The sequence below is a fragment of the Chionomys nivalis genome, chromosome 20 (genome assembly GCF_950005125.1).
Source record: "Chionomys nivalis chromosome 20, mChiNiv1.1, whole genome shotgun sequence".
In the NCBI taxonomy this organism is placed as follows: Eukaryota; Metazoa; Chordata; class Mammalia; order Rodentia; family Cricetidae; genus Chionomys; species Chionomys nivalis.
The window spans coordinates 19,783,637-19,855,725 of NC_080105.1; the positions used below are offsets into that span (position 1 = coordinate 19,783,637).

Consider the following 72,089-nt stretch of genomic DNA (forward strand, 5'->3'; position numbering starts at 1 on the left):
GACAAACCCTTATTCAATTAACTAAAAGGCAGAGAGAGAGTATCCAAATGAACAAAATCAGGATTGAAAAGGGAGTCATGATAACAGACACTGAAGAACTCCAGAGAATAATAATGACATACTTAAATAACCTATGCCCCAACAAATTAGAATGTCTAAAATAAGTGGGTAATTTTCTCATTATGTACAGCTTACCAAAGTTAAATCAAGATAAAATGAGCAATTTAAACAGACCTATAATCCTTAGTGAAATAGAAACAGTCATTAAAAAATCTGCCAACCAAAAAAACAGCCCAGGGACAGATGGATTTAATGCAGAATTCTTCCAGACTTTCAAAAAAGAGTTAGTGCCAATATCCCTTGAATTATTCCACAAATAAGGACAGAAGAAACACTGCCCAATTCATTACAGTTAACAGCAAGCACATAATCAACATCAACTTAAATGGAAAGAAACTCAAAGTAATTCCACTAAAATCAGGAATAAGACAAGGTTGTCCACTCTTGATCTATTCAGTACTTGAAGACTTAACTAGAGCAATGTGAAAACTGAAGGAGATCAAGGGAATACTCATTGTAAAGGAAGAGGCTCAAGTATCTTTATTTAAACATGATGTGATAGACATAAATGACCCCAAAAATTGTACCAGGAAACTCCGACAGTTGATAAACACTTTCAACAAAATAGCTGTACAGAAGTAACTCAAAAAATCACTAACCTCCTATATACAAATAACAAATGGACTAGGAAAAAAATCAGGGAGAGAACATTTTTCATAATAGCCTCAAATAATATAAAATATTTTATGGTATCTCTAATCAAGAAAGTGAATGACCATATGATTAAAACTTCAAATTATTGAAGAAGGAAGTTGAAGAAGATATCAGAAACATGCTCATGAATTAGTAGGATTAGCATAGTAAAAATGGCCATCACGCCAAAAGCAATCCACAAATTCAATGCAATCCCCATCAAAATTCCAACACAATTATTCTCATATCTTATGAGGGCAACTATCAGCTTCATATGGAAACAAACAAACAAAAAAAAAAAAAACAAGGATAGATAAAATAATCCTATCAGGAAGGTATCACTGCCCCTGATTCCATGTTGTACTGTAAAGTTATATACTAAAAACAGTGTGGTGTTGGCATAAAAACAGACATGTTGATCAATGGAATTGAATTGAAGAACCAGACATAAATTTATTCACATATGGACACTTGAGTTTAGATAAGGAGATCAAAAGTTCACACTGGAAAAAAAAGGACAGTACCTTCAGCAAATTATACTGGTCAAATTGTATGGCTGCATGTAAAAGAATTCAATAGATACTTATCACCCTGCACAAAATTCAACTCCAAATGAATCCAAGATCTCAACATAAAGTCAAATACACCAAATACAGTAGAAGAAAAAGTGGAGAATAATTTTGAACTCACTGACACAGGAAAAGACTTTCTGAACAGAACACCATCAGCACAGGAAGTAAAATCCACATTTAAAAATTGGACCTCGTGAAACCAAAAAGATTCTGCAAGGTAAAGGCCACCATCATGCAGATCATATAGTAGCTACAGAATGGGAAAATGATTTTTCCAAATTTCACATTTAATACAGGATTAATATCCAAAATATATAAAGAGCTCAAGAAATTAGATATGAAGAAAACAAATTATTTAAAAAGGGGGCACTTTTTATTGATTTTATTGAGCTATATATTTTTCTCTGCTCCCCTTCTTTCCTCTCCCCTCCCCTTCAACCCTCTCCCGTGGTCAATGGGTCACTTGTTTCTTTTTTCCCCCTTTCCTCTTGTTCAATAGTAGTAGTATTTTTTTTCACAGAAAGCTTCTTTTTTAAAATTGATTTTTATTGAGCTCTACATTTTCTCTGCTCCCCTTCTTTTCTCTCCCCTCCCCTTCAACTCTCTCCCATAGTCAATGGGACACTTTTAAACAGAGAATTCTCAGTAGAGGAAACTCAAATGGCTGAGAAATACTTAAATGTTCAGCACCCTTAGCCATCAGGAATGCAAATCAAAGCTACTTTGAGATTGCGTTTATACATATCAGAATGGCTAAGATCAACAAGTGACTGCTTCTGGTGGACGAGATAGTAAGAAAAACACTCAGGCAGTGCTCCTGGAAGTGCAAACTCAGATTTGGAAATCTGTATGATGTTTTTTTCAGGAAGATGGGAGTCAATTTACCTCAAGATCCAGCTATACCACTCTTATGCATATACACAAAGGATGTTCCATCCTCCCACAAAGACACTTGCTCAACCATGTTCATTGTTGCTCTCTTCATAATAGTCAAAACTTGAAAACAACGTACATGCCCCTCAGCGGAAGAATGGATAAAGAACATGTGGTACATTTACACAATGAAATATTACTCAGATGTTAAGAACAATGACATCATGAAATTTGCAGGCAAATTGATGGAACTAGAAAAATATCAGTCTGAGTGAGGTATCCCAGACCCAGAAATACAAATGTGGTATGTACCTGCTTATATGTGGATATTAGCTGTTAAGTCAATGATAGCAAAGCTATAATCCATAGAACCACAGAGGCTGGCTCTAGAGTAAGGCACTAGAGGGAACAGACAGGTCTTGTTAGGAAATGAAAATAGGCTAGATAGCTATGAATGGATGGGGTGGTGTTGTAACAGGAAGATCAAGATCAAATAGAAAGGGGAGAGCGGGGTAATGGGGAGAACAAAGGGAGAGATATCTAAAATTAGGGGCCATTTGAGGGGTAGTATGGAAACCTAATACAGTAAAAGCCTACTAAAATTTATTCACATATGAAGGTAATCTAAATTAAATCCTCAAATAATGAAGAAGGCACAACCCAACTGAATATATCTTTCGCCATCAAATAAAGTTTCTAGTACTAGGATTGGGTTATATCTAACTGAAGGCTAAAGAGAATCCCCGATAGCCCAGGTTATTGCTAAGACCATAGGTTGCTCTCAAAACTGAAAGGAAGGCCCCATTTCTGAAAACAACACCTAGACAATTGAACATGGAAATACCGAGCTGGTGCCTAATTTGAACCTTTACCCCTCTGTTCCAGCATCTCTGGTACAAGAAGATATTCTTCATGCTTCTGAAAAGGAAGCGTAAACACCAAGCCGGCCACAAATCCTTTGATCTATTTGGTGTGCTGCCTACAAGATATGCTAGGGTAATGGTGGCACAAATCTCATGGGAGTAACTAGCCAATAACTAACTTGACTTATGGCCCACTCCATGAGACAGAACCCATATCCAACACTGCTTGGGAGAACAAGAACCAGAAACTAGCTATCCCAGGGAAGTAGGGGAAAACCAAGGACCACTGGTCTAAAAAAGAAAACAATGTATAATAAAATGGCTCCTAATGATTTTCTGATACTCCCCAATCAGTGGATCAGTGAGTGCCTTGCTCAGCCACCATTAGAGAAGCTTCCTCCTGCAGCAGATAGGAACAAACACAGAGAGTACAGCCACAGAGAGCAAGAGACCTAAGAACACTCAGCCCTAAATGGGATGTTTTACCAAATACCTCCCATTAGGGCTTTTTTTCTTTTGTTGGTTTGTGTTGTCCAATTTTGATGCGATAGTGTTTGTTTTATCTTATTATATTTTATTTTAAAAATGAATGAATGAATGAATAAAAACCTAGCCACTAGGGTAAAGGGTAACAACTGAACTGTCATTTATACCTTCTGGGAGAGCGGAAATCAATTTCCTCCAATGAACTGACATTGGGTCTATCAACAAATCCAGGGAAGACAGTTGCAATTTGGTGTGTTGTAGTTTTTGTGGGTTTGTTGCTTCTGCCGCCTGTGTGCAGTCCCTGTTTCCTGGGGGGCAGGAATGAGAAGACGGGAAGTCAACAGCGCAGACTCTGGGAGATTGCAATACAGGGCTCTTTACTGTAAACAGGTTGGGGGCTTTTATGGGGTTAGGGGAGTTAAGCTGCTGCAGGAAACTTTCTGTGTGTTGTTTTATTTTGTTTTCTTGGTTTTTGTGGGTTTTATTGTTGCATTGGGTTTTTGTTTGTTTTTGAGAAAGAATTTAAAGTTGAGTGGTTAGGGAGGAGGAAAGGATCTGGAAGGACTTGGAGGAGGAGAAGAAGATATATGTTTAAATTTTAAAAATTTAAATAATAAAAAAATTAAAAAGAAGTAAAAATAAGTAAAGACTTGGATTTTGATTGTGAGCCAAGCCATCTCTCCAGCCCATTCAAGAACAGGAATACCATTCCTGGTACTGGAAACCTAGCAAGCTAATCAGTGTTAGTGAAGTTACGGTTATTGGAGGAGAATCCACAATCACTAATTTACTAAACCAGCATAATTTCTAACAGCAATTTATAAACATGTGTCCTTATACCCACAGACAAGTGTAGTCTTTGCTCCTCATCAAGGAAACTCTTTTTAGCAACAGATGGAGACCACTGCATACCATAACCAATCAATATGCAGACTTGTGGAGCCCATCTCAAAGGAAATATATACAAAATACTACTATCTCCAAGGCTCAAGGGCATTACCAAAGAGGAGGAATTAAGATTATATGAGCCAGAGCGTCAGGGATTTGCTGTGAGATGGTGTCTCCTAGTAACACCAGAAAAGGTGTCTGTGAAATCTCACCAATGTGGCTACCCAAAGATATGCCAAAACAAGGAGGGCAATAATAAACATGACCAATTGGACAGGAGCTCACGAAGCTTCAACCCCACACAGAGAACTACAGGCAGCTGAGTAAAGCTTGGAGTGGGTTAGGTGGATCTGCCCAGGGGAAAGGACACCAAGTAGTTTTCCAGTGCCAAATGGGCAGCCCTGAAAACATACATACAAGTAACGATGTATAAACTCAACAGGCTATATTTGGAATATGTGTGGATATACAAATAATATGCATACAATAACAACTGACGAAAAAAAAGAGACTAGAGACTATGAATTTGAAGGAGGGTAGGGAGAGATATATGGGAGGTTTGGACGGAGTAAAGCGAAGGGAGAAATCTTGTAATTAAAATACAATCTCACAACAAATAAACAAAAGAGAAAAGTGGAGGCTTATCTGTTCCAGACATTGATGTACAACAGCAACCAATGCTGAAAAGAAACAGTGAGCAAACCAAGAAAATCCTGTAAGATCAAGATACCAGATGATGTACTTGTTATAGACTTCTGCAAAGTCTCCATTACTTTTCCTGTTGAGAAAGAGTCATAGGTGTTTGCTTGCATTTGGGAAAGTTAACATTGTACTTGCACGACATCACCTCCAGGACTCACTGGAGGGTTAGTTTACTGTTTCCAGACATTGGCCAGGACTTAACTTACAGTCTTACTCTCATTCAATTCATACATAATCTCTCATTTTCCCCTTGCACTTAACAACCACTGTGAGATGAACCCAATGTTAGCAGTGAGATGGACCCAATGTTTAGCAGTGAGATGGACCCAATGTTTAGCGGTGAGATGGACCCAATGTTTAGCGGTGAGGTGGACCCAATGTTTAGTGGTGAGATGGACTCAATGTTTAGTGGTGAGATGGACTCAATGTTTAGCGGTCTTTTATTGGTTTGTTCATAAAGTCACAGATTTCATAGAGAAATTCAGTCTTTAAGGAAAAGGTTCCACTAGTTAGAATATGCTGAGAGTTTTACTAAGTATGTTGTTTTCCTTGACCTACAATCAAATGACAAATAAGCAGGTTTCTAGTAATCAAAGGCTATCTGCAGACCCCAGGTCCTTACCGTTACATGGGTTCACCAAAAGTACACTTCCTGGGTTCCTGCCTTGGGAAGATAGCCAGACTCAGGTTTCGAGTAAACCAAACCGACCTTACCACAGCTATCAACTTAAGGAATTTCAAATTATACTAAACTCTCCACTGCCTTGTTAGTGCATTAAGTGCTGACTAAGTGAATGCAGAACACCTGGGAGAGACGAGCCTGGAGTTAGACTCAGGTGCTCAGGCATGTCCTCAGTGTTCCAAAAACAGCAGTACCAGCTCGATGGTAGAACACTCACCTGAGCTAAGTTTTAGGAAATCAGTTTTATCTGCAAATCTCATATGCTGTGGAAAGCATTAAATTCCTGTTAGACAGCAGTTTTGGCCAAGTAGATAAATAGAAACATGTGACACTCTTTCCCTTCCTAATGTCTGTGTGCAGTGCAAGCCTGTAACTTACCCACATTGTTCTACCACCCCACCCAATGATGGTGAGGACCACAATACTGTGAGCATTGTGGTTAGGGATAGTATCTGCTCATGCTGTTTTGTGAGATGGTCCTTAGGATGATCCTGAATTAATGCTCGTAATGGTTAATGTTGATTGTCAGCTCGACAGGCTTGAGAATTACCTGAGTCTCCTGGGAGCCCTCAGCTATTCCTGTGACTTAAAATAGCTGACTCACATTCTCTTCTAGCATTTGCAGAGTGTTTGCTCTTACATTAGGCTTCTGATCTGTTTTGGATAGACTTTTGTGCAGAGCGGCAGCTATGGGTCAAGTTTCACTCTGTAATACGGGTGGGTATCAGCTCTCCTGGCGCCAGGTGGTGAAGATGCTGTTCTTCAATGCATTTTTGACACCTTGTCAAAGGACAGGAAGCTATTAGGTGTTGGTTTATTTCTGGGTACCCAATTCTATGACATCAATTTATACTGTTTTTGGTCAGTACCACAATGTATAATTTTTATTACGACATTTGACAGAGGACTGATTTCCAAAATATACAAAGAACTCAAGAAACTAGACATCAAAATACCAAATAGCCCAATTAAAAAATGGGGTACAGCCAGGCGGTGGTGGTGCACACCTTTAATCCCAGCACTCGGGAGGCAGAGGCAGGCAAATCTTTGTGAGTTCGAGGCCAGCCTGGTCTACAAGAGCTAGTTCTAGAACAGGAACCAAAAACTACGGAGAAACCCTGTCTCGAAAATCCAAAAAAAAAAAAAAGGGGGGGTACAGATCTAAACAGAGAATTCTCAACAGAGGAATTTCAAATAGCCAAGAGGCACTTAAGGAACTGTCAAGCATTCTTAGTCATCAGGGAAATTCAAATCAAAACAACTCTGAGTACGGGGAATACTTTTTTGCTGGTGGGAGTGCCAACTTGTACAGTCACTTTGGAAATCAGGATGGCGGTTTCTCAGAAAATTAGAAATCAATCTACCTCAAGACTCCCACAGTGTATTTGCAATATGGCTCTATAGCGTAGTCAGAGATCAGGTATCATGCCGTGCCAGCATTGCTGTTTTTCTTAGGATTGCTTTGGCCACTTGCCAGTCTTTTCTGCTTTGTATGAATTGTTATCTTTCTAAGTTCTGTAATTATGTCACTGAAACTTTTATGGGGCTTGTGTTGAATTTGTGCATCACTTTCAATAGTATAGTCATATTCCCATAACTCTGCTATTTTGCAAACACGGGAAATCTTTCCATCATCTTTAATTTTTTTTATTTTAAGGTTTTCACTTTCTTGAGACTCTGGGGTCCCTTGTTCAGCAGTGACAGAAAACTACTTACAGTAGGCTCCTGTTCTCTTAGTCCGAGTCTAAGCACAGAGGAAGGGTGACAGAAGCTGGAAACTGCGGTCCCTGGGGACATACTGAGTGAGCTTCATTTCATCCTTCCAGAAACCTTGTAAACTCGAGACAATAACCTATGACCTACCTGATGGAAAAATACTTTTTAAAGTAAGAAAATTTATTTAAAAATTATGAAATGTTGGAACACAATCTAAGAATGGAATTGTGTGAGGAGAATTCTGAGTGCTTAGAGGTAATTCCAAGAAAAACAAAACATGAGTTTTGTGACCTTAGTTTCTTCAGAACCCTGGAATTGTTCTGGAATTATGCTTTTGTGCTCCTCTCAAGTGTAGCAGATAGGAGTGAACTTATTTCTGATTGTTTATCACAACTGACCATTGTTATTTGCTTATATGTCTATATGGAGAAACACATTTTTTTTCCCAAGTGCGGCTTCCCCTTGTGATTGTCCACTTTACTCGTGTATCTCCTCTTAACCCTCTCAGAGTATAAATTGTCTGATGCTCTGGATAAAGTCTGCCTCATTTATCCGGATGCTCCATTCTCCTAGGTCCCACCACCAGCTAGAGCAGCAATCGACATAATACCTCAGCAGCTGAAGGAGACATTAGCTATATAATGTTTGTAAACTATGCAACACCATGAAAATATAAAGAAATCTTTCCAAGGCAACAATTTCTTTCTTTTTTACTTGGAATTAATAGGATTCATTTTGGCATGTTTACTTTCAGAATTTTAATTTTAAAGGCATTTCTTTGGCACTATGAAAGGCTACAAAGTAATTTATAATTGTTAAATTGTAATAAGTTTTGCAATAAGTGTCCATGAAATTTCCTCATAGTAGTAAAAACTGAATACTGTGTACCATTTTAACTAACTTCCTTGCAATTTGAAAATAATTCGGCATACTGTGTTAATTTTAAGAAAAATTTATTGGACATTATGAAACAGCTATAGTGTTCTTTACAACAAAATTTAATCTTTTGTGAGTTGAAAATTAATCAAAAGGCAAACGTAGATCAGAAAAATATTCTTGCACTTCAAATTCGTTCAGTTATATTGCTACAGACGCACAGATGCACCATGTTTCATGATCTGGATCCATTCTGTCAGTCAAACAGGAACACCCATTCTTCAACAAAGTATGGAAATAATATATTTAAAAATTATGATGTAATTCCTAGTCTGATTTCTTCATAAAGACTCTTTTATGAGTTGGGCCAATCTCTGGAAGGCCTAAAATAGGAAAGATAAGAATCGAAGACATTAGGACGTTACTCTGGGAAGCCCTTTGGTAACTCTGGAGATGACTGTGAAAAGCAAGGGTGACAACAGTGTTGTCCGGGCAGAACACCCCCCCAGGAGCCACTGGGATGAGGATAAGGATACACCAGGCTTGTACACATTTCCAGAGCTTTTAAAATTACAGCTTGCACGCATCATTTTCTATTTTATGTAGTCTAAATATTTTGTATTTTCATATATTCTCTCATCTGCAAACATTACCTAGAATTTGGACTGCTCAAATCTGTTCATATATAAAGCCGAGCAAGCCTATAGACAGCATATTAGTAACATGAGAAGCAAGTAAAAAAGAACATGCGTGTGCGCGTACACACACACACACACACACACACACACACACACTTCTGAAGGTCAAAGACAATGCTTGGTTAATAGCTCTCTCTTCCTTTTGTGTTCTTCTAGACACACTAGATCTTTTAAATCTGTTTTTCTTCATAGAAATAGACCAATGGCTTATGATTTTACTGTCATTTATATGATCCCAACAAGAAGGGAAAAGGTACTGCCCCAGAACCCAGAACCTGATGGAAACCCCCTCCCCTAGTACAGCTCAGGAAGTCCCGGCCAGTTACTCGCAAGGCAACAAACTTTAACTCTAGTTCAGTCTCATTTGCTTACAGACTCCTGGCAATAGTTCATGACTGGTTCACTAAAATCCGGCTTTTTGGGGTGTAAGAAGCCAGACATTACATCATTTCTGACTGCCAAGGGGCACACACACATCCGAAATCAGAGCCAGGAGGCTGTGGCTGAAGAGCATACTCACAATGTCCATCTGTTCTGGAGTAACCAGAGAGAAGGAGGCTCTGAAGAAGGAAGTGGGGGCAGAGCTGTCGATGAAGAAGCCATTGCCAGGAACAAATAAGACCTGTGCAAGGGAGAGGAAAATAAGTGAGCTCACCGCTGAAGGCAAACTAAAAGAAAACTCATGGAAATGTAGTATTATTGTGGGGAGGAATATTTTAAGCTTAAAAGCCATTATTGAAATAATAAATCACAATAGAGAACAAAAATATATATACACAAGCCTGTGCAAAGAATCAGGAAAAGTACTCACCATTGATAGGACCAATGCTATTTCTTCCCCACATAAAAAGAATGCATAGCAAATGAGAAGAAAACACCAAATTTAAATGTTCATCGGACAGGTTAAAAAGAAATGGTAAAATAAAGATAAGCGGCTAACCTGTCTACAAAAGTAATATGAACGCAATCCTTGAGATTTCTAACTGGGAGCCGAAAGACAACTAGGTATTGGCCTAGCGAAGAGTGGGAACAGTATTTGAGGGAGAAACCTGGAAATGTAAAGGCCCCGGGACAGGAGGAAAATGGTACGTTTAGAGAAACTGAAGGGATGCAAATGCTGAATGCAGGAAGAAGATAAAATGTTGGTACGTGTGTCCAGATGGGTGCCGAGAACAGCAAACTGCTCTTCTCATGACCACGATGGCAGGGTGCTCAGTCCCTCTTCACCCTAGACACACGCACACTTTATTCCCCTTCCTGACTATTCTGTTCTTTCTTCCTTCCCTCCCTCCTTACCCTCTCTTTTTCTCCCTTTCCTTCCCTCCCTCATCCTCATTTTCATGCTGGGGGTTGAACCCAGGACCACAAACATTCTAAGAGTGCACTTGCACTTTGCCTTCCCGGTACCCCTAGCTACTCCATTCAATGTTTTCCTTTATAGTTGTTGTGGTCATGGTGCCTTTTCACAGCAAGAGAAACCCTAACCAAGACACCTGGATTACTCTGCTTGGCTCTCTCGCTGGCCCAGGAAAGGGTTCTGGCTGTTTTTATCAATAAATCACTGGGCGTTTAAGACACCCAAAGCTACACGTGTGGTAAGGAGTGACTCTGAACTCAAAGCAAAGGGGGATGTCTGAAATTGGTCGCTGATGAGAATGATTGTATTTCCATCAGTTTAGCCAATCTGAATTGTTCAATTCAATATTTATCAAAATTTAACGATGAGACAATCAATATTCCTAATATTCCAACATCACACATGCCTGGGCCATAAAGTATCTTTTCATTTTATTCAAAGAAATGAGTTCAGAGAAATAGTGTAAATATTCTGTTGGCCATTTCCCGCTTTTACCTCTTTTGTAATAGCCTTTTTTTCAATCAGTTCTTTTGTATCAGAGATCCCCTTCACTTTAATCCACAGAAACATCCCAGCGTTGGGAGCATGCCATTCTGCCAGACCTATGAACAAAAGAAGACAGTGGCTCTAGACATTTCTGATGACACCAAACTGTCAGTCCCAACAGCATGGGGGCAGTGACTGTAAACAAGGACTTCTGGACAATGTGTTTCTGCGAAAGCTTCTCAAACATATGATTTGATGAGATTCCCCCAAACTGATGTTCTATAGTAAGGGGCTGACTGAAGGGGAGACGGTAGCTCCTGGGAGCAGTGAGTGCGGTCAGCCTTCAGAGAGAGCATGGGATTGAGGGTGTCTGTCTGTCACTCAGACTGACGCTCACACCTAAGACAAAGGGCTGTTTCAATTTTAAAGTCGATCCTTATTCTTTCTGGAGTTACCTCGGATTTCATAAATCCTGTTACTTACGGATGCCCAGATAGATTAATTTCTGCAGAACTGTAATTAATTAGGATAAGGGTACTTAAATTCAAGAATTTCAAATGTGTTTACAAGCTTTATGTACGTTATGATAGGAAAACTAAGGAGAAAGGACAAGTATTTTGATTTAAATTACTTAAAAAATGTTGACATTAATATTTTGTCACCACTCCTACACAATGTGGTAGGACAGTGCTCTGATCATGCAGATATAGTTCTGCTTTAAATGAAGACTTTACAGAGAATGATATATGACAGAATAAGGCAGTGTTGATATTTTTGACTTATTAATCTTTACATCATTTTCCCTCCCCCCATTTTTTTTTATTTTTTGTTTTGTTGAGACAGGGTTTCTCTGTAACGGCCCTGGCTGTCCTAGAACTCACTGTGTAGACCAGGCTGGCCTTGAACTCAGAGATCTGCCTGTCTCTGCCTCCCAAGTGCTGGGATGAAGGGCATGTGCCACCACCACCTGGCTATCATTTGCACTTTTAATGGTATAATCAAAGTCAGGTAACTTATCCATCTTCTTTCCACAATAAAAAGCCATCCTAAATTCAAAGCAACAATAAAAATATTAAACAAATATGTGCGGCTAATGAATAGAAGGCAAAGGATTTTAATGAATTTAAGATTTTAAAATTATACTATGCCACTTGTCTTTGAGCTCAGTTAGAAACAAAGTATTTCAGGAACAAAATTTTGGAACAACTAAACATTTCTGAACGTTTTTGCGGAAGACGAGTTTTATTCAGAGGCAGGAAATACTGCTGGTTAACTTTTTGACTGAGCTTTTTTGTCTGTTTGTTTTGGTTCACCTTCTTAGAACCACAGAATCTGGGGTCAACACTGTAGCCCAGCTGGTAGAGTGCTTGCCTTGCGTGCGCGAGACCCAGGTTCTATTCCAGCACCTCCTCAACTGGGGGTGCTAGTACACTCCTGCAATTTCAGCACTTGGAAAGCGGCGGCAGGGGGACCAGAAGTTCAAGGCCAGCCTGGGCTTCAGAGCCTATCTTTAAAAAATATATCGTGGCAGATGGCAGAGATGGGAGAGGTCAAGGGTTGACAATGTGGCACTTGTACCATTCTCTTTAGGGCAGCCTTACCTCTGCAAGAAAAGTGTCTACACTACAGTCCACACTGTGGGAGTCAGCCATGATAAGCTAAATATGAACAGATCACCCAAAGGAAGTTCTTTACTTCCAACCATTATCATCTGCCAGAGTAGGACTCAGCCATGGATAAATTTAATAGAGGCCTGAGTCTCCGTAGTTTACCCTGAAGTAATACCTGGTTGCAGGAAGAGCCACAAACTGAGATTACCAGAGCACCACCCAAAAACAGACCAATCAAAGGAAATGCCTAACATTCCAACCGCTGTAGATAAAATCACCTGCCAGAGCACCTCACCAAGGACACCCCTAGACAAATGTCAGCCAGTCAGGGGTTCTGAACCTCAGAAACCCCTCACTTCCACCTTTATTACTATAAAAAGCCAACTCTAACTGAGCTCGAGGCTTTCTGTTTATCCCGAGTTTGCAAACTTGAATAAAATAAAGACTCTTTGCTTTTACACACAGGACTTGGTCTCCCTGCTGGCTTTTGAGGGACTTCACGGATTTGGGCATAACACACATTAGAACTGACCACAGGCCGTGTCTGTCATCTGCCCCAGAGGTGCGATTGCTTGCATTTATATTAATGCCAAATGTTTCCCACTCACCACTTAACCACTTGTCTGCAGCTGCCAATATGGCACTCCTCTGGTCCCTGTAGAAATCAATAGTTCTAGAAGACAAAGATAAGACATTGAGTTCAGAACCAGACACAGTGTGCGAGGACATGCTTTTCTGCTTCGATTGAAATGTTGACTGTAGTGCTTTGACATGTGTCCTGAAAAACTTAAAAAACTTCCTTCCCCTTTTGTTATCGAAAAGTTAACTTATAAAAATGAATAAGAGCAAAATCCATTTCTCTATAAAATATGGAATATAGATGCAGCGGAAGTAGCAGGACAGACCTCTGTGTTCAGCTGGCTGAAGTTATGTTGTCTTTGGTGAAGGAGAACATTTGAGATGGAAGGAAGCTGTACTGCAATGCTGAGTCACTGGTCTGGAAGGGGACCCAGTTTCTGCTAATCTAAGTGGCTCAGGAAGCACCACACTTACATCACAAAAGCAATTCACGACCAGTTCCCATGCCCTGTGCCCTTAGCTGATAATCAAATAAAATGTTTATATGTGTGGGTTGATATGGGATTCCCCTCTGTATGCTGAAAGTATATTTTATTACCATTGGCTAATAAAGAAGCAGCTTTGGCCTATGGCAGGGCAGAATATAGAAAGGTGGGAAATCCAAGCAGAGATTGAGGAGGAAAGAAGGTGGAGTCAGAGAGAGGCCAAGTAGCTGCCCAAGAAGCAAGGTAACAAACCATGAGCCTTGTGGTAAAATATAATAGAAGGGGGTCAAGATGTAAGGAGCTAGCTAGAAGAAGTCTTTCAGCTAACAGTGACCCCTAACCTGTGATGTGGTTGGGCAATAGTTCAGGCCAGACCTTGAACACCGCAGAGCAGACTTTCTATGTGAAAAGCAACTAAGACAAAAAGACAACTCTGTGTGTGTGATTTTGGACACTGAAGAAAAAAGAATGAAGGGTATAGAGAGATGGCTCCATGACTAAGGATATTTGCTACTCTTGGGTAGGATTTCCAGCACATATGTAACAGCTTATAGCCATCTCATAACTAGTTCACGACAGTGTGTAACTCTGGTTCCAGGGGATCCAGTGTCCTCTTCTGGCCTCCCAAGCACTGGGCACATGGTACGTAACATATATACAAGCAAACGTTCATACACACAAACTACAGATAAATAAATCTTTAAAAGAGAAGGAAAAATAATAAACCAGTACGTGGTATCATTTGCACTTTGTATTCCGTGCTCTTATTTTGCTCCCAGATATTTTAACAACCGACCCAATACCTGCCAATATGAGCCAGGAAGCCCTCTTCTCCCCATTGGTATAGAAGCTGTGATATCATGAGCTGAAAGAGAGAGAATGGGCGTGATGTCATCGTTCATTCTCAAATGAACCGAGGTTGTACTTTCTAAACACAGAAGACAACCCGTTACACACAAACACACAGAAAGATGCCTGGGTCAGATCTGTGATTTCAATAAACTTCATTAAACCAGGACAGCAGTACTCAGGCTCAGCTATAAAACGCTCACTGCATAAGCACGTGGGCCCGAGTTCAGGCCCTAGCATCTTTGCACAGAGCTGAGTATAATGGTGTGCACTTACGACCCCTTTGCTGGGGGTTGGGCAGGGTGATTGCTGAGGTCTGTTAGCTAGAGTGAGAGATCTTGTCTCAAAGGACACCTGATGCTGACCTGGCCTGGACCTGCCCGTTCACACACAAATGGCCACATACACACACAAAGCAAAAACAAAAACAGAAAGCAAAACTTCATCAAATCCAGAACTTCATCGTATGCTCGGCTCTACTATAACTTATTAATAGATCTGTATATTTGAAACTTCACAAGGATTAAGGAAGGTTAGTTCTGTTTTGCTGAAGAGGAAACTGAAGGACAAAACTGAATTTTCTTCATGTCAAACAACTGATCATAGTTTGGCCTCCAAGACAGATTTCAGCTCCAAATCGATGCTGTTGGTTGCTGGACTACAACGCCTCTGCAAATTTGAAAACATATGTAGTGCTCTCTTTCTTTCCTCTTGGGTTGTGTAGGGACCAAACCCAAGACCAAATCACTGTTAAGTGTATACTAAAACAAGTTATATCCTGAGTCCTCCCAACATATACAACAGGTATATTCTATTAAATAGTGAGAGATTTTCTATTTAAAGTGGAGGAGCTCTGAAAGTTGTAATAAATTTTTGTTGATAAAATATAAAAATATTAGAAAAGCTCTTTGGTAAAATACCAGAATGTTTATAGGATGTAGAATATAAAACAAGTGTCCTGTGAGATATAAACTTCTCATTTTGAGGGCCAAAGATATGGTACAGTCAGTAAAGTGCTTGCCATGCAAGTACAAGGAGCCGAGTTCAGATTCTCCCAGTGAAAAGCTGGGCACAGCAGCTGGAACCCACAATCCCAGCACTGGGGAGGTGGACACGGGTGGATCCCTGGGGCTTACTGGCCAGCCAGCCTAGCAAAAAAGCTGAGCTTCAGCTGAGCTCCAGGTTCAATGAAAGACTCTGTCTCAAAGAATAATGTGGAGAGCAATTAAGAAAGACATCTAGTGCCGACCTGTGATCTGCATACACGGTGCACACACAGGTGTGCTCACCCAATCCACATGTGAGCATACATACGAACAAATGCAAGCGTGCACAGAAGAAAAGATCTTGTTCTCAAGACTAATAATTCCCAAATCCAGCACTTTTTCGAAGCTCGAGAGGAAATTCCTATATGATCTCACTACTTAACTTTATTTTAATTTTTTTTTTTGTTGTTTTTTTGAGACAGGGTTTCTCTGTGGCTTTGGAGCCTGTCCTGGAACTAGCTCTGTAGACCAGGCTGGTCTCGAACTCACAGAGATCCACCTGCCTCTGCCTCCCGAGTGCTGGGATAACTTTATTTTAATTAAAATGCTTTCTGACGAACAACTTTAGAAGCAGTTGAGGACTGGGCAAAAGACACCCTAAACAGGCTTATTTCTTCACATCATTATAAATCCCAACACAGGAAAGCCAAAGTTTGAATTACTTCATCAAATTTAGTTCCATAGGTTTTTTTTTTCATGCTCATTAATTGACTGATTTTTTTTTCTCCACAGACAGATGAATCTGCCCTGATTCATAAGGACTCTGGGAAGGCAGCATGATGACACTGGCTTAAAGGATTTCTCATTTGCTGCTTAGATTAAACCCCTGTAGGTGTTGGTTTGCTCATTCTGTCTTAAAGATGGAGATTCAGCATTTGATTTTTCTTCCCTATCGGCTTAAGTTAATCTTATTTGTCTACATCTGATTCTGATTAACCATAACAATAACAACCACCACCGCCACCCTAAGTTGTGCTTACCTGTGAGAGAGTACAGGGATGCAGTGATGAGACTTGTGTGTGCAAAACAATCCTCTCTATCAAGGTCTTGGGGCCAGTCATAAACCCTACTCTCAGCCTGTACAGAAAGAGAAAATTCATACCAATTATACCAATTCCACATCAGCAAGTAATGAGAATCATTTTGCTGATCTCACTAGGAAAAGAGTGATGACCTGGGGACAAATAGATCTTGATGACTTAAATATTCTAGTCAAAGTACTTACTTCTTACTTCAGAAACACTTAAATTTAAGTACATATTATAAAACAATGTGAATATCATTAAGAATTTCTAAACATGACATTTTAATACCAGTTTCCAAACAGTGCTCAATCACCCTCCTACAACACTGACTACTAGCCAAGCATCCCCGAATACTGGAAATTATAATACTCATTGTAAAAATAATACTCAAGTAAAATAATCACATGCCTATTAATGAGTTTCAGTCAAGTGGAATATAAGCCTTCTAAATAAGAGGTTCTTGAACTAAAAGATTTGAGGTGAACTTTATGTTAGAGATGGAAGCCTTACCCAGAGGAGATGATCTTTGAGAAGGTGTCAGCTCTGATCACCCGCCCATCCACATCCATGGAGAGAAAGGTTGGTACCCAGGGCTTAAAATAGGAAGAAAACCACTGTTGGCATGCAAGCTCTGATCACTGCAAGGTTGCTTTGCACATAGTGGAGCAGGCAAGCAACAACAGCCAGGACACATATAGCAGCCATGTCTTACCTTGTTCTAGGCCCTAAGACCTGCAATGTATGTGCTCTTATACTAGTGCCTGTCTGATCTCAGGGTTTCTCTGTGAAGTACACTCACAAAGGTTTCCTTATTGGCTCAAGACATCATTACTATGGATTTGGAGAAACTTCCAACAGATCCTCTGTCTCCCCGGCATTGAAGTCTGGGGTTATTAGATTTAGGGGAAGGACTCAGGGGAAATGAGCTCACATACAGTGGCTATCCTGGAACTGACTAGAAAGACAGAGAGCGCTGTGAATGCAGGAGAGAGGTTTAGTTAATGTTGCATACTGACGCAGAAGGGGCTCTAGCCATTCTGAGCATGGCAAACATGGCTCTGCCAGGTCACCCTCTTCTCCCCATTCTCTGCCTTGCTAAAAATTTTAGATTACATCCCTAAAGCTTGCCCCCAAGGTCTACTCCCTTATCTGGCTACCCCCAGCCCACCAGGCTGACTATCAAAGTCTGGCTATCAAAGTATTGAAGTTCAGCAATCAAAAGCCCCCTTTGGCTCTCGTAATTAACACACAAAATTAAAATTGAACATCTCATCCTGGTACAGGGTTTCCCCTTTTACCTTATAGACCGTTGTTTGCCTATGAGCCATGTCTGTCTCCTCTGTATGAGAGACAGCCCTTTGTCCTGCCCCCATCTTCCAGAACAAACACCTCTTCTTCCTCTCCCTTGTTCTCCTTTTCTCCCTCATCCTCTACCTCCTGTCTTTGTCTCTTACTGCCCTCTGTCTTTCTAGGGTACATCTTCTTTGTTGCTTAGAACTTTGTCTTTTGGGTTCCTGATCTGATTTTTCCCTAGAAACCCTAAGATTTTCTTTGAATGTAGGGCCAAGTGAGAAAGGGGTTCGAGGTCACACTCGGGGAGGGAGGGCACAACAAACCATGCTCTGCAAAAACTATGTAGCAAACAATTTTTTAAAAAATATTTATTTATTTATTTATTATATATACAATATTCTGTCTGTATGTATGCCTACAGGCCAGCAGAGGGCACCAAACCCCATTACAGATGGTTGTGAGCCACCATGTGGTTGCTGGGAATTGAACTCAGGACCTTTGGAAGAGCAGGCAATGCTCTTAACCTCTGAACTATCTCTCCAGCTCCCTAGCAAACAAGTTTTGTGTTTTCTCAGTAGATGTAAAGGGAGGAACTGCATCCAATCAGATGAAGGGATGGATGTCTGCAGTCCTGAGACATGTCCTGGTTAGGCCCTGGAGCATGGACTACTATTACTGTCTGCTGGAAAACTGTTATCATCATGAAATGCAGACATACTTACAGTGAGGATGACTTCAAAGACCCTTGATCCTCTAGATAAGGTTCAGAGGAGCTGACAAGGGCACAATTATGTGGCTGCAGTGCCTTCTTCTCCATCTATGGAGAACTTTGAGCACAGCCCTACTTCGCCTTCAGCTTGAATACCACCTCATTCTCCCTTAGCTATCAGTCTAATCAGCCGCCGTTAGCAGACTGAAGGTGAAATATAAGATGAAACCTATGCAATGTCTGAGGCTAATATTAAATAGGATCTGGAGTTCTGCACCACCAGCTTACTTGGCTCTGCTTGTTTAAATGGATCTTTCAGAGAACTAGCTACTATTCCAAAGGCAGATAATTTCTAGAATAAGCATTGATACAAAAAAGAAAACTGACAAAACTGGAAGATTGCAAAACCACAGAGAGCGCACTAACGGTTCATGTTCATTGACTCAAGTCAGGTTCACGTCCAATGCAGCTAATAACTTACCACTAATGATCTTTCATAAGTCTACATACCTTGTTGAACTGGAGAAAGTAGTAAGGATCATCTTCTATTATGAGGAAATCATATTGTCTTGCAAGCTGAAAGGTTAAAACAATATATTTATTTCTTAAGAACTGTCTAAAATGAAAATTACTGGAATCACCATTCTTTGTTCTCACTCATTTGTTCATGATTTCATCCATTCAGTTCCTGTTATCCCAGACCTTGAGGCTGGGGATGAGTGAGCTGCTAAAGGTGCTTTTTCTCATGCAAGGTGAGATGTGCATAAGCCAGTTGAAAGATGAATAAGGATTAAAGGAGGTCACATCTTACGAAAGGACAGCATGCTGGCTAGTCTCAGGTCTACTTCACACAAGATAGAGCTATCCTAAAGGAGGGAACTTCAAGTGAGAAAATGCCTTCATAAGATACAGCTGTGAGGCATTTTCTTAGTGATTGATGTGGAAGGACCCAGCTCATTGTGGATGGTTTCATCTCTAGACTGGTGGTTCTTGATTTCATAAGATAGCAGGCTGAGCAAGCCACGAGGAGCAAGTCAGGAAGCAGCACCCGTTTATGGCTTCTGTGTCAGATCCTGCCTCTGGGCTCCTGCCCTGTTTGAGTTCTTGTCCTGACTCCCTTTGATGAAGAGCTCTGATGTATAAGTATAAACCAAACAAACCCTTCCCTCCCCAAGTTGCTTTGGTCATGGTGTTCATCATAGCCACAGTCACCCTAAGACAGAAAATTTCTGAGGTCAAACTTCTGGGGAGCTCTTCCGGACAAGGTAACAGAACTCAAGATGATGAAAATATTTCAAGTTATGAAAATATTGAGGAAGAAGATTCTAGACTGTGGGATGAGTGAAAGGAGGGATCATGGGGTGAACAAAACTTGGGGGATTAGTAGACAGAAAAGGAGAATATGGCTTTGGCATTTGGGGAGAAGCTAAGAGAGGAAGAGAGGGAAGGAAAGGGAGGGAGAAAGAGAAGACAGGGTAATGGCATCACACAGCTTTACAAACTTATAATGGAATTATTTAACTTTTAGAATTTCGAAAGTCACAAGGCCGGCTCTTTGTTTAACCATACCGCGGGGCCTAGGACTGGTTGTCATACAAACAGAGACCAGTTAGACACAAGGAATCAAATGCAACAGGGTGAGTGATGATGCCATGCTGTCACACAGTGGGGAGAGGTGGTGGCTTCGGAAGTGGAGCTAGGAGTAGTGGTGGAGAAAAAGGATCGACTTAGAAGAACTTGGTGGTTGGCTCTGCAGGATGAATTGTATATAAGAAGGGAGAAGGGAGAACAGAAAGAGAGAAATGAAGGGAATCAGTCATGGACATCGCCATGCTGGAGAGCATGGAGGGGTTGGTTGTACATGATACAAAGCCGGGATATTTGGGCCAGGTTAAGTCTGAAATCACAATGACGCACGGTTCAGGGTAGAGGTGCAGCTAAGCAAGGGGGACATCAACTTATGCAAAATGAAATTTATAGCCATGGGACTGGATTACGCTATCAAGGAAATGTGTAGATAGCACACCTCAGGAGAGAGCCTGGGAGATAAAACAGATTATACCCATCAAAGCAATGTCTCGAACCTTTATGCTGTCCAGGAAAAGGCACTGGTTGGAATCTGGCTGTGATTCCATTGCACAGTTAGGTTCCATGTAGCTAAACTGTGCTTAACACTTATTTTTAGAGCAAGCTGTAGGGAAGGTTAGGGACTCAGGGATAGCCGAAGCCTTACAAAAGGCATATCTTATTTTTTTCAGATTTATGTACAGCTCTGTTCATGCTTGATATTAAAAAAAAATGGCAAAAGTACAGGGCAGCATAGGCATCTACAGAGATTTTAGAAAGAAGAGTCCCCTATTGGTTTAGAAAGAAGAGTCCCCTATTGGTTTTTTAAAATTTTTTGTAGCCCAGAATGATGACAAGTAGCAAAGGAATAGAACAAGTCTAAAATAGAGGGAAACATAAATATCCAGTAATAAATAAAATACGGGGGGAAACACAAGCATCGAGTAATATAAACCAAATGTGACCTGGTAACAGGTGGTCAAGAATGCAGCTTTTCTGGTATAAAATACCAACTAAATGAAAGTAAATTCAGAGACAAGAGCTGTGGCCATTTATTGTGTGTTACTTTGGTAGGAACCTTGGCATAGATGGAGGAGTCCCTTTTATTAGAAGGTGTCTTCCCTGGAAACAAGAGGGCAATAGGAAAATCAGCCCCTCAAAGGGAAAGAAGAAGCCTGACCACACGCTTGCCACCCTCTCGGAAATACCTTATAGATTTCCTTCTTGCGTGCACTTGTCAACGAGTAGCCTGTAGGGTTGTTGCCATTTGGGACAGTATAAAGAAATTTTGGAGTCTTTTTCGTGGGGTCCTTGGCATCTTCTGGTTTCCATCGGGAAAGTATTTTTCTGAGACCCTCTGGAATAATCCCATGTTCATCACTGGGGACATTAATAATGTTGCCACCCAATGGTTTCATCTGCGGAGGACGAAAGGAAACCCAAGAATGCAGCAAGATTACAAAAACGCAAGCACCGTTTTGTAAACGCATCAAGAACTGTGCCGTTCATGCCCGTAAGCATGTGAACTGTACTTAGCTCCAAGCTCCAGAGGGTTGAGCTGTATATTGTAATCCTATTGTTCCTCTGAGGTCAGCAACAGCTGCTGCCTATTCATTCCCACGGGAAGGCTTGCACTTCTTAACCTCGCCTGTGTTAAGCTTGGCCATGTGTGTCTTACTCTGGTTCACAGAAGGTGAGCCGCCAATGATGTACTCTTTTCCCCTAAGCCGGAACTGTAAAACACCAGCTCTTGGTTGCCTATGTGTTCTCCCATTTGCTCCACGACTGGCAACGTGCCAAACAGAAAGTGCTTCTGTGAGGTTGGGGCTTGGAAGGAAGATGCCAGGGAGTAAGCTGCATAGCCTTGAGGGGGTGTGTGGTGGGAGAGAAATACAGCTCGGAAGCTGGCAGCGCTCGACTTGCCTCTTCTGACTGAATCAACTTATGAGAGAGAGGACTGGTTTATCGCCACCCATGGGCAATTATGGACGACACCACATGCACGCCGTAGTGCTGTGACCAAGTGCATGAGCAGAACTATCTAAGGAAGGACAGGTTATTTTTATTTTTTTTCTAAGATTTATTTATTATGTATACAGTGCAGGCCAGAAGAGGGCACCAAGTCTCATTACAGATGGCTGTGAGCCACCATGTGGTTGCTGGGAATTGAACTCAGGACCTCTGAAAGAACAGCCAATGCTCATAATCACTGAGCCATCTCTCTAGCCCTGAAGGAAAGGTTTATATGGGCTCATGGTTTCAGAGATTCCCATCCATTGTGGCAGGGAGAACAAAGAGGAGTAGAACAGCCTCACATGGTGGTGGTCCAGAAAAGAGAGAGCGGTTGAGGGAAAGGGGCAGAGGTAGGGGCAGGGGTAGGGAGTACGGGGAGAAAGGGGAAGACCTATGAGGGGAGAGAGAGAGAGAGAGAGAGAGAGAGAGAGAGAGAGAGAGAGAGAGAGAGAGAGAGAGAGAGAGAGAGACTTAGTTCTCAGGCCAATCGCCAATCAGGCTAACAACCAACACTAGCCATTACATTCCTCTAGGAAGACTGGTAAGATTAATGGTTAGGAGGTTCTTATTACGAGTGGAAATAGTGCCCTTCACAGATGCGAGACCCACAGCCAGGCATTATGTGGAGAGAGAGAGAGTCTAAATTGGAGGTCTCCATCAAATCCCTCCACCCACAGTTCAGAAGTCCTGTGAAAGATGAGGTGGAAAGACGGTAAGAGCCAGTGGGGGTGGACAGCAGGAGAACACGGGCCTATGAATCAACAAAGTAAGGCACATATGAGCTTCCAGAGACTGAAGCAGCAAGCACAGGAACTCCATGGGTCTACACCAGTTCTTCTATTAGAAATACTATTAGCTCAGTATTTCTATTGGATTCCTGACTGGGAATGAGTGGGTCTCTGACTCTTGTGCGTGCTCATGGTACTCTTGTCTGTTGAGTTGCTGTGTACAACTTTGATATCAAAGTTTTTGCATCATCTTATTATGTATTATTTTGTCATGTTTGGTTACCTCTTAGAATTCTTTTCTTTTCTAATAGGAGACAGAAAGGGAGTGGATCGCGAGGGGAGATGGGGAGAAGCTGGGAAGAGGGGGAGGTGGGAAACTACAATCATGATATATTGTATGAGAAAAGAATCTACTTCCAATTTTCAGTTCTACCACCCTAACAGGGTGGACAAGTAGATCTAATTATTCTATATAACGAAGAGAATTCCCATGCTTCTACGACAGGGAAAACTGCCACAGTTCCTATAACCATTCGCCTTATCACTGGACAGTTCTGAATTCTCTCCTGGTTCCAGCTGTACTTCCCTGCCTCTGCTCCACTTTGTGGACATAACCGTCCTAAAATGGAATGCCCCGAACCAACCTAACAGTAAGCGGTGAGGCAGATAGTATCCCCATTCCTGCATGCTGCAGTCCTACTGTCTTAACACTGGAGAAGAAACTCCCAACTACACCATACTGGTGTAGACTTACAGTAATCTGACATGTAACATGATTGAACTCAAACTCTTGGCGATGGAAAAGCAAGTTTTTGTAAATTAAGTCACATTTGATATAAAATATTAAGAATTGGACACGGTTTTTATACAGTGTAATTTTAGTACATATTCCTTAACTCTCTAAAGAAGAAATAGGGCATGCTCAATGTGTTGCATACACCTTTTAGGAGCCTCTGGGTCACAGAAGAAAATGTTAATTATAATTTATAGTGGACAGATATTTTGTCTGTTTATATCCTCATACTGCTGTGAATTCAAAGAAAAAAAAACAGCACACAATCCAATCTGGTTTGGAAATGAAAGTGCACTTTACAGAAATATCATTTCAAACACCAAAGTATATGGTAAGTCTACAAAAAGGAAGGTAGCATCTTTTCTCGTGCAACACAGTATCTGAAGTCATTAAGTTCCAGGAAGCACAGACGGCTTCAGAGCTCACTCACTCACTCACTCACTCACTCACTCACTCACTCACTCACACATAATCATCACCACCTTTGCCTGAAACTCAGCCACAGCTCAAGTTAATTTAATAATACGACCCCAAATGCCCAGATCAAATTAAATAAAGTTAGTCAAAATAATTCCGTTTACTTAAACTTTCTTTCTAGACCTACCTCTCAATCCCACTTTGTCTTCCCCATAACTCCTCTCCTGAATGTTTCAAAACGTATCTTGGTGCTATAGATATAACTGGTTTCCTGTAACATAAATCCATCATTTCTGCTTGGTGCCAGGAACTGGAGCACACTCTTCCTCCACTCCTTTGTAGTTCATTGCTGCTGAGAGTGAATCACTAAAAATGTTCACGGGATTCCAGACAACTTCACTGAAACCAAAGACTCTTTAAAATCAATTTAGTACAGAGCGCACCTTTTAAAAATTGACCTACTTTCCTGTGTTGTGCGTGCGCGTGCGTGGTTCCGTGCATGTATAGACCCAAGGTTGATCTTAGGGGAATCACCCTCCATCAGTGTTCAACCTTATTCATTACTCCAGGGTCTCTCAACCAAATCAGAATCCATAGCTAGTCTAGATAGCCAGTTTGCTCTGGGGATTCGCAGGCTCTGCCTTCTGAGTCTGGAATTACAGATAGACCTCGCTCCAACCACAACTGACTTGGATTCTGGGCAACTGAACTCTTGTCCCCTCCTTGCGTGAGCCAATATTCTAATCCATGAAACATCTCCCCAGCCCCCTAAACTGCCTTTTAAAAAAACACAATTTTCTTTTTCTTTTTAAAACAGCAGCTTTGATCTTAGTGTTTTGATGTTAATGTGATTCTGAGTGCATATCACGCACTCAGAATTCAGCTGTCACACAAAATCAAGCATCCTGTTAAATTGTAAAGAAAGTGAACTTTACTGTGAGAAACAGATTAGGGACCAAATGACTGCAGAAGCTAATAAACCACACCAGTTTTAAACACACGACACTACTGAGCCTTGCTGCAAAGTTTAATAGAAGAGCTTGTCTTTTAAGAAGGTCTTTGAGGTGACAGGCATTCCAAAGGGCTGTAAAGACTTGCTGTTTTGTAAAATATGTACTCACAGCATAAAGGGTTCCGGGAAACAAAGGTTCATTTACGAGGATAGTGTCTCCAGGGTTGATGAGCATTTCAAATGCCTGACAAAAGAAGCAGGGGTTAGCTCGGATAGAACAGCTCCTGTTCTTAGAACATCTTTTCTTTTGTGCTCCCAGGATCTAGAGGGGGTTGGAAATTTTTCCGTAAGGGTTAGGCGATAACTATTGTGTGAGCCATAGTGTTTCTGTCGCAGCTGCTCATCTATCCTCCATAGCGAGAGAGAACCCACAGGCAATGTGTAAGTAAATGAGAGTATTTGAGTGCCAATAAAACTTTATTTGTCAACGTAGCTAATGGTCTGGGGTTTTGCTGTCCAGCAGCTTGTTGGCCTCTGTTGTAGGACAAAATGAAAAAGAGCACAACTTGTTTGGCTCCTAAAATTCATCTCTTTCTTTTATTGCTTTTTGGAAAACGTGTTAGATGTTGATTATGAATCGAACCAGGGAAGAGTACTGGAGATAAAATCCTTGGCAAAATGGCCAGGTTCCTATTCTCATATATGCTGATCCTCTAGGAGAGCTAGACATAGACACTAATCACATAATCATCTTAATAGAGGGGCCAAATCTGTGGCAATGCCATTAGGGTCAGGTGTCCAACATCATGGACATCTCACTTTGGTAAGACTTTGGTGAGAAAGTGATGTCCTAGTATATATAGGGATAAGTGACATTTGATATCTTTTAATAAACCATAAACCGGGAGACTTCTGGGACTTGAAGTGAAATATAAAAAGGAGGGGAGAGAGAGAGAGAGAGAGAGAGAGAGAGAGAGAGAGAGAGAGAGAGAGAGAGAGAGAGAGCGCATTGATGTGGGCAAACAGCGACTACACCACGTAATCATTCAGGCCATAGAAGGTGATTAAGGACTTTAGAAGGGAGAAGAGAATAGCATGAGCCGCATTTTCAGAAATGCAGTTTCGGAAGATTGTTCTGACTACAGTCTAAAATAGTACAAGAAGATGGGCAAACAGGTGGGAAGTTTGGAGGACTGTTGGGAATTATTGAAATGACCCTAGGGGTAGGCAGGTAGTCTCAGCTAGAGAGGTGGCAAGGCGGGGAAGGCCTGAGAGGTCTTTAAAAACCAATGGGGCATGCTTGTGGGCTGTGAGGGACTAAAGAGGAAGACTTTGAGATTTTTAGTGCCAATCACTTAAACACAGGACCAAAGAGGCGCCTGTACCTAGTTGAGAGGAGTTGTTGAGTTTAGTTTTGTTTTTCCTGCCTTAAACGTTCTGCTACAGTGTTAGGCAGACAATGGACAAATGCATTTGGAAAGCGTGTGGAAGTGGTGGGCATGTGCTTCATCACACGTGTGTGAACAAAGGCACCCAGAAGCGGCACGCAGATACACTCAAGGACTGAGGTGTGACTCCAGGGAATCAGAGCTAAGGCAAGGAGGGTAGCGGAAAGGAGGCTGCACAAGTCTGACGGAGGAGAGTGCAGGCGGAGAGAGCTGGAGTGTCCCAAAAGGACGGAGTGGACAGTGCTGCCAAGCAGTGCTTAGCAGTTAGGTGTGACAAGATTTGGCGGTATGGACTGTGTGAAGACTCCGGATGTCATTCCAAAGTTCCTGATGTCACACCAAAGTTTGTGTGGGGTCTAGCACAACTCGACTGTGCATGAGACACAGAACAACAACCCCCTACCTTCTGCTGTACCACAGTCTCTGCCTCAAGTCTTTCCTCCTGGCAGTTTAAAAGCCAATAAATATATCACAATAAAACAGAGGGCCATTTTCAACTGGGCCAGAGGACTTAACTTTTGTTCTCCAATTTGACCTGATGCTTCATTTATTTTTACCATTCTGACCTTTTGACATCTGATAGAGAACATTCTCCTCCTAATGGACCTGGCCTTTACAAGACATCCTATCACCAAGCAGACCAGCCGAGTGACTGACCGGTGTCTTGACCACACAAGGAAGGAGGAGGTCTACAAACACCAAATGCATCAACTGAAAGGGCAGCTGCACCTCCCCTTTGGCACTGATTACAGGATGGAGATTAGAAGTTGGGGAACTCTTGAGGGCTCACTCTGACTGAGGAGCTAGCGGCGGTTGATGGATGCTGGGAGAGAAGATTGTTCTTCTGGTGTATTTCGCTGCTGGTTGGTTGCCCGCACGCCGGTGGGTGGCTCTGCACCCATGCATGATGAGAACATTAATTGGACTTAGCCAGTTATTAAGAAAAGAGGAGAATGTGAATTTGGAAGGAAGATGTGTTTATGGGTTTAAGGGAATCGGAGGGAGGAAATATGGGGTGAATATGACCGTTTTTCATTGTGGTCATTTAGAAATTTCTCAAAGAAGAAATTACAAAATAAAATAGCTTTAAAAGAGATAAAAATCTATTCTTAACCTAGCCTGATAGAATGAGGTTAATTTGTTTAAAAACATATGACGGATTTAAATATAAGCAGAGACCAGCTACTATGGAACACATGGAACAACAATAAAACCAGATTCTTGCCGTGATCTCCATAACAAAGTCACTTATACTAACTTCCTTTTTTGATATGACTGGAGTTGTAACAGACAATGAAGAAATAGTTTTCTGTCTTTTTCCCCAGGGAAGGTCACAATGTGCTTTCTGAAGGAAGTCATTTCTTTGAGACAACTCCTAACTACCAGTCCATAGAATCACAGATGTTTCTCCTCTGGCAAACATCTACGCAGTAGCTAATTCTGTTTCTTTTTCTAAACACAGAAAGAACTGGTTGTTTGATTTCTCTTATCTATTGATTAACCAAAACCATTTGTACCTGACTTTTGTGGACTGTCAGCCTTCCCCCTTGTCTTTACCTCTCCGATCCTCATCCTATCTTTAACTTTCAATTTTCTGCTTGTTATCCCAGAGAAAAAGGCTTACACTTAGCCCACAAAACACGATCCACTTACAGTGTGTGGGAGATGACCACATTTAGGAGTGTGCTTGCTTCTGCACAAAACCTTCCTTCTCCTTCCGTTCTTACCTTACAGAGGCCGTCCTGGCAGCCGGAGGTGATGCAGAGATCCATCTGTCCTTGACTGGGTGGGTAGTGGACAGTGGGAGGATTGTGCAATTTTATTTGCAACTCTTTTAGCCAGGACAGAAGTTCTGGAATTCTAAGGCATACAATGCATTTTAAAATTTATGGTCATAATAATCGTAGAACTAGTAGGCAGAGAAGAAATAGTGACTTAATATCAAACTCATTATACATTCAATTTGAAAATCCCTCAAACGCCTTTCAGCAGTTTCAATATTCTCACTTTAAAAATGATACAATAGCACGAGACATTAAGCAATTCACATAAATTCAATCAGCCAGAAATTCACATAAAGCCAGCCATTTACTCCATGGATAAAGCTTGATTCTGCATTCTACTTATATCGAAGCCTGAAGTCTTGTTCCCCCCAGGACATTCATCACATCGTAGAGTCTTTGTGACGCTAGGAAGATTACTGTACGCTACCTAGATGTTTGCCCAATTCATGTTCACATTAATTGCACGATTTCAACAAACTCTTCAAATGCATGATTTTTTTGTTTGCTCTGATTGTGTATATAGCCCAGGCTGGCTTTGAGATGATGCATATTCCACTCTACATTTAACAAAATATTACACAAAGAATTAATAAATTATCCTTTATCATTGGGAGAAGACCAGCTAAAAGAAGTCTTAAGGCATATGGTTCAGTTTGCTTTCTGGCACTTAGAAATTTGAACTTACGGAAATCATGCATTTGTGTTTAAAAGGAGACATCATAATGCCTGCCAGGTAGGCTGTCCCCAGACCTCTTCTGTTCTCTCCATTCCCTTCCCCCAGACTCAATGCTTCAGTCTCTTCTCTAGTCCTGCAGCAGAGCACCAGTTGCAGGCTCCCTTCCCCTCGGCCTACGTCTTCTGTGGGCCTCACAGACTATTTATTGACCACCCTTTCCCCACTCATCACTGCATTCCAGTCTCCAACCTCCAGCACCAGAAGCCATCACAGTTTTTGAAAATCCATAGAGGAAGTAGAAATCGAGAAACGAAACACCCACCCAATAAAGACAAACCCAGAAATCTGCACCTAGACCTATAAGCATCCCAAACCCAGATGCCTAGATGGTGTAGGAGGTCCTTTCTATGTGTTGCTTGTATTGGTTAATGAATAAAGAAAACTGATTTGGTTTGATAGGGCAGAACTTAGGTAGGCAGAGAAGACACAAGTGAATTCTGGGAGGAAGAAAGCAGAGTTGGAGAGATGCCATGGATCCACCGGGGTCAGACGCTGGGAATTTTATCTGATAAGCCACTGCCACATGGTGATACACAGATTAATAGAAATGGGTTCAATTAAGATGTAAGAATTAGCCAATAAGAAGTTAGAGCTAACGGGCCAAGCAATAGTTTTTATTAATACAATTTCTGTGTGGTTATTTTGGGGCTAAACTAGCCGGATGGCCCGGCTCTCCTCCTTCAACACCTAGACATTAGCATAAGAACACAATCAATAACTCAGCCAATATGTCTCCACCAGAGTCAGCAATCCTAGCACAGCAAGCAATGTTCATCCCAGCCAAAGCACAAGGAAAAGGCCTTAAAACTAACTATATGAAGATGCTAGAGTTCCTGAAGGAGGAAATGAACAAATCCCTTAAAGCATTTCAAGAAAAACAAACAAACAAACACTAGGAGGAAAGGAATAAAACTGTTTAAGACCTGAAAACGAAATAGACACAACAACAACAACAAAAAAACAAACAAAAACCCAAACCAGAACAACTATGAAAACCTAGCACAAACTGAGGGAAATCTGGAATGAAAAATTGAAGAATTCGAACATGAACTACAGAGGCAAGCTTCACTAACAGAATGCAAAAGGTGGGAGAGAGAATCTCAGGCATTGAAGATATGATTGAAAAAAAAATGTACACATTGGTCAAAAATGTTAAATCTGAAAAAAAAATCCCAACATAAAGCATCCAGAAAACCAGAGATACTATGAAAAAACCAAACCTGGTTGGATGTTGGTGGTGTACCCTTTTAATCCCAATACCTAGGAGGCACAAGCAGGTGGTTCTCTGAGTTCTAGGCCAGTCTGGTCCACAGAACTAGATCCAGGACAGCCAGAACTACACAAAGACCTTGTGTAGAAAAATCACTCCCCCAAAGAAGAATGGAAGAGAGAGAGAGAGAGAGAGAGAGAGAGAGAGAGAGAGAGAGAGAGAGAGAGAACCAAAACTAGGAATAACAGGAATAGAGTAAGGAGAAGAAACCCAGCTCAAAGACCCAGAAAATACTTTTTCACAAAATCTTAGAAAAAAAAATTTCTTAACCTAATGAAAGTGATGCTTATAAAGGTTCAAAACACCAAATAGATTGGACCAGAATAGAAAATCCCCTTGCCATATAGTAATCAGAACAATAAAGATAAAGAACAAAGAAAGAATATTAAAAGCTGCAAGGGAAAAAGACCAAGAAATGCGTGAAAACACATCTTTTAGAATTACACCCAACTTCTCAATGCAGACTGAAAGTCAGAAAGGTCTGGACAGATGTGCAACAGACCCTAAGAGACCGCAGAGGCCAGCCCAGACTATTAACTTAGCAAAACTTTCAATCACCAAAGAAGGAAAAAGTAAGATATTCCACGATAAAGTCAGATTTAAACAATATCTATCTACAAATCCAGCCCTTATAGAAAGTTCTAGAAGGAAAACTTCAACCTAAGGAGGTTAACTACACCCATGAAAACACAGGAAACAAATAATCTCACACCAGCAAAACCAAAAGAAGGGAAACACACACAGATACACACACCATCCCCTCCACCACCACCACCATCAATAAAAGCATCAAGAAAAAAAAACTCACAAGAATCAACAATAATTGATCTTTGCTATCTCTCAATATCAGTGGGCTCAACTGCCCAGTAAAAAAACACAGACTAACAGTATGGATTTGAAAACTTCCTGAACAGGCACTAACAGCAGCAATGAATAGATAAGACCTCAAGAAACTGAAAAGCTTCTGTAAGGCAAAGGATACCGTCAATTGGCTGAAGTGGCAGCCGACAGAATGGGAAAAGATTTTACCAACTCCACATCCAATAGAGGACTAATATCCAAGATATATAAGTAACTGAAGAAACTAGATATCAAAAACCCAAATAATAGAATTAAAAATGAGGTCTTCATTAAATCCTTCCCATAAGAGCTCAGGAAATTCAGCGGAAGAGGAGGTGGAAAGACTGGAAGAGTCAGAGGAGAGGGAGGACATCAAGAGAACAGGGCCCTCCGAATCAACCAAGCAAGGCACAAATGAGCTCACAGTGACTGAAGAAGCAAGCAAGACCTGCATGGGTCTGCACCAGGTCCTCTGCCTACACATTACAGCCATTAGCTTAGAATTTTTATGGGACTTCTGATTACGAGAAGGAACTGGTCTCTGACTCTTATGCCTGCTCTTGGGACTCTTCCTGTTGGGCTGCTGTGTCCAAACATAGATATGAAAGGTTTTGACTCATACATTTTATTTTGTTGTGTTTGGTTATTATTGCTTAGAATCCTTTTGTTTTCCAATGAGACAGAGTGGATTGGGAAGGGAGGGGATGTGGGGAGGAACTGGGAGGAGTGGATGAGGGGAAACTATAATCAGAATATGTTATATGAGAAAGTAGTCTATTTTCAATACAAAAAAATAAAATTCACATTTGATTCTTAAAAAAAAGAAACATCATTATTGTCCAAGGACTGTTTTACCCATTTTCTCTCTTTTCCCACTACACTGCTTCATCTAGCATTCTTTTTAGTATTATACTCAGATCAAATAGTACATTTTTCTAGATTTTTCTTTCTCTGGCTTTTCCAGTCATTTAAAGTTGAAAACCAGTCACTGGGGAGTGTGAAGCATTTAGTACTGATTTTGCTTTTAGCATTTGAAAATTGATTCTCCAAATTGTCCAAGTCATTGTACTCCTCATTAACAAAAGGACTAGGTCACTTTACCAGTGGGATATGGAAACAAGCCAGTAGAATTTATCATCTATTATTGATAGCTTACCCATAGCTTGGAGAGTATTGAAGGGCTCTTCTGATTGTCTCTTCTTCAAATCGAATGGTGTTTCCGTTTTCCACAATGAAACTAGCCTCCTTAAAGGGGAACATTTTTGGGTTCGGAGATCCAGGAGCCAGAGAGATCAAGGTTTTTGGTGCCTTGCTCATTATATCAACTATGGTAAACACAAAAAAAGAAGATAATGTGTCTACTGAAGCATACATAAACAGACAATTCCGTATGCGTTATAGTCAACAATCAAGCTTTACATCATCTCGCGATATAATGTGCCGTTTCCTGAATGTGGGTGTCTCTGACCAGTTCCTGAATTTGAATCTAGTACTCGATATGACACGTTAAAGATGGGTTTTAGATCACGATAGCTCTGACATCAGAAATGGAATTGGTGTTCTTACGAAAGAGGTCAAGCTGCAGCAAGAAGCATCATCAACCATTTGGAATTTCCCTCTTTGGGTACCTGATGTGGATGACTTCCCAGCCTTCAGGACCGAGAGAAGAGCATTCTTGCTGTTTATTAAATCACCCACTCATACTAATCTGACATAGTAGCCACCGTGCTGAGACCGAATGCCAGTCTAAAATAAGCACAAAATAACTTTTTCTCGGCTCCCTCACTTGTGGAGGGATAGAAGAATGGGGATGGTCAGGAAAACAGGAGAGAGTTCTGGAATCAAGCAAAGGGACACAGCAGCAGCAGGCCTTTCTCTGCTTATCCCAATACCCACCTATGTGCTTCCCAGCTCCACCTCTGGCTCCCATTTCCCAGGCCCCTCCCTTCTCACCCATGCACCTCTGTCTTCCCTGCAGAGGTGTCCTCTGCAGAGATGTGCCCCAGGGCAAACAGCTGAGCTTGTCCTTTTGGTTCAGCGTCTCTAACACCCCAGCGAAAGTACTCACTGCCTTGCCTCGCCTCAGTTCAAGTTCTTAGTGAACACCGTTATCTATTCCTCCTTCATGATCACAGATTGTCTTCACCCTTGGATGAATGAGTGCAACCTAGCGGTGACCACCACAACAGTGCACCGTGCAAAAGAAAACACTCTTGGAGACAAGGGGAGGCGCTGCCTGTTTTTCACCTGTGGCTCTGATGGGAGAAGGCTTTCTGGCAATGCTGGTTGCCGTGAGGAACCGTGAGTAATTCATGTCTGTTGGTCGCGTGGCGCAGGATTCGGAAAAACGGTTGCTTAGAACGACCTCCCAGTCCACCGGGGAAGCACAGTTAGCTGGCCCTGCGGAATGCTGCAGAACGCTACCCAACCTTCCCGGCTGCCGGCTGTCTTCGGTGTCTGCTCTTTAAATAGGCTCGGGCCAGGAGACAGCAGGGACAAAGTCCGTCTGCTGAGGGGATGGGCACCACGACCGACGCCGGAAGATTGCAGTAGGCCATGCCCTCTCCCTCCCCGCGCACTGGCCTATGGCAGCCAACCGCAGGGCGTGGCCCTAAAGCAGTCCACCCGCCAAAATGGGCGTGTAGGGACGAGAAAAGCCAGACCTCGCACTGATGCACGATCGCAATCGGGATTAGTGCCCGAATCTATACAAAGGAAGCATGGACTTTTGACCTTGCAGCTCAGAGTCTTGCAACACAGAATCGCCTTTGAGTAAGGTTTTGTCCTGCCTGATCTTTGAAATGAGCCCCTGGAACCTGACCTGATCTCAGGATCCTGGTCTTTTTGTGCCCTCTGGTGGTGGCTTTGTGCCACTGCGCTAAATTTTCATTTATTTTCTTTAATAAAACGCTTGGCATTCTCTGACAGATCTTCAAGGGGACTCAGATTAATCCCACTATTTTCTTCAATGTATGAATCCGGTAGAATGAACGGGGAGAGTTGAACCCCAAATTCGAAGATGCATTCTGAAGTCTCTGTTTTCTCCTGCTGAGTTCTAGAGCATTCACTATGCAAGCGTTCCGGTTGGAAATGTGTTGCATATAGTGGAGATAAAACGATGATCAAGTATGATCTCATGAATTACCATGATGGCCTTAATAAGAGAAACTGTCTTAGGTTCACAATCATTTAAAGGAAAAGGATAAAGTGAATAAATCCCACAGTGAGTACTTTTGGATTTCTAGCTGTCATGAGTTCCAGAATTATTAAACAGCTGAAAACACAGAGTTTTTCTCTTGTCTCTGGAAAGAGGACAACACATTGGGTTTGAGCAATCTTTATTTGACCATGGTGGCTAAAAACAGCTTTGGCAGGTGAGTGTCTTCACCCAGGAGGCTGTGCAGGTGAGAAGCGAGGCTTTGGAGATTATAATCATTTCAAGGTTAAAAGGAACACATTACCACAGTAGCTTGACTTCTCAGCATTAAGTTCAGCTGCTTAGGGTATTATTCTGAAGAGAGAACGCAATGTATTGAATCCAAACCATCAAATCAGGAGATGAAGATTCCTCATCTCTGAGTACCTTGCTGCATTTTCTATATGGCTTTTCCTGCATTTTATTTAATTTCATACTGTCGCGATAGAACACCATGACCAAGGCAGCTGATAAAAGAAAGCATTTGATTTCAGGGCTCCCAGTTCCAGAGGCTTAGTCCTTGACTAAGGGAACACTCCTGCATTGCTGGTGGGAATGCAATGAATGTTAAAGAATAGTGACGAAGCTATTTCATATAAGGTGGTTCTGGCAGAGGTGGATGCAAGTTGTTAGAAAAGGGAGATGGGAAATGTGACTTTTAACAGACAGAAGTTCACAGTTGAGGTGGAAACATGTATTTCTTTATTATCGTGGTCATGGCTGCAGTCTAAAATCAAACAGGGTTACACACAGACTAACTGCTATTTTCTGCACATTTCTCTTAAAATTTAGAAGACAAAGAAAGGTCTTTTATAACTCAACAGGGTCTTGTCCCATAATTGGGGAGATAAGCAAGCTTTTAAGAACCACATTTGGGACTGGAGATACAGAATAGTGGTAGAGAACTTGCCTAGCATGTACAAAATTCTGGGTTCAGTCCTCAGCACCACAAAGCAGAGCAAAACAAAATCAAGAAACACAATTGTTTCCAATTTATCTAATTTGCATACTTTGAGGCTAAGTTTTTGAGATAGTTTTGGCTGGTGAGATGAAAAATGGGTCTATTTATGAACAAAGGGTAATGAACAAAGGTGTAATCAGAGACTATTCAGAACCAAATAATCACACAGAAACTATATTAATTACAACACTGTTTGGCCAATGGCTTAGGCAGCTTTCTAGCTAGCTCTTATATCTTAAATTAACCCATTTCTATTAATCTATGTATCACCATGAGGCTGTGGCCTACCAGTAAGATTCCAATGTCTTCCAGCAACTACATGGCATCTCTCTGACTCTGCTTTCTTTCACCCCTCAATCAGTTTTTTTTCCTACCTAGTCTATTCTGCCTTACCATAGTCCAAAGCAGATTCTTCATTAACCAATCGTAATAAAACATATTCACAGCATACAGAGGGGTATCAGACATCATCTCCCCTTTTTCTGTCTGAATAAAAAAGAAGGTTTTAACGTTACCATAATAAAATTACATATAACAAAACAGGTATCAAATAAGAATTGCAGTTACAGTATTTCTTTATGAGTCTAAAGTTTCATATTTAGTTCATCTTTTTTATATAACTTAGGAAAACTATAACTATCTGCCTTCAGCTCCAACAATGACCCCCAGAAAGATACAATATTATCTAAGTTAACAGGAAGTGCATTATAAGCAACTTACAAACCTTTAGACTTGACAGACACATCTCACTGCCTGGGCAGTCACCCAAAGTTCTTCTGTAATGTTGGGGCATCCATATTCAATCTACAGGCCCATAGTATCCAGTAGACTTTTCCATGAAGCAGGAAATTTGAAAGGCTGTTCTGCCTACATCGGCAGTTTGTCAGTCACTTTCTTCTGTGTCCTGCAGAATATCTGGCAGACTCTTTCATGAAACAGGAACCCTAATGGACCATCCCATCTTTTTTTTTTTTTTTTTTTTGGTTTTTCAAGACAGGGTTTTTCTGTGGCTTTGGAGCCTGTCCTGGAACTAGCTCTGTAGACCAGGCTGGTCTCGAACTCACAGAGATCCGCCTGCCTCTGCCTCCCGAGTGCTGGGATTAAAGGCGTGCGCCACCATCGCCCGGCTCCATCCCATCTTTTGGAAAGTTCAGCAATCACTTTTCTTTCAGTCCTGCATGTTCAGTTCATACAGCATACAATCAAGCAATCCAGTCAAGAACAGTTTCTTGCTCAAATGGCTAGCAAACTCCATAAGGAGCCTCTTCGAGGCCCATCATCATCTTGAAGCAATTGCTGCTATCGAAAGCAGGCATGTCTCATTGTCAAGAAAAGTCTTTTAAATGCCATATTCTGTGGGTTTTGAAGTGTTGAAGATTATCTAACTGAAATATATCTCCGTGTATCTAAAAAACCTAACTTGACTATAAGTTTGACTATTATAAATGACTATAATCTATATCTTTCAATTAATATATTGCATTTTTAAATGAGCTGTATAAACATAATACCTTAGACAAGAGTAGAAACATACGTACAACAAAACTGAACTTAAATTTGTATCAGTAAACCAAAAATTCATACCAATGCAAAATATTCATCTTTATTTCATATCCCTCTTATTTATTTATTTATTTATTTATTTATTTATTTATTTATTTATTTTTTAGAAATTGTCTATGACCATTAAACACTTATGCCCCCTTTCAATGAAACAAACATTTATAGACAATCATTTTGAGAATTTAGGTGTTGTTTTCTTTAAACTGCTTCCTGGTATTTGTTGGGCATGGTATTTTTAGGGTTCATGGAGATTTTTCCAGTGCAGGGGGATTGTTCATTCAAACCACATTAGCCTGGAGGTAATCCATAGGTTCTCATCTTCTTTGGAAACAAAAGCAGAACCTCTTTTCCAAAGTAACATATCTTGAGATGCAAATTTTGAAGTCAAGATACCTTTAAAAGATATATGTTTGTTTAGTTTAGCAGTCCCCAGAATCAAATGTCTCTCTGCAGTCATAAATTCAAAGAAAACACAATAATATGCATAATCCAGACTCTCTGTGTATAGTCCATCTTTACATGGTTTATTTTTTCTTACTCTCATCTTATTAAGGAACAGCTGACTCTATTTTCTTTTTTGTTAAGTCATGTTAGATTTTGATTATGTACTTAGCTAGAGGTCAACTTTTTTGACTGGTTATTCCTAATAATCTTATGAATTACATATAGTAAACTGGTCCTATTGTTTGGGAATTGACTGACCATAAGATGCTTTTTGGTATGTTAACTGTCTGACCATAAATCTATAACATGTGCCTTTCCTGTGATCATAAAAATAACTTTAAAATTCAAATTTTAATCACTTGCTTTTTTGATATAAAGAGTTTACTTTGTCTTTAATCTGAGTCATTTTCATTCTCCTACTATGGGAGTCTGAAAACACAGTCTAGTCATTATTATATTTTACTTTGTACTATCTCGTTGTTATCTCCTCATTTTCAACACTGTAACAATAATTACATACTTTAAATTGAACAACTATCATTTTATGTGCACGGGTGTTTTGCCTGCATGTATTTCAATGAATCATGTGTCTACAATGCACTCAGAGGCCAGAAGGTGGCACTGGGTCCCCTGGAACTGTAATTTCAGATAGTTATGAACTGCTTTGTGGGGGCTGGGAATCAAACCCTGGTCCTGTGGCAGAGAAGCCCCTGCTCATAACTGCTGAGCCATCTCTCCAGCCCTCACATTCTCTTTTGATGAAATACCCTCCTTTCTGTCTCTCAAGCTTCTGAAGACCCCTCAAGTCATCATAAACTCTTTCAGATCTTTACGCTTCTCTTCCAAACCTTGGCTTTACTGAAGTCTGGCTGCCTACAACAGATGAGCTTCCTTTCTGGTCTCTCAAGTGAAATGTCTCATCTTTCCTATTCTGCCCCACATTGCCATGCTCTGGGAATGTGAGGCTGGGATCATTCCACACACTACCCCCATCTCATTTCTCCGACACTTCCTCTCAACACCCTTTACTCCTGAGAGTCACGCTGGCTGTGCCCTGCATGTTTTTCCAAGCACTACTTCCCCTGTTCCTTTAGTTGTATTCTAGGATATTTTGAAATTTAGTGTCATGTGGAAGCTCGCTATTTCTAACATCCCAGCATAAGCATTTAGTTTCTGCTCACAGTTTCCATCCCTCTAGCTCTTTTACTTTCAACTCTTAACCACATGGGGTCTCCAACTTCCAGGCACATCTAGGCCATGGGACCAGATGCTGCATTTAACCAATTTTCTATGATTCTCAGGTGCAGTATCAGCTCTTCTTTCTAATACTCTCACTTCTCTTGGTTCTTAGATGTCTCATTACATTCATATGGGGAAACCCAATTATGGGTAGAAGATTTTTATTTTGTACCCTTAAGTGAAATGTTGGCACTAATCCCATCATAAGGACCACACATTCTACTGCTGTTCTTGAGAGTCAGTTTTGTAGATGACAGTAAGTTTCATGTCAAAGTGTCACATGATTGACTAAACTTGAGTCCATCATGGGGAAGAATCAAAGCACCAAAAGTATAAGATGACTAATCACATCACATCCAAAGTCAGCTTGCGTTTTCATTTTTAGCCAATCTGGTACTCAGGACGTTGGATGGTGTCGCCTATATCCATGGTGAATCTTCAATGACCTGTGGATCTTCAATGCTTAGCTAAACCTTTCTGAAAACATCATCATAGAAACACTCCAAGGTACATTTTCTTGGGGATACTAAGTCACTCAAGCTGATAAATAAGATAAGCGACGATAAGGTCTTTTTTGTTACTTGTATTTCCCAATTTTTGCCTCTGTGTTATTATTATGGATAGTTTACAAACATTTTTATTATTTCCCAATGTCTTTCCTCCCTCTAGCTCCTCTTATGCCCCTATCCCAGTTCTCTCCTAAATTTATGGCCTCTTTTTCTTTAATTATATATTTTTAAGTCTAGCAGTAATAATAAGAGAGATCTGATTCACTTTTTAATTGGCTTTTTACTTGTATTGGTATGGGAAGGAATTATTTATTTGTTCAGCTGCTATTATTAGTCCAGTCCATCAATGTTGTAAAATTTTAATCACATCAAAATAAAATAAAATGTGTGAGTGTGTTGGTGAGTGTGAGCTCTCGTAGCCATGCCATGGAGAACATGTGAAGGTCAGAGGGCAACTTGGTGGAGTCAGTTCTCTTCTGTGACCTTGTGGGACCAACAATCCAACTCAGGTCATCAGGCCTGGAACAAACACCTTTACCAACTCACTGACCTTCAAATTACAGTTTTAAAAATTGAGTTTGTGATGCATTAGCTAACAATGATAACGGTCTTGGCTAAAAGACATTCATATAGTTTATTTTAAATAAATTGTTGTTTTCAACCATACAGAGAAGAAAACAATTAAAGTTAGAATGGAAGATAGAGACAGGCAGAGGGAGGTAATTTGGTGCTGAATTGGGTGAGCTTCTTTCTGACTAATACTTTCCAAGAAACCACTTCACAGAGTTTAAAGCAGTTTGTTGTCCTCTGGTTTTATGAACTGACTGATCTCAAGGCATGTCTCTCTTGGAGCCCTGTCTGGGCTGCTGCCAGGTAGAGGTGAGGAGTTCAGTGAGCTGAAGGTTTGACTGAGTGGTTAGCTGGGGTCATTATGCCTAGCTGGAAGCTGTGTGCTGGGCACTGTGAGGTGGAGCGCTAGCACTTGGCTTCTATTTTGGGCTTTGGCATCTAAGTGCTGTCAGGCCAGTTAATGGTTACACTCGACACTGTCACAGCACTGCTTTTCCTGCATTCAGCTGTTCAAAGCAACCACAGGGAATTCCGAGATTCAGCAACGTAGAAAGAAATGAACACCTCTTGTTGGGGGAGTGTGAGCTTACCCATCAGAGGAGTGGAGAGGATGTGAGCCATTGTGAAATCATGGGGGAGTGTGAGCTCACACAGCAGAGGAGAAGAGAAGATGTGAGCCACTGGTAAGCTGCTCTCTGGGAAGGATCACCTGCTCCAGGTCGTTATAAAAAAGCATGCCAGCAAACTGTCACACCCTAAGTCTTCTGTCCAACACTACCATGCATATTCCAGTCCCCTTGATCCCAAGAAGTCAGACTTTTCACAGGATACCACCTTAAACTTTTATTATTTTCATCTAAGGGAAAATTCCTGCCAAGAACTATTTCTGTGGGTTCTGGCTTTTCCTGTTATGTTTATTTTTATCTATTATTGCATCATCCAACACAATCAATACACATATTCAGCTCTACTGCAGCGATGAACTCCCCTGTCTTGCTAGAGAATTTTGTTGTAGAATCTATGAAGTTCCTAGTCTGATCCTCACTTATTGTAGGTGAAATCTTCCATGGCTCTTCTTGCTATCTGGAGCATTTAGAACATGAAAAACACCTCTGGAGGCCTGATCTTGGTGCTTATGGTTCTTGCTACACAGTATAATGCGATGGCAATGCCTGTAGATGTTTATGGAGGGCTCAGTATATGACAGGCAGATTGCTCAGTGCTTTGAATACACTTGATTTCATGCTGTAGACACTATTAGAGATGAAGATGTGTGGGTGTCAAAAAGTGAAATAGCTTGACAGAGGCCATAGATCTAATAAACCATAGAGTTTAAACATCCAATTGGATGGATGTGGGAGCCTAAAGAGTTTCATGCTCAGTCCACTCCAGAGTTAGATCTGGCCAAAGGCCAACTCTTGATTTGAAAACTGGATGGTGACTTTCTCGATGCAAGGTTATGTTCACCTTCACCTAGCATAAAAGAAAGGAAAGTGGAAATGGTCTCTATCAGTGACATAAAGTGCTATGTAAATATTCATGGCAGATAACACACAGTTATCCACAGGGACCCTGAGGACTCGGTCATCAGAATCGAACATGCGGTTCTGTGCTGTCGCAGATGATCTCAGACTTGAAGGGGTCACACTGTTATTATACATGAACATAGGCCACTATGCCATAGAATTTGCCTTTGTGCTAAAGGAACCGTGCATGCTGCACATTGTAGATCTGCTTTAGTCTCTAGGAACACTGTGTCTCTATTACTTGGGATGTATCCTTTATTTCCTGGACATGGCAACATTCCTTCCTGAAGGGAGGATGGAAAATCATAGGACTCTGGAAGATAAAGATAAATACAAGGACCAGGAAGCTCTGAAAATAGAAGACTCAGAGTTATTATTCAGAAGGTAAGCAATGGTTGACAACAGGAAGCTGTCTGATGGGGCTGTCTATGGGTGGTTTCCAGAGATACAGCTTTTGTGATTCATTATTTCTGCTCGGATGAACCATTTGGTGATGCAGCTGCCCTTAGGCCATCCATGCTTCTGGGAACAATGTTCACCTGATTTCCTGCAAATAATCCTCATAAGCCCATTAGTTCTTCAAGTTAGACTTGGGTGGAATGGTTTCTTTAACCTGTCATTAGTGCATCATGATGTTAACGGAGGTGTTTTTCACATCTCCTCCAGAAAAGTCCCACAGTAGAATAGAAATTCATGTCTTTCGACTCCTGAAAATCACCACGTAGAGGGTGACACATTCATATGAGAGAATAGGACTAACTAAATGCAAGCTACTGTGTATTATGGCCTCTGTCCAAAGGCTTGGAACACATCCACACACTGACACTCTCCTGATGACTTGGCTGCTACCTTTTTGACAAGTTGGTACATCGTTTCTGACTATGGAGCTGGGGAAATGGCTCAGGTGCAAGGCCTGCAATGTCAGGAAAGATATGAGCATCAGATTAAAACAACAACAACAACAACAACAAGAAAACAAACAAACAAAAAACCAAACCAACCAAACAAAACTGAAAAGCAACAAAACCTGGAATGAGCCATAAACTATTTTGCTGTTTATGACATTAACTGCTGCCCCTATCATTGCTCATAATATTAAATAATGTGATATAAAGAGAAAAAGCAAAACAAAGAAGAATGAAGTGTGACTCAAACCATTTTTCAATAGATACCATCAATTCTTGCCTGTCACCTGTGCCTGTACTATGCGCTGGTGTTGTGTGTGACAACAGCTCTCACTGGGCCTTCTCAGATGCTGAAGTCTAGTCAGATGCTGTCTTCACCACCATCCACCTATCCTTTGTAAAGAAAGGAGAATTCCATCATGAAACTGGCATAAGTGCTAAGCAATACCAGGGCTTACCGTGCGCCTTTACCGTGCAGAGACTATACAACTGGCCCAAATAAGGAAACGGCGGAAGCTGTCTGGGTCTTACCACTCCTTGGATAACCTTTCTCTGCCCTTTTGAACCATCTCACAGTTGTTGAAACAGTGCAGTAATTGTAACAGAAGTACATTCTGACAGATAGTAGACGGAGAGATCTTTGCTCTATCAGGTGAGATTCTGGGGGAAGAAGATGAAGCATTCAAATAGCAATGTCCATAAAAGCCTGGCTTGAGAGCACAGGAATTACTAACAAGGCTCAGTACTCCAGACTGCACCCAAGGCAGTCTGAAATGGCAAGGGTGTGTGTGTGTATGTCTGTGTGTGTGTGTTTGTGGCAAGAACTGCTTGGCAGGGGCTGTGACCTAGAATTGGAGCTGCCAGCAGAGAGGAAATGCAAGGACCACACACTGAATCTCATACTCCTTGTCCTTCACTTTTTCCTGGGGCAAATTATTGACTATGTCCACTTGGAAGTCACAGCGCAAGAGAGGCTGTTAAGGCCAAGCGATGATGATCATGGCCTTGGACAGAGTGGGAAAACAAGAAAAAACAGATCTATAGCAAATGGACCTCCCCTGACACACACCGGTCATGTCTGGGTTCCTCTCCTAGTTCTGTCACCTAAAATGAAAAGTAGGGAATCCCTCTGAAGTGGGGCATCATTGGAAGTTTTTACTTTCATTCAGACACATCTCTGCCAGGAACAGAAAGGGGACCCATAGGAAGTACAGAGAGGACCACTAACAAGCAATTCTGATGAAAGATAAGAGTCAGGTAGCTCCAGGAACTAAACTATTCCAGAATCTTAAGCAGGCATTGACCCTGGACCATTCAGCTCTGACTGACTTTGCTCTTGGATCATTATAATTAACCTACAAAGTTTCAGGATTGCACTGAACTAAAACAACTTTGACCACAAAGCATGATTCACCCCCATGTTAATCTGCTTTTTGTTACCCTAATAAACCCTTGAGACAATAGCCTTATTGGTTATTTCAGGTTACTATGGGTTTTAGTTCATGATAGAGTCATCTTCTGCTTCATGTAATGCTGACACTATGTCAGGAGCGTGGAGCTGAGGGAAGCCACTCACCTCAATCCAGAGAGAAGAACAGAGAGAATGGGGTTAGGGCTCAGCTACCCACTTCAGGTTCTGACTCCAAAGACTCAATGATATCTGATGAAGTTATACCTCTTGAAGGCCTTGCTGCCTCCCAATAGCACCAACTTGAGTTTTGATACATGGGCTTCTGGGGACAGGTGTCATCTGAACTCAATTAACATGCATTGCCCCCAAGGGAGGAGAAGATGTTCCACCTAATGATTTACTTTAATTAGAGGAGGCAACCAATGTCCGGTTAACACAAATGGAGCCCAAAGTGGGCCGCTCCCCCAAATCTGCCTCAACAGAGAGATACTGATAGGGTGAGTTCTGTCTCAGACTAAGAGAAGAAATGAAGACTTGTAACAGAGAATCATGAGGCAGAACCATTTCCTTGTGGTTTTCAGCATCCATGACACCCCCCTGTGTTCAGTGCTTCTGAAAAGTAGATCGTTCCCAAAGAAGTTTTAAGAAGTTAGGGTAGTGGAAATTTTTTTTTCAAAAAAAAAAAAAAAAAAAAAAAAAACAAAAACCAAAACTTCTTTTAAAAAAAATAAATATTTATCTCCTAAAAAAAAAAAAAGAAGTTAGGGTAGTGCTGGGGTATAGCTTAGTTTAGTTTTAGCTTTTACCTTGTATATGGAGTGCTGGGGGTAGAATTCTGTGATAGAGCACCCACACAGCATAGCTAGAACTAGGGGTGTAGCTCAGTGACAGGGAGCTTACCTAGCATAAGCTGAACTAGGGGTGTAATTCAGAGATAGAGCACTCACGTAGCACTCACTGGGACTATAGTTCAGTGATAGAGCATCAATCTATAATACATGAAATGAAGCGCTGGGTTCAATCTGCAGCATCACCCCCAAGTCATGAGAGCAACTGGTTGAAGTGGTTCCGTGGTATTACCAATAGATTTAAAAACAAAGATTAAAAAAAAAAAGATAAAATGGAACTCTTCATCATCCCTATTACTGATTTCTCACTACCCTGACTAAACTATCCCAGGTTTGGGTAAAATAAAGAGGTTTACTTTGGCTGATAATGCATGGTCTACACTGGTAATGGAGGTGGGAGGTCAGTGGGCTACACAGGTAATGGCCTTGTTATAAAGCCTCAGGTAGTGAAGTTAGGTTTTGGATAGACTTCAGCAACCAGGCATGCATGAGCTGGTTTTCACCATAGGAAAAGCTGACTCTTATCACACGAAGACATGGCAGACTGGCGGTCCATGGTGGAGAGGCTGTGGTCCATCCTGCATTTGAATGGCCCACACGGTGCATATTTTTATGTTTTATGTGTTCTGAAGCTTCTCAATTTACTACTCATTTCTTTCAACAAGTCTCATGTTTTCTTTATTTATCTCACTATTCTATGTCTGGTGGATTCTGCAGCTCTCTTTTTAAATTATTCATTTCTTATTCAATCATTTCTAATTGTTCACTCCATTTTTCCTGAGCTAAAAATTCTGGAGACAGCATTTATTTTTATTTCTGGAGACTTACTGGGTCTTTTCCATATTCATGATTCTTCCACATCTGTGTTGTATTATTTGACTTTAAGAAGTAGATACTTGCGGCTGGAGAGATGGCTCAGAGGCTAAGAACATTTGTTTCTATTGTAGAGGACCGGGTTCATTTCCTAGAATCCACGTGGTAGCTCCCAGCCACCTGTAACTCCTATTCCAGAGGATTCAACACCCTCTCCTGACCTCTGTGGGCACCAAGCATGCAAGTGGCGCACAAACCTATACCTGCAAGTGATATGCTCCTATGCATAAAATAAAAGTTTAAAAGTAAATATTTCTTCACAGTTCCTTGATATTTTAGAATCTTCTAAAAGTCCTTCTCTTGTTGCTTTCTAATTTCAATTTTTATTAGAGTTCACTGCAGTGGAATTTCTTTACCTCCCACTCCACGGCGGTTGATTTCCCTGTGTCTTTGACATCTGAGCTTTGGGTCTTTTCTCCTGTCGCTCTTCCTTCTTTTTTGGCTTCCTAGGGACACAGAAGAGATGCTGTCAAGATCCTGTAAGCCTCTTCTCCCAGCATGCAACAGGTGCTTTCTCCTGCCAGTGCCTGGCCTGGAGCTGCTCAGTGATGCAATCCGCTTAATTCTTTCTATTTTATTTTTGAGATTATCACATGTACAATATTTCTTCTTACCCTTTTCTCCCTCGCCAACCTCCCATATATGTCTCTCTATGCTCCTTCAAATCCAATTCATGACCTCTTTTATCATCAATTGCTATCGCATGCATATATACATATGCATATATATTCCTAACTTTAACCTGCTCAGTAGTATAATGCTATTTGTGTGGATGGCCCCTGTAGGTTCATGTATTTGAGTGCTTGGTCATTAGAGAGAGTTTCTGGTTGACAATGATTAGGAGGTGTGACCTTGTTAGGTGTGACCTTGGGAGGGAGTGTGTCAGTGAAGCAGAGCTTTGGGGCTTCAAATGCTCAAGACAAGCCCAGTGTTTCTCTCTTCCTGCTGACTGCAGATCTGGATAAAGAACTCTCAAGCTACGTCTTCAGCACTGTGACTGCCTGCCTGCAGGCCACAGTACTTCTGCTATGATGACAATGAACTAAACCTGTGAAGGTGTAAGTCAACCACAATTAATTACTTTTCTTCTCTTTTTTTTCTCATTTTTTTAATTCTTTTTTAATTAAAATTTCCAACTGCTCCCTGTTTCCCATTTCCCTCCCCCTTCTCCCACATATTGCCCCCTCCCCCCGCTCCCCTCCCCCTATCCCCACTCCTCTTCTCCTCCCCCCAGTCCATTCCCCCTCCCTCTCGATACTGAAGAGCAGTCCAAATTCCCTGCCCTACAGGAAGACCAAGGTCCTCCCACTTCTATCTAGGTCCAGGAAGGAGAGCATCCAAACAGGCTAAGCTCCCACAAAGCCAGTTCATGTATTAGGATCGAAACCTAGTGCCATTGTCCTTGGCTTCTCATCAGCCTTCATTGTCCGCCATGTTCAGAGAGTCCAGTTTCAACCCATGCTTAGAGTTGCCATGGTCATGGTGTCTCTTCCAAGCAATATAACACTGACTAAGACAGTATTAGATAACCAGTTGGTGTGCTCTCCTCTGGAGAAGACCCCCTTCTCTGCTCCTAGCTTTCCACAGTTGCCCACAGGTCTTTTGTGTAGGGTTGAGGCCTCACATGCTTTTCAAGGCCATTTAGGCATGTCTATTGACCTCATCCTTGTTTAGCTTATATTTAGTTAGTCCTGTTGGTGAGACTTTGTGGGTGTCTCTTCTGGCACTTCCAGAAGACACAGCTCACAACAGACTCCTTGGTCTTCTGACTCTTATAATCTTTCTGCAATGTTCCCTGAGCCTTAGGTGCAGGAATTGTTTTGCAGATCAACCCGTTGAGACTGGGTTTATTTTCTCCCACTTTTGGCAAGAGGCCTCTATCCTGGGGAGGTGGTCCTAGCCACTTATCACCTTTCTCCACAGGAAAAGAATCTCAGATGCAGACTTCCTGTCCTTTCCCATGGTCATTTTGAGTCTTGGCTTCTTCCTGATTTTGGAACCATGTCTTACAGGAGTTGAAATGCCAGAGGTTGCTGATTAAAACTACAGGTCTGTTTTCATGCCTTGTAGATCCTGGTTCCATAAATTCTAAAATTATTATTTCTTAACTCAGCTTTCCCTTTTTTATATCTTATAAATATTTAGTGTCTTGTTCTTGAAATGAAGATGAAAGAAATAATGGGTAATTTTTTTGCATGAACTTAATTCTAGAATCTAGAAAAGAAGGTTTTAGTTCCCATATATACATATATGCATGAATATATAATGATTTGTGGGTAATTTTGTATATATGATGATAATTTCTAAATATAGAAATGAATTGCATACTCCTTTAAAAAAGTATGATGTATTCTGTGACAATTTTATCTATTAATGCATATAATGCGTGCACATGCACCCCTCCTACAGTCCTTCTGATTCGCCTTACCTAACCCTCACTTATTCCCGTCCCATTCCCGTCACTCAACTCTCTCTCCTCCTTAAAGATCTCCCTAGACTTTCCTGTCATTTTATTTTGCTGTTTTGTGACCCATTGAGTTTAGTGAAGGCCACATGTGTGTGGAGCTATCCCCCGGAGCATGGGGTACTAACCAGAGGCTTCATCCCTGAAACCAGTGACTCCCCTCCACCCAGCATCCACCAGCAGCCAAAATTCCTCAGAGAAAGGTAGAGTCTTAGTGAGCTCTTCACCTGTTTGTAACTAAATGTTGACATGCTCAGTCTTGTGTAATCCCAGTGGACAGAGCTATGCATTTGTGATTTCTCAGAAGATAGAGTTTTACTTTACTCCCCCTTATCTGACTTTTATATTCTTTTCATTCACTCTTCTATACTTTTCTGAGCCTTGAAGGGGTGATATAGATGTCCTGCTTAGAGCTGAATGCTCAGAAGTTGCTTCTCTTCCACACCTTGAGCAACCAAGTCTGCATTCACTTTTTAGTCTTATTCTCAGCAAAAATAAGCTGATGACTGTGGCAAGCAACACTTGTTTGACAGGCTCTCGTTGTGAGTCTACCAAGGAGTAACTTTTGAATAAAGATAGCTCATTACAAAGCCAGCCTAACTGGACCAGATGGAAAACCTGCTGGTAGTAAGCAGAAGGATTAAAGGTCTAAAAATATACGTTACCTACTAAAGTATTACAGACCTTTATAGGGTTAATGTTAAACAACAATATGTTAAAAAGGCAACAGACTACACAGCAATGCCTACATCAAATCTAGTGGAAAGACAGAAAGGGAAAACAGAAACAGAAGACTGTCATCTTCAAGTGAAGTAAGAGGGGCTCTACTGAGACTGTATTGAACACACGATTTTCAAACTCCCTTGTGTTTTTGAAATAGCAGGCCATTTGCTGCCCTTGACATTCTACTAACAACCATAATATATGCGTAGCCCTGAGCCTGATAGACCATTGCACGTTCATAGAAAAAAAAAGTAGTAGGCCTAGATGAGTTACTGCTATAGCCTGGTGTAAGGGAGCAAAGACGGGTTGAAAGAACTCTGGAGTAGTATTGGTGCAGCATGGTTTTCAGCCTAGAAGAGGGCTTTCTATTTAGATGTGGTCAACAACGACACGGAAAATTACTGAAAACAATGATTATAGTCAACTGGAATAAGCCAAGAAGAGACTTCTATCCATAATGATAAACCAAACTACTCAGAAGGTATTTATATGTTAACTCAATTTAATTTTCTTTAGCAGAAGAAAACATAATGTACTGATTAGGAGAGTTTTACAATGCATTTGAAAGAATAACTTAAGGTGTCATTATTTTTATGAAAGAGCTGACCTAGTCTTGTGGACTGGCAGTATTTGACTGAGGATTTTGAGCCTTCTCTGGGAAGACTGCTTGGATGAATAAGACAAGAACTAAACACTGGAACACGTTATTAAAAAGAGAAGCTTTTAACATTTTAACGGCAAAAGTATGTGCCGTGAATTATATTACTGAAAATTAATAAAAGAGTGCTTCGTATTTTGTTCATGCCTCCTCAGTCAGTTTGTGTGGAGTCAAAAGTAGAAACTGTAATTGAGAGTGAAGCATTAGTCTACGTGAATAGATTGAATCCAAATTTCAGTGTACTAGATTGAGCTATCAGTAAATGTCTTCATCATATGGGGCATTAGGGGTCTTACTCAACAGCTATTGGGTGTGTGGTCAATGTCACAAAGAGCTTCACCAACATACTACGCTGGTTTCCAGGTTTGACTGGAAGGTTATGGGAGTTCTTTTATTTCCAAGAGTTTTATACTATGATCTTGTCTGTGCATATTTTGTTCATAAGCGCATATAATACGTGTGCCTGGGTGACTGGATCTGACGGTGGAGCGCTTGTCATTTATAGCTTGTGATGTCATCAGCAAAGTATGCCTTGGAGAATGGCTCTGTGTGGGGCTTCTCTTGAGATGGATGAGGCTTTCAGTTTGGGCTCAGCTGGATTCTGTACTGTGGTATTGGGAAACCTATACAGTGTTACAGCATTTACAGATGCCAGCCACTCAATAGCATGGAGACAAGACTGAAACCAGAGCTGGCAGGGAATGCCAGTAAACCCTGTGGTACAATGAAGGCAATTTGTTACACATGAGTAGGTATGGTAGAAATGAGTAAGAGGAAGGCTTAGATGATTATATGAGGTGGAAAAGAAATATGTTAAGGGAAGCAACCCAGTGATGTGACTTATTGGACAAAGGGAAAATTTATAGTAACTGATCCCAAAGTTCAATTACCTCACTTAGCTTGTTCAAGAATGTCTTTTCTCGTCTTAATCCACCATTTCCAATTTTTATCTTGTGTACAACTTTTCCCCTTTTCTTTAGAGAGAGGGTCTCATGTAATCTATTCTGGACTGGAAACAAACTATGCAACTGAGGATGATCTTGAAGTATTATTCTTGTGCCTCTACCTCTCGAATCTTTGGATTCCAGGAGCACCACCATGTCTGACTACTCTGGGAAGGTCTGCCACAGTGACTGACATCCTGATCTAGGGCTCATTTCCTCTCATATCCTGAAAACTCATTGAGGGGAGCCACTTTTCATTCATTTCCCGAACTCTTCTGCTTTGCTAGTTCTTGGAATACTTGAGGTATTTCATAAACATTTTTCCAATAAATGAATCCTCTAGGTAGTTTGTACTGTGGCATTTCGGTTACTTAGTTTTCCCTTTACAGAGAAAACCAGAAGCTTGAGAGAAAGTTGTCATAAGAGTCAGAACATCTTGGAATGAAAAGTATTGACTTTTGTTGACTTGTGTAGACCTGTCTTCAAGACCTGGGATCCAAGGACCTTAGAGAATGGGGCAGACTATGGTCTAATGTTGTAGACAACTTTATTTCAGTTTCACTATATATGCTTATTTTTATACACAATTTGACAAAGAAAACAATGATTCCAGGAAAATTGTTTAAGTTCAGAAAAACATGATCAGAAGGGAATGATCAGGAAACCATGTAAATAAATGTTAGTAGGCACATACTAAATATTAACAGAGAATTCCTTTCCCAGAACATTCTCAGGACTGACCAGTCTAAATGTAATTGCCTGGTATGTAGTACAGATTTTATCTGGGAAGGCAGAAGATCATACCCAGATTCAGGGTACATTGAGGACTGCACTCAGTATATCCTTTCACTAAATGGGTTCTATAGCTACATTATAAGAATAAACATCTTACAAATTGAATACAATAGGAGGCAGGAAGTCCAAGAACAATTGGCGGAACAAAATGCACCTGAGGTCAAAGGATCTCTGCTTTTATTCCTGGAAGCTCTTCTATAGTTCCCCAAAAGATCGTTAACGATGGGCCATTCCTTTGGGTGTGTTCTGAAATTGCTCCCTTTTAAGTTGTTTAGAGCAAGACAACCCAGCACAGTATAAAGAACTGAGCATTCTTGGGCATTTGTTCTTGTTTGGAGTCATCAACATCCTAAGAGAAGCATGAAAACACGTGATTTGTATGACGCTAGATGCAAGAGCACCGTGCATGAAACGTTGCCACCAGGGATGAGAAACTATGCCTTGTGAGGCATCAGTGATCCTGTCTGTTATTCTTTCTCCCGAGAGTCTAGGCAACTGAGTAAAAATGTCTGAAAATTTTTGTCCTGTAAGGCAGTGACATTAAGAGATGACTTGCTTATGCATCTTGTACATGATATTTGATCATGGCCCAATTGTAAAAGCAGGGGCTATGCAATATCTAGTAACGTTCCAATAACTTCATGTTATTTTTGTGAATCTAATACCTGTAATTTAAAGTAGATGAGGCAATAACAAAAGTATCTCAGGAGTATTTCCCTCTAGGGTAGAACAAATACATTCTATAACTGCTTGACCCTTTGTCATTCATAACAGAATTTCTTGAAAATTTTGCTAGTGATATCAGGACCATTATCTGTTTTTAACTGAGTAGGAATACCCATAGCAGTGAGTGTCTGCAGTAGGGCAGTGTTGGGGTGACATCTGTCGTGGTCCAGCCTTAACATGGTTCACACATTTCAGGGTAGGGGCATGAGGATTAGAAATATTAGGCAGAAGGAACAGAGATACAAAAGAAAAGCAACAAAAATACAGAATAGAACTGAGAAGGGCAACCCAATGAATAATGAATTCATCTGCATTTATTTTCCATATGCTTATATACCCCAATCCAAAAGTGGGGTGGGAGGAAGCAAAAGAACAAACAGAGCAATTACCTGCTTCAATGCCTGAGCATCAAGCTACTATATCCTGACTTAAGCATCCTGTTGTTTAGGCAGGACATGGAGAAACTACATCTTAAACCAAGCATCCTTTAGGCAGCCACTCCCTGGGTCAAACCTCCTGTCATATCCTTGAAGGAGCAGGAATAGGCTTGAATTCTCTGATCTTTGGTCAAGGTGGAATGGATCCACTTCTGTGGGCTCCCACAGGGTGGAAGTAAGAGTTTTGAAGCAGAGCAATTTATCTAACTTTGAATAGTTAATATTTTATCATGCAAGGCTTGAACATCAAAACTCAAATTGTTATGTGACCATCTTTGCTTGGGGAACAATATGATTCCCAGTGGGACCACCCAAGGTTTCAGAGTCATTGACATAAACAGGAATGGTATTCTCCAATAGGCTTTCTTTTGGGCCACCAACCAGTTCCCAAGTTATGACATGGAGACTTATTATTAGTTACAAATACTCGGCTTTAGTTTAGGCTTGTTTTTGCTAGCTCTTATAAATTAACCTGTTTCTCTTCATGTACATTTTTTTACCTTTCTTTCCTTCTGTGTATCTTATCTTTGCTCCTTGTTGTGTCTGTCTGGTGGTTGCCTGACTTCTGACCCCTCCCTTTCTCCCTCATTCTCTCCTCCTCCTCTCCTTCTTCTTCTCTCAAGCCTAGATTTCTTGTCCTTCTTACTCCTTCTCCCCACCAGATCGCCTATGGCTCTCCTGCCTAGCTATTGGCCATTCGTTTTTTTGTTTTAGACCAATTAGCTGCCTTAGGCAGGCACGGTGAAACAAATACAACATACCTTTACATAATTAATCATAATAATGGCGCATAAACAAGTATAACACATGTTTACACAGTTAAATAACATTTAATAACAATTCTCTTCCTAGTTAACAGAGTAAAGCACATGAGGATCAGGTACACAAGCCTAATATGTCTCAGCTGTGGTAACATGCTGCCTCAACAGAAGAGACCACACCCTTCCCATGAGATGTCACCAACTCTTTTCCCTCAGAGTCATTGCTAGTAACCAAACCCTGTTTTTCATGGTTTGATGACTGCATCACCCTGCTTTATTCCTTTTCTTCAGGTATAAAGTGCAGACATTTTGGAATCTTTTTGTCCATCTTCTATAGGTTGAGTCTTTTAGATATTTGCATTGGCTTTTTAGCATTGTGGTGCCAGGGACAAAAACAGCCTCAGCTCCAGTGAATTTTGGGAGTTGGGATATTTAGTTGTTTAGACATACCATCTTTTCAAAGAACCTTGACCTTGAATTTTTTCAGAGAGGCCCTAAAATGCTTTGCAGTGGTGAGGCCCTCCTTGACCAAATTAAAAAAAAAATTAAGTTTATAAAATAGACGATAAAATACTATCCTATATACCATCCTTTCTTTCTAAATAGCATTTAAGTTGTTCATTAGTTCTTTTGACAAAAGGTTGATCCTGAGAGTTATATGCAAGATCTATGATGTGGGTTATAACAGAATGTTGGCAAAATACCTAAAAAGGCTTGTCAGTGTATGCAGAAACATTGTTACCTTTTAGTTATTTTACAGGAGTGTAAAATAACAAAAGCCAGTTCTAAGGGTCTAAAGTATTGAACAAAACTTTTATGTTTTATTTTAAGAGGAATATGAATTTAAAGGGTTAATCTAAATTTTACTTTTCTAAGCAAACCGTTTAACATTTTATTATTATTATTACTATTGTTATTTTAGAAAGCAGAATATTAGCCATATAGTGTATAATAAAAGTAGGAACAGAACTTTAGCTCTATTTAAAGCAGTAGCAAGCAATACATTTTTGAGATAACGATGGGCTGTTTGTATTTATTTATTTATTTATTTATTTTTCTTGCTGAATGAAGGCAAGCAGATGAAGCACTGTCTGCCCTTGGAGGGCCATAGTCAGAGTTAACCTTTCAGTGTGGGAAGGCCAACTATTACATTATAGAAGCTTCAATATGTCAACAATATGGTTGCCTTAACCAGGACTGAAAAATGTTAATATCAATAGATAAGCTAACACGGAAGGGGAAAATTCTCGTGGTGTCCCACTCCTAGATAGAAAACTATAGGGAACTAATGACTTAGCCTCTCTCAGGACGATTCCTCTCCCCCACCCTAAATAACTATCCAATATAAAGTGGTCAGTGGAGTAGGAGGGCCTTCTGTCTATGTGTTACTTTCATTGGTCAAATAAAGAAACTTCCTTGGCCTTTTGATAGGACAGCAGCTTAGACAGGCAGAGTAAACAGAATGCTGGGAAGAAGGCAATGTGGCAGACACCATGGCTCTCCTCTCCTCCTGATTAGACTCAGGCTGGTAAGCCACAGTCAAGTGACAATACAGATTATTAGAAATGGGTTAGATCAATATGTGAGAGTTAGCCAATAAGGGGCTGGAGATAATGGGCCAGGAAGCATTTTAATTAATACAGATCTCCATGTGATTATTTCAGGCATAAGCTAGCCAGGCGGCTAGGAGTAGGGTGGCAAGAAGCTGCCCGCCACTTCTGATTACAACAGGTCAGCTCCGAAATCATACATATACAAACTACACAATACATTCAGAATGCTCAGGAGGTCACCTTTATTTATTATGCATACACACACACACATACACACAAAAACACACACATAAAACTCAAGAGAGGGTATCAGTTTGAGATGAGTGAGAGCAGGCCATGGGAGGAGCTAGAGGGAGGGGACCTGGAAAGTGTTGGGAGGACAGGGAAAGGGGAAGTGATATAATTATATTTTAATCAACTTTTTCAAGTCAAAAGAAGAAATTGTCACAAAAAAGAAATGGCTTCCTTTGAGGCTATTTCTTTTCTTAGTGGGCTTAGGAATCTGCAGAAACCTGAGCACTAGATCTGGATGACCATGGTGACTGTGGCCTGGTGCTTTGCATTTTCTTGGGCTATTGAATTTTCTTACCACGTTTCAGTTATGTGTGACTTTTTGTTGGTCAATGTTCTGTTGCTGTGAAGAGACACCATGACCGAGGCAACTTTTGTGAAGGGAAACACTGAATTGGTACTTGCTTACAGTTTCAGAAGGTTAGTCCGTTTATCATCATAGCAGAGAGTGTGGTGGTGTGTAAGCAGACATGGTGCTGGAGAAGAAGTTGAGAGTTCCATACCAAGATCTGTAGGCAGCAGGAAGAGAGAGACACTGGATCTGGCTTGGTCTTTTGAAACCTCATAGCCCACTCCCAGTGACATACTTCCTCTAACAAGACCACTCCTACTGCACAAGGCTACACCTCCTAACCAGTCTCAAGCAATGCTACACCCTCATGACTAAGTATTCACACATATGTGTGAACAGAGACTGCACGTTCATTTCCCAACTGCCTAGACCCAAAAATCACATAGAAACTATATTAATAATGGCACTGCTTGTCCAATGGCTCAGGCATATTCCTAACTAGCTTTTACATCTTAAATCAACCCGTTTCTATTAATCTCTGTATTGCCTCGAGACTGTGTCTTACTGGTAAGGTTTTGGCGTCCTTCTCCTTTGGCAACTACATGGTGTCTCCCTGACTCTGTCTTCTTTCTCCTTGCATTCAGTTTAGTTTTCCTGCCTACCTACATTCTGCCCTGCCATAGGCCAAAGCAGGTTCTTTATTATTAATGGTAATAAAACATATTCACAGCATACAAAGGGGATTCTCACATCACATATGAGCCTATGGGATCCATTCTTATTCAAACTACCACACGTAGCACGAGTTTCAATTATTATGTGCTTCCTAAACGGCAGGCCTACTGTAAGGACTAGCGACAATACTTCTGAAATCATCAGCCTGTTACTTAATCCTTATGAGAAATTAATAATCAGGGCTGAGAAGAGGGCTACATTGATGAAGTGCTTGCTATGAAATTATGGAAACTGATGTCCGAACTGCAGAACCCACATAAAAATTAACCTGGGTGCGACAGTGCATCTGTAATCCCAGCCCTGGAAGAGTGGGCACAGACTGCTCTCTGGAGCTCACTGGACAGTCTAGCAGGATTAATGAGCACCAGGTTCAGTGAGTGACTGAGGAAATTATCACACACATGGACATGCACGCATGAGTGTGTACACATAACATACAAAACAGAGAAATTCAGTAATTAGCATTTTTCTTAGCTTTGTAGAACTAAATCTGTCTGAACCATGCCTTCTTGCTTTGAGAACCCTTATTACTCTTGTTGTTGTTTGAGACAGGGTCTCACCATGCTGCTCTGGCTGGCCTGGAACTTCATTTGTAGACAGGCTGGCTTTGAACTCACACAGCCCTAACTGTGTCACCACTCTTGGCTAACATGTCATCCTTTCAATTGCAGTGACAACCGTGATTTAGTAGAGGGCATTTCTATCCACCCCCTGGTTAGGGATGCAAGAGACCAATTTATAAAGACCACTGGGCCATCAACACATTTCCTGGCTCATGTACAGCCACCGATCCAGATGTGGCCCTCAGCTTCAGCTCTGGCATAGACATCACCATGGCACTGGGCAGCAGGGCAAGTCACTCTGATCTGTATGATCTCCTGCTTCATCATGACTCTCGGACACCAGCATGGCCTTAGGTAGCAGCCCAGACTCCAGTAATCTCGGTGGTGACAGAAGCCATGGACATCAACACAGACCTTGGCAGCGGCAGGGCCAGGGACCCAGACATGGCCCTCATCTGCATCCTTGACCCAGATGTCACCATAGTACCAGGTGGCAGCACAGGCCACCTTAATCAGCACGGCCCAGAGGCAGCATGGGTCCCCCAACATGGCCTCAGGAGGCAGGCCAGACTCCAGGAATCCCCAAGGCCTTTGGTGTTAACAGGAACCGAGGATATCAGCTCAGACCCTGGATACAGGATCTTGTAGTCATCAAAGGTCATGCGGATGCCCAGGGTCTGTGATCCCACCTGGGTCTGTGCTGGTGTTTGAGGACCATGCTGGCCCTGGGGAACAATATTTTTTAATTTCTTTTAATTTTTAAAATATTTTCTTTTTGGAAGTGTAAGGGTGAACAGCAGCTATGGAAGGACTGGAAAATGAACAGAATTGGGGTGCATGATATGAAATTCCCAAAGAATGAATAAAGAAATTAGTTTTTTTAAAAAAAAAGAAAGAAAGAAGAAAGAAAGAAAGAAAGAAAGAAAGAAAGAAAGAAAGAAAGAAAGAAAGAAAGAAAGAAAGAAAAGAAAAAGACCACTCAGTTTAGAGGTGAGTTGCCCCGGAGGGAAAAGCTTATAGAGAATGAAAGATGACCTTCCGGCTTCTAGTTCAGCACGTCTTCTCAGATTGCTGTGTATCTATCAAGTTTTTCCCTTTTGAATTCGGTTTTCTTATCTCTAAAACCATCAGATCAAGTAGGTTCCAGCTGCAGGTGCAGGCTGTAACTTCCATGATGGCCGGGTCCGGGGGGAAGATGCATTTACGCTCTTAAACCCTAGGTGGCGCTCCGGGACTGGTTTTTCAGCCGTAGGAGTCCGGAATGGTTATGTCCTGAGTAGACCTTGCCCTGGATTGATGGTTTTGATTATTCCAGGCTCTTACACATTCTCCTCTCGTATTTGTGCCACTCTCCTGGTAATCCTCACTCTTTCCCTAAGCCGCATTCTCCTTCCTGGGATCTCTGCTTTATTAAGAACACACTCGTTGATTCTCCTTTTCCAATCGCTTGGTAGACCCGCAGGGTTTCGCTTGGCTTCTCTGCGAAGCGTCTCGCAGTGTTTCCTGTCTCATTAATAATTCGATTCAAAAATACCTTGCATACAGTGTGACGAGTCACTGTTTCTTTACCAAATAAAAGTTTGCAAGTTTCTGGTGAGTTGAGTGTGAAGAATAGGCTTGTGTTTTGATGTGAAAAACAAAGCAAAACAAACGAAAATCCTCAAGGAAAATCCCTCCATTGCATTTAGAAGAATTCCTGGGGTTAAATGAAATTTCTCTAGTCTGTCTCTACCCAAATAGACTGTTCAGTATAGAGATTTTTCTCCCCTAAAAAGTACGTGTTCTCTATCTAAAAAATAGTAACTGTCTCATGTTGCTAATGCTTTGGGGAGGGACACCATAGTTCTCAAAAGAAGAAGTTAACACAAGGCTGAGAAGAGTCGGGGAGACTTAAGTGGAGGGCTGGAAGGGAGACGGATTTATCTGAGCAGGCCAGAATTCACATCTCCATCAGCAGGTGGATAGAAACACGTCACCCCACGGCTCAGGGATGCCGTGGCTGAGCCAGCTATCCCAGGTAAATTAAATAGTCATTCTGGCCATCAATAGGGGACATGGGTGTGCATCATTCAAAGTTCTCAGCAGCTACCATCGAGTAGTGTGCTGACTGCATGTTAGTAGTGACCTCGCTCTGGTTTCACTTGGAGCCGAGTCAAGTTTTGGCTGAAACACAGGCTTCTTTTTCTCGGCAGTGCTATTAGAAACAGTGAGCTTGAGTGACCCCCGGACATCTAGTAGGATGAGCAGTGGCAGGAGATGTTTGGCTGAAGCACTGGGACCTTACAAAAGGAATAAGTAAGTGCCACAGCGTGACTGATGAAGCTGCGGAAGAGGCCTTCCTTACAAAGAAGCAGCGATGGATGAGACTTGGCTCCCTCCTTCCCTTCTTACTGTTCTTTCCTTTTGGAGCCAGGTACCAGGCTGGTCTTGAACTCTGGATCCTTCCGCCCCGACTCTCCTAGGCCTGGGATTGTAAGCAGGTGTCGTCATATTGATAGTTTGACTTCTGTTTCTAGGGAAGAATGAACATTGTGGGCTGATGTTGAAATCATGAATATCGGGGAAAGTATTTTCCTACTTGAAACCGGAGATCCATTTGAGAATTTATAGGTCAAGTCAGTCTTAAGATAGAGTTCAAATATATTTTGACAAAAGCAAAATATATGGAAAAAGTATGGAAAAGAGGGTTTATTCTTGACTACAGTTCAAGGTGCACTGCATCATGGTGGGGAGGTCAAGGCTGCAGAAGTTTGAAGAAGCTAGATATACTATATATTTATATATATAGTATAAAATATATAAATAAATATATAGAATAATATAAATATTTCTATAAACAGAACATATATATATATACACACACATATATAAAATATCTATTCTGCCCCCACAATCAGGGGACAGAAAGGGGTAGGTGTTGCTATTCAGCAGAACCAAGCAATCCTCATGGATGTAACAGGTATAACAGAGAGCAAACAAAACTGCCGTCCTTTGCAGAGGTTTTGTCTCGTCTTAGCCACAGCCACGGAAGCCAGATTAACACACTCTGTAATGAATCAGCTGTGTAATGCGGCTGCAGGACCTTCGGTGTGTTGTGGTATGCAGGGGAGTTTTAGTGGGGGAGCTGACATCTCTTTCTGCCAGCCGACCAGCTCCCACCCAGGGATATTCAGCCTTTTAGAGTGTGTTTGCTGTTTAGTAATAATGGATATAATTACTTTTCGTTATAAAGCTGCAGGTTTTTTCTTTTTGTTGTTGTTGTTGTAGAAAATCAGAAAAAAATAAGGTTGCTTCATGTGAAGTAAAAATTGTTTGTACTCACACGGAGCAAGAGGAAAATTATTGCTATTTTGTTACATGGTATATTTCCCAAACTTAGCCAGTCCTCATATCCATAAGATTCTCGCGTGGTTACCTTTTGTCCTATATTACCACTTGATTATACATCACAAATTTTGACATATCTTTTGATTACCTCTTTGATACACTTTTATTTTTATTATATAAGTATAGGTGCTAGTTACGTTTTGTCAACTCTACACAAACTAGAGTCACCTGGGAAGAGGGGCTCTTAACTGAAGGATTGCCTCCATCAGATTGGCCTGATGGCACGTCTGTGGGGCATTTTCTTGATTAGTGGTCGATGTGGGAGGGCCTAGCTCACTGTAGGCAATGCTACCCCCTGGTATAGGGGTCCTGGGTGATATAAGGAAGAAGCCTGAGCACAAACCATGATAAAACCCCAGTAACCAGTATTTCCTTGAGTCCTCTCCTTCAGTTTCTGCCTCTAGAGTTCTGCCCTGGCTTTCCTTAAAGATTGATTGTAACCTGCAGGCCAGATAAACCCTTTTCTCCCTAAGTTGGTTTTGCTCTGTTTTTTATCGCTGCAACAGAAACCAAACTAGAACAGTGTGCTGTGCTATTACTTTAAAATATCTAAGCAATGCTGTGAGGGTGTAGACAACAATTTGTTCAGAATTATTTCCTTGAGGAAAATTCGTAGAAGTATAAACTGGGTACGGAGAAAACCAGTTTTATTCTTTAATTAGGACATAGACAATCTGGAGTGTGTTCAGAGGAATCGGAAATCCACAGACTAGAAAGAGTATTATTTAAGAAGTTAGTATTCTGCTAAAGGAACATAGCAATAAAATGCCTCTTAATGCTATATTGACAAACCCATAAATCAGAGCGTTACTTAGTTATGATCAGAGAGGCTTCCTCTCACAGTAGATAGGAACTAATGCAGACACCCACAACCAGAAAACATGCAGAGAACAGAGACTTCAAAGCATCTAGTCCACGAGCATCCTTGTGGTGCCTTCATCAAAGCCCTGTTCTCAAGGCACAGGGACTTATGCAGTAGAGGAGGCAGAAAGATTGTAAGGAGAAGGGATGGAGGATGACCCCAAAGAAACAGCATCCTCAGTACACAAAGGGACACTGATACACATATGAACGCACAGAGACCATGACGGTGTGCCCAAGACCGGCATACATTTGAACCAGACAAAACCCCAGCACTGAGAAAGGGAAGTGAACACAAAGTTCTACCTACAACTAAGCAGATATTTGCAATTGTTATCTGCTGGGAAAGGGGAAAAATCAGTTTCTTTTTGATCGAGTGTCACTGGGTATGTCAACCATACTCCCGGGCAGACCCCATGCCCAGGAGCGTTTAGCCAATACGACTTGGTGTGTTTTTTTTTGTCTTGATTTATTGTTTGTTTCTATTTCTAGTTACTTGTTTTGTTTTGAAAGAGCACGTAGTTGGGCAGGTGGGGGGGGGAACAGGAATGAGCTGAGAGAGGAGAACGAATATGATAAAAATACATTGTATGAAAAATAAAAAAATAGAGATAATGGGGATGGGACTATAGCTTAGTTGGTAAAGTGCTTGCCCAGCATTAACAAAGCCTTTGATTCAATCCCCAGGCGTAGTGATGCACACCTGGAATCCCAGCCTTAGGAAGACCTCAAGAAATCCTGTGGAAGAGAGGGAGGAAGGATTTTGGGAGCCAGAGGGGCCAAGGACACCATAAGAAAATCCACAAATAAAGTAACTTGTGTCAATATGGGCTCACAGAGACCGAAGCACCAACCAGAGAGCTTTCATGGGACTGACTTAGGCCCTCTGCACACATGTCACAGTTGTGTAGCTTGGTCTACCTGTGGGACTCGTACCAGTGGGAGCAGGGGCTGTCTCTGACTCCTTTATGTACTTCTGGGACCCTTTCCTCCTATCAGGTTGCCTTGTCCAGCTGTAATAGGAGAGGAAGTGCCTAGTCTTACTCCAACTTGATATGCCATGCCCGCCCTTTTCGGAAGACAAAGGAGGAACAGTCAATGTCAGGGAAGGTTGGAGGGAAGATCAGGAAGGGGAGGAAGGAGGGAGGGGAAAACTCTGATCAAGCTGGGAAAAATCACTTCATCAATTAATTAATAAAACAGATCTTTGGCTCCATGAGGTTCCATTTATTAATTATTGTTCTTAATTCTTTTGTTATTACTGTTCATTGCCAAAGGTATTTCCTGTATCAACGAATTCAAGACACTCTCCACTTTCTCTTCTATACATTCCAGGGTATCTGGACTTCTATCAAGGTCCTTGGTCTATTTGGTATAGAATTTTGTTCTGGGTGTTAAATAGGGATCTATTTGCATTTTTCTACATGTAACCATCCAATGTGGCCAGTCCCTAATTTTTCATGATGTTGTCTTTTCCCCACTTCTATGTTTCTTCTTTAATACCTATATTTTTAGTCCTATGTTATAAAATACTACTTGTTTATATTCAATGAAAAGTGTAATTCTAAACAAAACGAACAAACAAGAATGTTGAGTGTTTCCCACAGACTCATGGTGACCTGTGTATCTTTTGTGATTTAGACCCTCTGTCATCTGTTGGTTGGATTATCTGTTTTCAATTTTTAATTTTTAGTTTGTTTACATACAATTTCTGGTTAGATGAATAGCTACAAACGCTCAAAAAATTTTTTATTTCAATAAGCTCACCTCTATTTAGGGCAATTACACTTGGGAAAGGAACTGATGTTAGCTTCCAGTGTCATTAAACTGTTAAATGGTTTTCCCTGTTATTTGTTTACACTTCACTTATAAGGAATCCTCAACAAAAGGCCCTATGGTCAGAAAGTCTTTTGTTTTTTTTCATAGGTGTGAACCCTTCGTAGATATGAGTGCAGCTTTCTCAACAAAGGATCTTCTTGCAGGTAGGAGGAACTAAGAACAAGGCCTGCTGGAGAAGTCTGACAGAAAGGAGGGCTGGACGAACGTATGATGACGTAATGCCTTCAGGAGACTGCGAAATGCCTTTTTATGAAATAGGAGGCTTTGCGCAATCGGTTTCAGGGTTTCACAGACGGAAAGTGAACTGCTGCCAGATCTCTGAAGAGAAATATTTTTAGATTGGTAAAAGCGAGGGGCCCGAGGGCACCACAGTCAAAGCACCCTCATCTTTGGCTTCCTGGGTGGGTCAAGCTAATGATGGGCTACAGAAGGCTCAGCCGTGAATTTGCTTAGATTCCATCGGGTTATCCTTATTCTAAGAGTCATTTGGTTTTTATATGGGAATGATCTAATGATCGTTAGCTCTGCTAGCAAAAATCAGCTCCCAGCACCACCCACCACACTACAGGCAGGTGTTTCAGCTCTGTGTGATCAGAGTGAAAGAGCCAGATAAACAGATCACAGATGTAGAGGGTGGCCTGCTAGACAGAAATTTAGACGTGCTACGTTCTTAGGTAACTGAGGGATGGAATTGTCTCTAAAGGCAGGACCAGTAGTACTGAAGCCAACGGAAGCTTAAATTGTGACTCAGAAAAGTGACTTGTACAGCACTTCCTTAATATTACTGATTAAGTTTCTTTTGATGCTGCAAGTGATGTTCAAGCTATTAATTTATTGGGAAAAATAATGATTTGACTATGCACCTATCCAGATTTGTGGAGCGGTTTGCTTAGTTCCCTAATTATCTACTTGCCCTTGCATCAATAGAAATGGCTGTGCAAAACCCAGCCAACTCCCTGCTCACTCTGAATCCAGAGCTACCTTTAACAGCATCTCAGTATAGCAGTTTACTATCCAGACGTGTTTTTTTTTTTTTTTTTTTTTTTTTTTTTTTTTTTTTTTTTTTTTTTTTTTTTTTTGTCATTAGTGCTACTGGTGAGCAGATTACAATACTTATCTTTCAAACAGAATTTTGGTCTGTCTGTGAAAGCCCAAATTGCACGGAACAAGGATCAATAGACTATCCAACTAATACATTATAGTACAAATGAAATGAATCATAGGAAATGAAACGACCTCTGACAAACAGAGATGAATGCGGCTGCACAAACCTTCAGGTTGTCATTCGAAATTGATATTGTACAGTAGCTACTTGCAGCCTGGGCTTTAATATCCAACTCTTCCGTGGTGCAGGTGTTCATTAATTTTATTTCTAAAGATGCTGGGCGTTGTGAAATAGACTGGATTTCTCTACATTTCTCGCTCAGTTACTGATTCAGGTACGTTTTTCTTCTTCTTTTTTTTTTATTGTAAGTCACACAAAGTGACGAAGGAAGACATTTATTCTATAAGTCTCATTTTATCCTAGTGATTAACCAGAGTTAGAGAATTAATTTCTCCTCACTATTTTCCTTCTTATATAAAGATGATATGGTTTGAAAATCCAGGATAGAATTTGAAAACATCACTTGCCGAATGAGATTGATTGAAGACCTCATGGTGAAAAAAAAAACCAAAAACATTTAGATAGTGATGGGATTATGATGGAGTTGCAGTCTAAGAACCCACTGTAAACTGAAATTAATGAAAGCCAAAATGCACTTAATATACTTCACCTGCATCAGTTGCATAGTGCAGTGCAGAAGCATCATTGGTTATCTTTGTTACATGACAGGCTGGGACCGCTTTCCACAGTATAGCACCACGGAGAAGTATTATATTGCTTATCTCCAGCATAGAAAAATGGAAATTCAAAATCTTCAGTATGGTTTCTACTGAAAGCATATTCCATTCGCAAGATCTTAACACTGAAAAATTCTACGTCAAAGCCCCGTAAGTCAGGGAGGCTCTATACGTCACTGTCCGTGTTATAGATCAGACAATAGTTTAACAAATGGCAGCGATTAGGTGAGCTGAACGTCCACATGTATGTGTGTGTGCAGGGCTGTAATGTGCTCTAGTAGACAGCTGCCCTCGAGAAGGATAAAGACAAATGGAAACTTCCTTGAATATCAGACTTCAATAGGGATTTTTATGAAATACCAGATTAAAATGCATATACACACTCTAAAGAGCTTTACTGAGAACAATTGGCTAATAAAAACTTCACACCATCTAAAGGTACTCAGCGGGATATACATACATATATATACATATATATATATGTATATATATATGGGCATGAAGTTGGACAGGTGATATTATGGGGTTTAGGGAAAATTGGAGAGAGCAGGGAATGGAAATTATCAAGACCCAAGTTGTATAGAACTTTCAAAGAATAAATAAAAATATTATTTCTAAACAGGAAAGACACAGTGTGATAGTGATGTAGACAAGGCTGTGACGTCACTACCACCCTCACCTCCTGGATATGCACGTGTTCCCTGAGGTGTGAGAAGGCTTTGACTTTTATTAGTTAACACACACTGTCTCTCTTCTTGTTTTTTTTCCCCATGAATGTCTCGTTTATGGAAGTTCATTTTCTTCATGGAACTCTATAGAGTGCATAGGCTTTAAAAAACTTCCTTTTTATTCTCCCTCACTTCATTCAATAGATATTTTCACAGATTACTTCTACTTTAAGAAGTCAAATGTTGCCGGGCAGTGGTGGTGCACGCCTTTAATCCCAGCGCTCGGGAGGCAGAGTCAGGTGGATCTCTGTGAGTTCTATCGAGTACAGTCTATTGTGAAGTTTAAAATTTAATCCAATGTGTTCCCCAGCTATGGAAATTTTGCTTAGTTTTATTTATTGATTGATTTATTGAGATAGTATAACAGTGTGTAGCCCTGACTGGCTTGGAACTTGCTATGTAGACCAGGGTGACCTCCAATTCACAGAGATTTGCATGTCTCAATCTTCGAATACTGGTAATAGAAGTTTGCACCATCACACTCTGAATCCCCAAGCTTTCTAAAAAACAGTTTTGACTTCTATTTGAAGCAATTTGTAGATTTCTATATCTTTGAGTTTCTTACTAGGCCATGTTCTTTGGTAGTGTTGTTTCTTAAATTTGCCTATTCCTTGTTGCCTTGTGTTGAATTTTGTGCATTTTCTGTGACTAATGATCTCTTCCAGAGTTTGTAGCATGGCTTTGTGGAGAAGATGCTCCCCTTTGGTATTGGTGAGAAAGCCTCAGCATCTAAGCGGTGGGCATCATAATGACAGTGGACGCTCTTGGGATTCTCAGTTGTCAGTTCTTCTGGAATGCATTTGGCCTTTTCCGCCTCCTTGCTCAGGAAGAGCATCTGAGGGAACCCTTGGCATTCAGACTGGTTTGTGAGTGCACTATATGGTGGTTGTTCTAGTGAACCTGCCAGGAAATGGGAGTCTCAAGCTGAAGAGGTTGACAGCAGCCATGCATGCCAGCATATAGAGTGTGACCTTGCTCAGAGTCTAGCTTAAGACTCTACTGTCTCTAACTCAGAGCCATGGTGCTTCCAAATTCTGAAGGATGAGCAGGCATAGGGAAGCTAGGATGCTGAGGTCTGGAGTAGTAGCAGGAGAGGAAGGAGAATAGCTCTTTAGGCTGGAGAGTGGGACAGTGCCCCAAGGCTATGGTTCATAGGTGTCAGAAGTATGCATGATCAATAATAAATATCATAAATACATTTTTACATTTAAAAGTTTTATTGTTGTGTGTGTGTGTTGGGAGTGCTGAGTACACAAGTGTGGAGGTCAGAGGATGACTTTGTGGAGTGAGTTTTCTCTTTCCACATTTGTGTAGGTTCCAGGAATCGAACTCAGGTCTTCAGACTTGTGTGACAAGTGTTTTTACATATTTACCGTCTCACTGGTCCCCCCAGGGATATTTTTGGCCAATTCACTGACTAAAATATCAAAATGGTAAGATTATGGCTCACAAAAGTTGAAATGATACTCATATATCTAATGATGTCACACGGTTTTTGGGTGTTAGCATAAATGTGTTCCGGGACTTGAAGCCTGCATAACATAGGACGAACTGTTTCAACTATTGCGAGAAAATGTGAAAGTTTCAGGAACTCATCAAATAACGGATTTTTCACGTCCATATTCTGCCTGAGTTGTTCTTTTGAGATGAAACCTTTAAGAAGGTTTTGGCTGAATTCACATGTTCAAAGGTCAGGGAATCGCTGGGGAGGAAGACCTTTTCATTCACTTTAAATTCAAGAATAAATGGTGAATTTCAGACAATATTCAAATGTGCTGAGCGTAGTGCTGAGGCTAGCATGCACATGGAGCCATTCCTCTGTGACGACCTCGCTGGTAACCGGCTAATCAGATGTGTCCATCCACCAGTTCTTGGCAGTGTTTCATTAGACATATCTATGAATATGAACGAGGGCAGAAGACAGAGAGTTTGGGCCAACAATATTTTCAACAATACAAAGTTTACCATGTTTTGCCAGGTCAATGATCACCCACCCTAAGACTGTTTTTTTTTTTTTTTAATCTTTTTCATTATTGGTACATGTCAAATTGTTTTGTCTCCAGGTATGAGGGACAGACTCAGTCAGTCGCCCTCATCAGCTCAGACCATGAAACTCAGTATAGACAAGTTCAAGAGAACCACCATGGATGGGCTGCCCATGCATGCTCCAGCATTGTCTGGGCATATATTTCATTTTTCCACCTAGAAGTAGTACCACTTCACCATGTATGTAGTGTATAGATCACCTCTTTATTTCATCTCTTTGCTCAGAATTTCCTTTTGTAGTTCTTTTAAAGATCAGCATTTATCTGTCCACATCTTTTTATACTTGCTAAGCAAATGGAATGAGGCTGCTGGACAAGGCCAGGGTATCCCTTGCTCCCTGAGCTCCTGATTGTAGATGCTGGTAGAGTTTGGAGTGAACAGCCAGGGTATCCCTTGGGCACGGAGCTCCTGACTGTAGGATGCTATAGAGTTTGGCCAGAGCAGCTGAGGAGCTGCCAGCTCTGTTGTTAACATGAGCTCCCATCTCTCTCCAGCAGCGGCTTGAACACCTGTGGAACCCTCTCTGCAGGAAAGCCTCACCACTCTCTAGTGAGACCTTTCCTCTTTGAACACAGATTTTTTTTTATGTTTTTTAAATTCCTTAATAGACTTGATCTTTGAGTGACAAGAAACAGTCCACTTTCATAGTAGAAATATTGGAAAATGTGTACAAATTAAGAGAAAAAAACCATCTGTGACTACTTAGATATAACCATTACATACTTATTTTCTTATTGTTTGGCTAAGATTAACTATTGGTAATATTTTAATATGTTTCTTAATAATTTTTATCAATGGATAAAAATTTTCTAAGTTAATGTTGTGTTATGGATATTTTATAATATAATCAACTAACCTTTGGAAAAAACATGAATGCTTGCTAGCTATGTAATGCTTAAGCATATATATATATATATATATATATATATCATAAACATTTGGATGATTTTTTATCATGACTAAGGAGGGATTTTAGTCATTACCAATACTTACTATTTTACATAGCTATTCAATGCTTAGTTCTACACAAATTTTGATATGCACCTATGATGAATTTTGAACATTTTATCATAGAAAACATCAAATTGGATCTGATAGAGAAAAACTGGTAAAATCAGTTCCCATTCGTTCACTCCCCAGATGCTACACTTTCAAATGTATGCTTTGTGTTGTTTTATTTACACATTCTGCCTTAGTTCTTTTTCTTTTATTTTTTTGTTTTTTAAATAATCTTTAAGTTTAAATATATTTTGATCATATTTTTCCCTCCTCCAAGTCCTTCCAGATCCTTTTCCCCTTCTTACACAACCTCCTTTAAATTTTCTTAAAAAACAAGCCAAAACCCAATACAACAACAAAATTCCACAAAACCAAAAGAGAAAAATAAAACCACCCCACCCCTCTCTATCAAACTATGGCCAAATAAAATCATACAAAAGAACTGTGGAATCCAATGTGTCTTGGTCAACTATTCCTGAATGAGTCCTGTCCTGGAGTGGCTAACATATATACCCAGCGTCACTCCATAAGAGAGATATCTCCCTCTCTCAGCAGATATAAGTGATTGTCCAGCTGTTGACCTTTACCCTTGGCAAGATTTTCATTCATTCATCCATTTAAAAATATTACAAAATAAAATATAATAAGACAAAAATGAAAACTCTCATGTCAAAGTTGAACAGGATAAATCACCAGAAGGAAAGTGCTCCAAAAGAAGGCACAAGAATCAGAGACCCGCTGGTTGGCACACTCAGGAGTCCTGTCAAAACACTGAACTGGAGGCCATAATATATGCACAGTGGACCTGCTGCAGCCCCATGCAGGACCTGTGCCTGCTGCCTCCGTCTCTGTGAGTTCACATGAGCCTTGCTGTGCTAATTTAGAGGGCCTTTCTTCTTGGTTTCCTACACCCCTCTGGCTCTTACAGTTTTTCCACCTTTTGCACAGGGTTTCCTGAGCTTTAAGGGAAGATATCTGATAGAGACATCCCATTTAGGGCTAAGTTTTTCTTCTTTTCTTTTCTTTTCTTTTCTTTTCTTTTCTTTTCTTTTCTTTCCTTTTACTTCTTTCTTATTTTTTTTTAAAAAGAAAACAAACTATCATTTTTAATTTTACATACCAATTCCAGTTCCCACTCCCTCCACAGTTCTCATTCCCTTCACCTTCCACTCCTCAGAGAGGGTAAGGCATTACTTTGGGGAAGGACCAAGGCCCTCCCTACTGTATCTAGGCTGAGCAAGGTATCCCCCAAAGAGATGGGTTCCCCAAAAGCCAGTAGAGGCAGGAGGGATAAATCCTGGTGCCATTGCCAGTGGCCCAGCAGGTTGTCCCAGCCATGCAGCTGTCACTCACATTCAGCGGGGCTAGTTTGGTCTATGCTGATTCCTTCCCTGTCCAGCTGGAATTGGTGAGCTCCCATGAACTCAGGTAAACTATTTTAGTGGCTGTCTCCATCATGGTCTTGACCTCTTTGCTCATAGTCTCACTCCTCCTGCTCTTTAATTGGACTTTGGGAGCTCAGCCCAGTGCTCTGCTCCAGGTCTCTCTGCCTCTGTTTCCATCAGTTGCTGGATGAAGGTTCTATGGTGACCTTTAAAATATCCATCAATCTGCCTACAGGGTAAGGCCAGTTTGGGCACTCTTTCCACTATTGTTTAGGGTCTTAGCTTGTGGATTCCTGGGAATTCTCTAGTTCCAGGTTTCTTACGAAGGGCTGAGTCTGGTTATGTGTGTCTATGTTTATTCACATCTGCTGCAGGAGGAAGCTTTTCTGATGACCACTGTACAAAGCATACATCTATGAATATTGCAGAATATTATAAAAAGCCATCTCATCACTATAATTTTTAGACCAGTGTTGTTTGGTTTTGCCCCAGGTCTCTGGGCTATGTAGTCTCAGGTTCTTAGTCACCCAACAACTGTTGGGTATTGGTTCCACTGTTGCTATGATGAAACATCATGACTAAGAAAAATTACAAAAGAAAGTATCAATTGGGTTTTCTGTTTCAGAGGGTTTGAGCCCATGGTGGCAGAGCAAAGGGATGGTGGAAGGAGCAGCTGAGAGCTCGCGTCTTGATTTGAATGCAGCAGGCAGAGAGGGCACATTTAAAATGGCTTGAATCCTTTGAAACCTCAAAGCCCACTGCCAATGACACACCTCCTCCAATAAGACCACAGATCCTAATCTTTTCTGAACAGTTCCATAAACCAGATGTAAATGCTCAATCGCATGAGCCCACATAATCCCCACCTCAATTTTGAAGTTCTCACATATTTCTCCCACACCAGTATGTATTTTTAGAAACATGTTTAAAACCTTAAGACTTTCCTTCCCATACCCCAAACATTAGTACTTTATCATGAATTTTTAAAAAAGAAAAGTTTATTTATTTACTTTTAGTAAACGAATGAGAAAATTATATAATTCTAATTTCTTTTTTTATCAGAAATAATTTTTCATGTTATGTATTCTGATCAACCTCCATCTCTCCTCTCCATGCCCCCACCTTTCCAAGTCCATGCCCTCTTTCTCTTTCTAGAAAACAAACTAGCAAATTAAAAAAAACAAACAAACAAACAAAAAAAAAAAAACAAGAATTAAAAAACAAAAACAAGCCGGGCGGTGGTGGCGCACGCCTTTAATCCCAGCACTCGGGAGGCAGAGGCAGGTGAATCTCTGGGAGTTCGAGGCCAGCCTGGTCTACAAGAGCTAGTTCCGGCACAGGCACCAAAGCTACAGGGAAACCCTGCCTCGAAAAAACCAAAAAAAAAAAAAAAATAAATAAATAAAAAATATAAAAAAACAAAAACAAAAAATCAACACAAATATTATTTTTTTTAAAAATGATATTCATCTCTTACACAGCATGAATCTCGTTGAAAAATTCCATAGAAGAGTTTTGAATTCATATGGCCCTTCTGTAGCAGTGGAGAGGAATTCCTAACGCAGGGCGTCTTGCTTCTCACTGAACTGTCATGTTTTTAAATCGGGAACAGTTTGAAGGGCTAATAATGGGGACGCATGAGAGGGAGGTGGTTAAGCGCTCAGTCTGCGGAGCAGATCATGGGGGCGTGGATGTGGGTTCTACCATTTGCTATTATTATATCTCGATCGCGCGGCCTCATCTTCAGCAATAGCAATTACCCTTAGGCTGGCATGCATTCTGAAGGAGAAGCACTAACTTTGCGTTGGCTTTTCATTTTCTCTTTATTTCACAGGGTTTATATAGGTATTGAGTTAGAGGCGCAGTTGTTGCTGAGGAACAAAGAACACAGGCACTTTAAGGTCATAAAACAGGCAATTCAATTAATCATTAAAGTTGCGTCCCGTTTTCCTTTCCATGAGCAATATTGCAATGAACACACCCATGAGCATGAGCAGAGCTTATCCTTTCCTTTGGCTCTCAGATGTTTTTCTGCGCAGAGGATTACAGTGTCACAAGGCATGATATTTTTGGAACTGGGATAGGACCATTCCATAGTTGTCTCTGATGTGTTTGCCAAAATGTTGATCAGTTTTCCCTGCTTTCAGCACATCCCAGTTCACCAACTCCACTTCACCTCCGGGAGTATAGATTCTCATTTGGAAAATAATTATATATTTTTTCTAAGTAGCCTTGTAATTGCACATCAAATTGATTATTAGCAGACTAGAGCATGCCCTCACGTTTGTTTCATCTTTCCTTTGAAGACGAGTCAGTGAAAAGGCAAAGAAAATCTCAAACGAAACGTACTGAGAAAAGGGATCAAAAGAAATCTTGAGAGTGCTGGATTTCACTATCAGTGAATACAAAGATTATGGATTATCATGAATGCTGTATTAATTATAATATCTGTGACAGGAAACGTGATTCCCTTGGTGGGAGAATTCTCTCCACTCACAGTATTTGAGAGGCTGGAACTGAGCATAGGAAAAATAGCTCTCTGAAAGGCACAGGGATGGGGCGTTTCCCGCATCTCTGTGCTTCATCACTTCCATTGTTCCAGATGGCTTTCTCAGTATCTTTTCTCGGCTCCTGAGGCAGAAGACAATGTTTTCATTGTTATCATCTTTCCGCAATCCATTTTCTCTTACCTACTAGTAAGTGCTATTAATTGTGCTAGACACTTCACATTAACTTCTAAACCACTAATGTGTATATTGTCAGATATGACTGCACAGTTAGGATTTTAGAGCCTTGTCAATTATATTTGATGAGGAGACTTGTGAGCCAACAAAAAACTTCTAAAATATATGTGGAAACACATCTACAGATTGATGGTTGGCTGTAAACCATCCTCTCCCTAGGTTTATAGCTGACATGA

The 72,089-nt window shown here is 40.9% G+C and overlaps 1 protein-coding gene across 3 annotated transcripts; it reads right to left on the reverse strand.

Annotated features, from left to right (window-relative positions):
- Positions 1-8,499: 8,499 nt before the first annotated feature.
- Aadat (aminoadipate aminotransferase) lies at positions 8,500-33,620 on the reverse strand. Of its 3 annotated transcripts, XR_009055684.1 has the most exons (14): positions 33,343-33,620; positions 32,252-32,420; positions 28,193-28,325; positions 25,187-25,261; positions 21,323-21,532; positions 19,059-19,124; positions 17,057-17,139; positions 16,502-16,598; positions 14,430-14,491; positions 13,171-13,235; positions 10,962-11,068; positions 9,921-9,943; positions 9,630-9,731; positions 8,777-8,794 (listed from the first exon to the last, which is right to left on the reverse strand). XR_009055684.1 is itself a non-coding variant. In XM_057752753.1 (13 exons), exons 1-13 carry the CDS (start codon positions 33,407-33,409, stop codon positions 8,753-8,755), a joined length of 1,278 nt encoding a protein of 425 aa, XP_057608736.1. In that variant the 5' UTR covers positions 33,410-33,620; the 3' UTR covers positions 8,500-8,752. The 3 variants fall into 3 exon arrangements, 2 of the variants coding, with proteins under 2 accessions (XP_057608736.1, XP_057608737.1); XM_057752753.1 differs by lacking the exon at positions 9,921-9,943 and having other exon boundaries at positions 8,500-8,794; XM_057752754.1 differs by lacking the exons at positions 9,921-9,943; positions 33,343-33,620 and adding an exon at positions 33,164-33,240 and having other exon boundaries at positions 8,500-8,794.
- Between the last annotated feature and the right edge of the window lie 38,469 nt (positions 33,621-72,089).

Bases quoted from the DNA above. Each gene is read 5' to 3' on its own strand.
- Aadat (XM_057752753.1), bottom strand. From the start codon at position 33,409: ATGAATTACTCACGGTTCCTCACGGCAACCAGCATTGCCAGAAAGCCT. The intron at 11,069-13,170 runs GTGAGTGGGAAA...TTTTGTTCATAG, and splicing joins TGCAGACAAGTGGTTAAGTG to GTCTGGCAGAATGGCATGCT. The intron at 9,732-10,961 runs GTAAAAGCGGGA...TCCCTTGCACAG, and splicing joins AAAAGGCTATTACAAAAGAG to GTCTTATTTGTTCCTGGCAA.